Source organism: Eschscholzia californica, unplaced genomic scaffold (assembly GCF_041429995.1).
Source record: "Eschscholzia californica isolate CP2 unplaced genomic scaffold, dmEscCali1.0.p SCAF_6, whole genome shotgun sequence".
NCBI classification, from domain to species: Eukaryota; Viridiplantae; Streptophyta; class Magnoliopsida; order Ranunculales; family Papaveraceae; genus Eschscholzia; species Eschscholzia californica.
Genome location: NW_028238483.1, coordinates 10,673,309 through 10,745,397, shown reverse-complemented (window position 1 = coordinate 10,745,397; position 72,089 = coordinate 10,673,309). Strand labels below are relative to the sequence as shown.

Genomic DNA, 72,089 nt, shown 5'->3' with positions numbered 1-72,089 from the left:
GCACGAGTTGTACATGCACAACGGTTGTGCATGTTCTCTGGTAATGACTCTCAGTGTGCATGTACATGGTCTCATTATTTATGTGAGACGTTACCATGTTATGCCTTTCATCAATGGGGGAATATTCGTTGCTGGAGTTACGTTGACCAAGTCTGAGATCTTTGTCATTATGGATATATTTGACATGTAGAGGATCTCTTCATTAAATAATCTCTTACACGTGGTGCGTGGAGATATAGACGTGCCGAGCGCCAGAAGTGTGGAGATTCGGGCGTGTGGAGTCTCTTTACACGTGATTGGGCCTTGACACGAGTTTTAGGATCTAGTTAACGAGGGCCCATTAAGAGACTTCTGGGCTGAGCCCAAACAAGGACAAGCAAGCCGAGTTGGGCTTGACGTCTCAATTTGACCGTCGAGGGCCCAGGTGTAGTTTTTGGTCAATACAATATACATTCTTAAAAAAATAAAATCATACAGTGAGTTGAAGATTAATGAATAAATTTCGGGAAAATTGGAAGATTTTTGTTAGAGAATAAGGATAGAGCGGGGCAGAAGACGAAGAGAGAGGGACGTTATAATTATCTGCACTTAACTGGTAATTTTGCTAGAGAAGAATGAGAGAGGGATGAATTGTAAAGAGATACACGTTACAATTGTTTTCAATAACTGTTGGCCATTGATTTAATTAGAGGGTTATGTAAAAATTTAATGAATGGTGGCGTTACAATTGTTTGCAATAACTTTTGGCCATTGATTTAATAAGAGGGTAATGTATAAATTTAATCTGTGTGTGAATAAATTTGTTATTTTTAGGGTAGGTTATAAATCAAAGGGTGAAGATGCTATTGAAAACGCAACGAACGGCTGGATTTATCTTTCAATTTGTCCCAGTCAGCACAAAACATTGTGTTGTATATATTAGATTGACGGCTTTGTTCAACTTAGGGCATTCAATAGTTTAAATTAATTAAAAAAAAGTTATATGAAGTTGGTACGATTTAGGCCTTCGACTTCTTTGGTTTTTGTTGATTGCTATGCTTGCTAATGGAAGGAGTTTCATCATTCAGATGTTTACTAAATTAAGTGTCTCATTGTTATTTTCTTTCAAATTTTTCGGAAAATGTTTTACATCATATATTTTCTATTCTGAGTTAAGAAATAATTGTATCTAACTATTAAGAAGATATCTTCGAAGTAGTGATACTGGAATAGTAACATCTATTCAAGGGACGAGCAGAGTTGCGGAAGGAATCTCTCTTTAGTTCATTTCAAATTCTAATAATCTGCTTTGTCTCTTTGAAGTTTATCGAGGATTTAAATTCTTCTTTAATCAATTCAAACTGTACTAAATTTGGGGGACTCTTGTATATGACAAACATTTTGTTAGTCAACATTTATATCGTTACATAATTGTTTTTCTGCAGTTTGTAAGAAAATTGAATGAAACATTGGGAGCTTATCCCAGTCATTTGTAACTCACAGGTAAAACTTCAAGTCCATTTCTTTTTGTACATTTGTTTATTATTAGCTTCAATTTGTTCATTGTCCTAATTAGTATTATTTTTTGCAGGTCCTACAATAACTAATATCGAAGCCTGCTTTGTGTTTGAAATTTAAAGCAAGTAACAAAACATCATAGTTCAATAAAGAGAAACTCGATGAACTACTACAAATAAATAAGAGAAGACACAACTTTTCATTTGTTTGCTTATCTTAATCTCGTGTACTTATGGTGGTTGCTTGCCTTTATGATCTATAAATATCAATGTATATCTCTGTGATTTTTGAATTTAGGACTTGAAAATAGCATACAGTTTTCAAATCAAATTAGAGGGTATGCTAGATTTATATGCTACAAACAAAGAGTCTTAACGATGAGTCATTGAGGTTTGGATTTTTTAGGAGACAAAAACACCCGAGCCAAGGGCGATTTTCTCATCTTCTTTCTTCCTCTGCAAGTCCCAAAACCTTCACCTCTTCATGTCAAATCTAAATTTTAGTAGCATTTCTCATATCTGGATAAACGATCTAGAACTATTTCCAAGATCTTGTTTTAGTTGGTTTCGGTCTACCGATTTAACGAGCTGGCTCAGCGAGTCTATAACCGAAACTGGTTACTACTTTGATTTTATTTGTAAATCAATCAAAAAACACTTTCTTTCCAAATTAATGGAGAAAAACTAAGGAATAGAACAACTCAATATCTTTCGTATTTCTAACCGATAAGGTCTGCTATCCAGAACAGATGATTCGTTGTCGAATCTCACTATCGATTTAAGATCGGAAAGAAAAATTGTATTCCTTCTGTGTTTACTGATTCATTAATTAAAAATCAACACACTTCTGATTTTAAAAAATCATAATGTCTTTGATTAAGAAATCAGATAGACTAAAAAGAAAAATCGGAGGATAAGAAGAAGAAGATTTTTAATCGAGGCGAGGTATTCCTCTTTCCATAAGACAATTGACGCCCTATATAGTACCGAATAGTTATCGACGTTTGTCTCCCAGGGTATAACGATTAACCTTTCGATTCAATGGTACGTCGAATCAGAAAGCAGTCGAACTTGAAAGTATAATTACCTCTGACTTATTGCAAATGGACCAAACTTCTTGCTTATGAAACTCCTTGACAACTCTGCAAAATCTTTCTGTTAGACACTCAAATATGATCTTCTAACAATACTGGATACTCTGGAAACGGAATGAGATTTAGAGTTCATTTGGGTCCTATAAATAGGTTTCGAAGAGACATATTCATAAGGGACACTTCTGTTGGGTTTTAGGGACGCATCTGTTGGGAGAAAGAAGTGACGGATCACTTAGTTCCAACAGTTACTTGTCGGCTGCAATTAGGACCATCAGATCGCTCTCAAAATCTCGGAAGAAATGCCCTCCACTGGATCATGAGATGAATCCCGAAACTTAGCCCGACAACTCAAGGAAATCAACTGTTAGATTAAGGTTTGGGAGATGTCCCACTCGGTGCCCGACACGAGCTTAACTAGATCCGTTGGATCTTGCGCATTTGGGGGAAGCGAACGCCAGCCGTTTGATCTGGGCTTATTCACTTTGCGTAAATGGTCCCCAAACCAACTTTTCCTTATTGCGACTTAGTCCCTAAATTAACCAAACATCGATCAAACTTCAGACTTGAATATCTCATTCATCCAGAATCGGATTTGAGTGATTCTTGGTTCTAAACTTAAGAATTCGACGAGATGAACGCAATGACGTGTTTCTTTTCTGAGTTTAACGACTTGAACCGATCTGAAATCGGCTCCGATTCCAACAATCTCCCACATGAATGAATATTCGAGATTTCTATCATGTAGACTTACTAGACTGATACACCGACACTGACAGAGCTTAGAGGCAGAATTTCACTGCATCGGGATAGATAGCTTGCAGCTTTGAATCTTCCGTCGTGAGTAGCCATCGGGTTTACAAAGACCTTAGTGAACTATGTCTTGAACTGGGTCCAATGAGTTGTAAACCAACAAGTAACTATCACACAACTAGTTCCTTACTTTCAAAAGTTCTCGGTTGTGTTCATTTCGGCCCTGAACAACCTGGTTTTCATGTATGCTCTAGAGAAGTCGGCCATTAAGACCTTCTCATAAAACCGGCATCAGTTCGCACACACATAGGTTATCCGTAATAAGGTATCCTGCTGTACCTCACGTTAGAATCAAGTTCTAAGTTTTCAGATTCATTAAAAGCTTAACGCTTAACCTCTCATTGCAGACAACACTGATTTCATCCTAGGAATGGGTAAGAGATAAATCTGTTTCAGTGTTCTGTTCGAGTTAGTATATAACTTTAGTTTTCCCGTTGAACCTACATCTGTGGATCTCCAGTCACATAGGTTGGGTTTCCGTTATGACTTTACTCATTTACTTTAGGCAAAAGTCTCATTCCCCTTGATGAAGCAATTACTAACTCCCTAGGTAACCCTTTTGTAAATGGATCCGCTAGGTTATCCTTAGATTTGACACAATCTACTGTTATGACTCCTTCTGAGAGTAATTGCTTTACGGTGTTATGTCGACGATTGATGTGTCGTGACTTACCGTTACACATTTTACTATGTGCTCTTGCAATAGTTGCCTTATTATCGCAGTGTATATTTATCGGAGGCACCGGCTTAGTCCATATAGGAATATCCTCCAGGAAGTGTCGCAGCCACTCTGCCTCTTCTCCTGCTTTATCCAGAGCAATGAATTCTGAATCCATTGCTTGGAATTTCTACAAATCGGCTCGTGTTAAGTTGCTCGAAAGGGCGTAATGACGACAAGGTAAATTTTATGTGAAGGGTTGGTAGAACTACGATAGGCTTGATCCTGTAAAAGGGTACGTAGGCAGCCATGGTCATATGGTGCAGTCGGATGAAGTTACAAGAAGCAGGTGTTCGTCCAAAATTTGAAGTATATCAAATTGCGTACGAGGTGGAGAATTGTGAGAGTCGGTTGGGTGAGATTCCTTATTGTGAGAGTCGGTTGGGTGAAAGTCCTTTTACTAGTTGGACTCAAAGATTGGAGTCGGTTAACTTCCTATTCTTAGTCGGTGGATGTATATATATATATATAGGAGGTTTGAGCAATCATTAACGTCGACACAAACACAACAACTATTCAACATAGAGTGAGAGCAAGTGAGAGAGAAATTTTATTCATTGTTTTTTAGCGGTGTTTAATTTCTTGGTCGTCGAAGATATAGTATAGAAGGTTAATTTCTATACGGTACCATCTTGGGACGAACTTGCGGGTTGTGTGAGTCGTCTTCATCTATCCTTCAATAAAGTTTTCTTGTTCGCCCGAGGACGTAGGCTTTAAGCCGAACCTCGTTAATTCTGTTTTGCATATTTAGTTTCTTGACTTAGCTTTTCGATTAATTTTCATAGTCGGATCAATTTCTAAGATAGGTTCGATAACTTCCGCGAACTTTTAGTACTAACACATATGCATAGCTCACTTAATCTAAGCATCAATATTTTTTACAACCTTGAGGCAAATGTAAATGCAAGTTCTCCATGTGATTTTTTAACATATTTCGACAACCCCATTAGCACATAGGTAAAAAGATTAATTAGTATTAGGAAAAATGGGTCTTAGGTCTAAAATGTGAAAATTTATGAAACGAAGTATGACTCATTTGAAATATAAGCCAAAGGTCCAAAAGTAAACAACAAGAATGATAATTAGATGTGAACACGTGGTTCCCCTAGTGGTTGATTGTGTTGACATAAATTCCAAAACCCTGGAGGTCTCAGGTTCGTTTCCTATAAGAAGAAATCCATGATTATTGAATTTGGGTTATTAAAGGTATAAATAATAAGTTTGTCGGGCTTTAGACCTCTTTAATATGTTGTTGGGATTTTGACCTCTTTCATTCCTAATTTAATTTCGGCGGTTATCATGTTTATCACATCTTGATGATGTATCAATGTCATGTAATGTGTAACGTAAATTGTAGTCCATATTCATGAAAAAAATTGTATCTCTAAAATAAGAATGATAATTAGAACGATGGAGAATTTGTAAAACAAAAAATTTGGCAAGAAATAAGAAATAGATGGTCCATTTTTAACATGTTAAATTTTCGGTTAATAAGGGTTGTTCTTTGTTAGTCCTCACATCTGCCCTCACAATGTCTTGAGGGTTTTTATATGATTTTCAATTTTCTGATCATTTGATTGAAGCTAATGGTTTCAAGTACGCTCTTTCTTCATAATCTGATTCTTTTACCTATATTTGTTGTTAAGTTTCTTAAGATTGGATCGGTACATTCAAGTCAAATACCTTATTCATCAGCACCTAAAATTAATTTCTCTCTTTCTCCCCTTTCTTTCTCTACCCATTTTAGTTTTCACTTACTAACCAAGTACTTTTAACACAAAAAAAACTTACTAACAAGGTAAAGAATTTACCTGAAAATACCTCGTACAGTCGTACTATAATATTCACCAATTGTCCATCAGTCCAGATGTCTATCAAAGTCAAAAAAAATTGAACATTAGTAGAAATATGTTATTTTATATGATAAGATAAAATCAATGATGTTACGATAATAAATTTCTACCAATTTTCAATAAATGTCCACGGATATCTAGATGTCAAAAAAACTCCAAAAATTTATTTTTGTATCATTAGTAAAAATATATTATTTCTAGTAATAATAATTGTTGCCGCAACAATCCCACATTGGTGGTAAGACGGAGTGTGGTGCTCTTCTTAAGAGGTTAATCACCATTCCCTAGTGAGGCCTTTTAAAACCGTGAGGTCTAGGTGTGCCAAAGCGGACAGTATCACTAGCAGTCCAGAAGGCTGGTTCGCACCATCCTATAACACGTCATCAGCACGATTTGCTCTACTGTGATGTGGTTTTGGGAAGGTGTGTTGTAAAGAAATCCCATATTGGTGGCGAGACGTAGTGTGGAGCTCCTCTTAAGAGGTTAAGCTCCCTTCCCTAGTGAGGTCTTTTAAAACTGTGATGCACAGGTGTGCCAAAGTGGACAGTATCACTAGCAGCCCAGAAGGCTGGCCCGCACCATCCTATAACATAATAACATATTCACTACACATTTTTTCTATAAACTCAATATCTTGAAATATCCCCAGGACATTTTGACTATAGACTAAATGTCTTGAAATGTCTATTAGACATTTTGTCTACGAGACATTTTATCTACAAACTCAATGTCTTGAGCTGTCTAGTCTGTAAATATATGTCATGAAATGGTCTGAAACGTCTACAAGACATTTTGTCCATGAATGTCCCTCGAAATCTCTATCCACTGCTACCCCCTCGTCCCCCGCCCTTACACTTTTGAAGGGAAAAAAAATCTACTACAAACCAGCGTATTTTTGTCGTTAAATTCTCTAATGAAACATTAACTGATCACCCAAAGGTAATTGGGAATGCTAAAATTTCTATCATGATAAGTGAAATTTGGTTGAAGTTGATCAGAAATTAAAATAAAATGCCAAATGAATTGATTTATCAGATAAATTTTGATTAGTGCTCTTTATCCTTACAATCACTAAAATATCAATATCACCCCACATTAAAGGCCAAATATTAGCAATTATAATGGCTTAGAGCATCTCTAATGGGACACTCTAACAAAAACTCTAAAGTTTAGTTATCAAGTGTCAAATAAAGATTCTCCTGACTGCCAATATAGAGACATTCTAAATTTTTTGGTCTCTAGTGAACATCTCTAAAATCTTTCTACTTAATACACATGTCACTCTTAAATTGAATATGAAAAAAGTAGTTGAAAAGAAAAAGGTTTTATTGGTTTAAATTTTAAAGTGACATTTAGAGATTCTCAAAAAGACACTCTAGTTTTAGAGTTTTTCTCTTTAGACACTCTATAATAAATGTATCCACCTCATAATAGAGTGTCTAACAAAGTGGTCCCATTGGAGATGGTTTTTTAACAAAAACTTCAAAAAGTCATATATGACACTCTAAGAGCATCTCCAATGCAAAACTCAAAAAAATCTCTATTCATCCTATGTGTCAAGTTTCAATTGAGATTTTCACTCCTTGGTGGCGGTAATAGAGATCCTCAATTTTTTTGTGTCTCCAATGCAAAACTCTAAACTTATCTTATTTACTTATGTGACATAGTTATTTTAGTAAATAAATAGTTAATTAGGGATTCCGTTTACTTCGAAAAATAATAGCTCAATCGAGATTGATTTGAATATTCAGTAATTTGAAAATGAAACTAAAAATTATGTATATACTTCGATATAAAAAATTAAAATTAGGGTGAGATTCATGCTCACAAAGTCTAATTTGCTATCTAAGTATGACTCTACTAGATTAAAAATGAGAATTTTGTAAAAGGGACAAAGTAATGTTCCACGTGATGATAGTTTGGAGCACAAATTTGAATTTTTTTTGAGTTTGGAGCATTGACTAACTTTGACTTAATTTTTCATCTGAAAGTAACAAAAACTAACTTTTAACTTAACTTTCCATCCAAAGTTAATGGAGACTAACGGATGTTAGTGTCAATTTTTCATTACCGTTAGTTTCTAGCATCGTCGACTCACATTAATTTGCATAAATGGTCGGAATTAATTCATAGTTTACGACCAAAACTTTTTCTTCTTTAGAAGAAGTCCACTTTTAAACTGATGCACCCGAAAAGGTTGCACACCCAAGCGGAGGTATCAAGTAGTAATCTGGCAAAGCCGGGATCGATCCAAGGATAGGAATGTAGTTTGGATATCGAATGGTCTTATTCGTCGGTTCAGATATCAAAGGCTTACTTACACAAAAGCGAAAGTAAATGAAGATAATGAAAGGTTTTTAAACGAACAAGCACTAAGAGAATAAAGGAAGTAAAACAAACTAAAATATCAATGTGAGAGGGCGAGAGAGATTCGAGAGAGGAGTTGAAGGAACAAGAGTAGGGAGGCAACAAATAAGTGAGAGAAGTGTCGAGGTCCGGGAATCCGTTGTGGTGAACCTACAACTATTTACGGTCTAATCGAATATATTGACACAAACCTAGTCTCGATTCCTACGGTGGATGTTCATAAGCACTACGTATGTTCGGAGATAATACTTAGTCAAACAAACTTCCCAAACAATTAAAACCGAATCATCGAAAATGTCGTCTAGCCGCCTAACTATGTGAAATGCATGACAAGACACATGAAATTTGGATCTAGACTACGATCGATATCGATCACTTTGCCTAATCGATTAACTATGCGAAGTACTTGATAAGACACATGAAAAAACGATCGAAGCAAGTAATCAAAATAAGAAAACATCAATTTATTATGAAAACATTATATCATCACATAGATAATCACAAATTCATCACATTTCATCTAATTAACGACACACTTGATTTAGCTAACATGGTGATAAGTAATAAATGAAAAGAAGATGATGAGAAATCCCCCCTTTTTCGATGTGGTTCGAGGCTAGGTTTGCGGAAAATTTGAGTAGTTAAGGTTCAGCCGATCTCCCCTTAGCAAATTTCTGGATTTCCCCTTAACAGTGCATAATGGATCTCCCCGAGCAAAAATCAGATCTCCCCTTAACAACCAGACTCATTTTCTTCATTTAAAACCCACCACCATTAAAGCTTCACCAAGCTTTCTCTCTCTAATCACTTTTAATCAAAAACCAAATCAAACAACATGGGTAGCTAGCCAATGGTGTGGGAGGCAAAAGCCCTAAGTTTTACGGCTCAAATGATGGCCGGAAAACTTAGAAAAGTCCGGCCAAAAGCATGAGAATCCCGGCCAACCCTAAGAACCATGAAATCCGACCAAGATGGAGGTTCGGCCAGCTCCAAGCTGCTGCCCTAGTCGAGTCACGGCCGTCCCGAGCAAGGTAGCTGCTATCCCGTGCTCCTTTGCCAAGTCCCGAGTTGTCCAATGGCTGTCCCGTGTGCTAGCAGCTACCGTCCGAGCTCTAGGCTTCAAATCCCGAGCTGTTTTTCAAGCTCCGAGCTGCTGCTCGTGTTTTTGAGCTTCCCCAATGCCGGATCTGCTCCTTGATTCCGAACAGCAGCTGCTGTCCCGTCTCTGTTGTGCCGGCCAAGTTGGCCGGCACTCCTTCTCTTTTCCCCTCTCTAGCTCTCAAACCTTGAAACTCTTGAAGAACTTGGTGAAGAACCCAAACCCTAGCCTCCTTTAGCCTCTCTCTCTCCTCTCTCCCTTGGTGAAGAAGATGATGAATAGTTGATTTTCTCCTTTGACCCATTTTTCTCACTTGTGTATACACAACCCTAGACTTAGTCAAACTTAGTCAAACTAAGTCTTAGACCATTTTGACTTGGACCAAAGAGAGGGTGCTAATAAATTTCTCTTTATCTTGTTCTTCTTATTTTCTTTTGTGGGCTTGATTTGGACTTGGGCTTTGCTTCAGAAACAAGGAGGGTGCCTCCATACTTGATCTCTACAAATCTAATTTCAAGAGACGACTTTTGCTTCCATCTTCTATAATTTCTCCGTCCGAACTCCGATTCGACTTCCGTTTTCACCGTCGGACTCGTCATTGACTCCTCTTTTCATTTGATTTGCTTGAAATATTTTTCTTTCGTTTTGTGCACATGAAATGATAGTGACAATTCGCTCTCTTTATTTCGATTTACATGTTTATCTCCAAATATGATACATAACAAGAAAAGTACATAAAATATTATTTATAATACTCAAAAGGGACTAACTCATCAAAGTTAAGTGACCTAAATGTGGCATTTTCACGCCACATCAAACATCCCCAAACTTAGAATTTGCTAATCCTCGAGCAAACAAACCAGACAAAACAATAAAGTAAACCTAACTCACTTTCGGAGGAGTCCCGGTTGCATTTAGCGTATGCAACAAGCCTTTAAACCCTATCGATGCAAATAAGGTGATTTTCAGTGAATACACCCACAAAGTTCTAGATTTTCAAGAGACATAAGAGTTTAACTATCGATGCAAATAAGGTGATGATCAACTAGTGAGAGACTTAAGTATGTCAAACATATGAATCAAACCAATAAACACAAAAGCATGCTAAGAATCTCCTCACTAATAGTTTTATACTCAAATGCAAGTGTCCCATCATCATGAGTATCATCCAAGGCTAAAGTAACAAAACCTTGTCTCCTATCATAGCACATTTCGCCTCGACTTTAACCTCACGGTCATACGCTCTTAAACATGAAATCACTCAAAATCGAATCGTAATGGTTCACTCTCATGTGTGAGCATGGAATAAAGTAAACTCAACACATACAAAAGTAAATGAGAATAACAAGTTATAAAACGAAATGATCTCTTTGGAATGGAAATAGCCACTAACGGAATGGGGAAGCTCACTCACTCTTCTCACCCATTTTACCCTCTAATAGTGCCTCCTAAAGGTAAACGGATACAAGTGATATAATGGAAGATGATGAAATCCCGAGAATGTCGACGCCTTCAATGATAAAAGAACACTCAAACAACCTTTAAACTTAAGTTTTTTGCTTTGAATACTTTATTTATTCCAAACACTTACATAAACACTCAAAAGTTCACATGAACTTTTACACAAAAATAACTTTCTTTCTTTTTCTTTTTTTTTTCTTTCTTTTTTCTCCTTTTCACTTTTTCACTTTCTTTCCCTTTCTTTTCTACTTTTCATGCCTTCATTCTCGAGAGTAGTATGATGAATGGATGGTGGAGTTTCTGTTTCCCTAATGTTGACACCATTATCGGGTTTCATGGACTACAAGAGTAAGGTTTATTCGCTATCCTGATGTCACTCCTAGTGGCTAAGGAAGTTGAGCTCATGAGATCGTCTAAGCTCTGTTGAAAGTTGCGAAGTTGAGTAGCTTTTCATTCTACTCGGAGTTAGCGCGGAAGAGTACACTCAAAGGCAATAAAAAGGCTCAGATATCTCACATGGGTTATAAGTCTCCACTAATGACTATTTTAGGTTACTTAGAAGTGTTCCTTCTTCCTTAAGATGCTACTCACATGATAAGACACCAACAACAAAGGACTTAACATTCATGAAAAGACTAAGAGCATGCATAAGATTTATCAAGAAAGAACCACATGTATCAACATACTTAAAAATACCACTAGAGTCATACCAAATCTACCCAAAAATTTTCAAATTTGGTCAATTTGTTGAACCCTCTTGCCTTTTGAAATCTAAGGTCATGATGTCATGCGACCAAAAGTCATATCCCCATCCCCAAACTTAAAACTAACATTGTCCTCAATGTTCTAAGCATATATTCACTAAAATATAAGAGGTACAATAAGTTAAAGAGAAGAGCGGAAGGATATTACCATAGCCGAAGGAGAAAAAAGTTTATACTACCAAGACTTGTGTATTCGAGTTCCAAGTTGATGATAAGCCCATCGCCATCCCCAAACTTGGAACGAACTACGCCCCAAAAGTATACAAAGTGAGAAACACTCCTAACACATCAATATAAAACATAAGAATGAATCATAAGCATGACCATATAAAAATGACCACTCACGCAGGATCACTCGATTGCATCGAACCATGCAATTAGTCATTGATTCTCTTGCTTTCACAAGAGCACGAGTTAGGTCTCGTGGAGGGTTTCCAGAGATGATACCCACAAACATCAAACCCATCTCAATAGACCAACCAATCATATAACAAAAGACGAAAGATTTGGGGGTCTACCCAAAGAAAAGATGTAACCGGTAAGAACTGTCTCACAACAATGTAATGGCATTGGTACATAAGTGAGACGGTAAAAAATAAGAGGTAATCCCCAAACTTGGATGATGACAATGCAACAAAGTTTGATATAATAACAGGAAAAACATGCATTTCATTGAAAGGATCTACATATGTATGAGATATTGGTTGAGATGTCGAACTAGAACCTAAGGGTTTGCCCATAATGCTCAAGACTAAGTCAGAAGTTTCCTTAAGTGAGGGTTCAACCAATCCTTTAAACATTATACTTGTCTCGATATCATATGTGTCCTTAGGGAAATCTATAGCCCCGATCAAGAGGGCATCCACATCTAGTCCATCTTTACTAGCTACGAAGGGCTCAGGTAAAAAACTAGTCATGTCGTTATGATTCTCCTGAGAACTAGTAGTATTGTCCCTCTTAACTATCAATGCAAGCATATTCATATCACGAGTAGGGAACAATTGTTTATGAAAAGGGGAATGAGGTTCATCAACTAGTTCAGACTCAGATTTCGACTTTAAAACCTCGTTATGTCCATCTCATCTCTCAGAATTTGTAAGATCCTCGGGTATGTCTACCTTTATAGGAGTATCCAAGCTAATCATTTCATCACTTCCAAGAATGAAGTTGGACTTAATATTAGCACTAGGTGTATTACCCTCACCTGTACCCTTGAGATTTGTTGGAGTTTGGGGTTGTGAAACCCTTTTCTCGATGTCTTTCAATTTTTCCTCCATCTCTTTAAGGGCGTGCAAGGTGTTTTGGCTAATCTGAGTTTCTGCCTCATAAAATGATTTCGAAACATCTTCAAGAGTCCTCTCATGATGAGACGCATAAGAACCCACTAAGGGCTCTTGAAGATTCTCATAATCATTGGTAAAGACATCACTCCTCGAACCTACGGGCTTCATATGAGTGTTCATGACATTTGTGCATCCTAGCGAGACATCTCGACAAAGAGAAATAGTAGGGCATTTACTCGCTAGGTGTTCTCGACTTGCACAAATGCTACAGACACTATCAATTGCTAAATCACCATCATGCATATCTATAAATTCTTTCCGAGCCATGTATGCAATTTTATCTTCTACTTCCCCATTCTCCTTTAAAAAGCATATGCCTCCTTTTGAGTAATGGTTTCCTTCGGCTATATCTCCGTCACTCTTAACGGATGTGTCGCAATCTTGGGCCTTCTCTGCTAAGAGGTCGAGATACTCCGAAGCCTCATTAGGACTTTTACTCATAAACTCTCCGTTGCACATCACTTCCACGAATTGTTTCATTTTGGAGGTCAAACCATCATAAAAGAACCCAATGACCCTCCATGTTTCGTAGTTATGATGTGGACATGAGATAAGGAGGTCTTTAAATCTCTCCCAACACCCGAAGAAGGTCTCCTCTTTGTCTTGCTCAAAGTTCATAATTTCTCTTGTTAAGGTGGTGGTTCGATGAGTGGGAAAGAACTTTTTCAAAAACACCCTAGTCATCTCATCCCAACTTCTTATAGTCCTAGGCCTTAAAGAATGAAACCATATCTTCGACTTTTCTTTTAATGAAAACGGAAATGATTTGAGCTTAGCGATTCCCTCAAGTTCTCCATTGATTGGGAGTATCGAGCAAATCTCATCGAACTCTCTCAAATGAAAATATGGATCTTCATTCTCTAGGCCTCGAAATATAGGAAGTAATGGAATAATCTCAGGGTCTATGTCTAAATTACACTCATTACTCGGAAATATGATGCATGAAGGTATGCTAGCCATATTAGGTTCAAGGTAGTCTCTAAGACTTCTAAGTGGTCGATGAACCTTATACCCATCATTCCAACTATCATTCCCATAAACATCCATTGAAGCACAATTAAAACAAAATGCAAGCAATCACAAGTGTTGAATTCGATTACAACTATCAATAATAGACAATATGCAAATACACTTAAGCCGCTCAAATAGGTAAAGGTTAGTGAACATCTCTAAAAACTTTCTACTTAATACACATGTCACTCTTAAATTGAATATGAAAAAAGTAGTTGAAAAGAAAAAGTTTTTATTGGTTTAAATTTTAAAGTGACACTTAGAGAGTCTCAAAAAGACACTCTAGTTTTAGAGTTTTTCTCTTTAGGCACTCTATAATAAATGTATCCACCTCATAATAGAGTGTCTAACAAAGTGTCCCATTGGAGATGGTTTTTTGACAAAAACTTCAAAAAGTCATATAAGAGCATCTCCAATGCAAAACTCAAAAAAAATCTCTATTCATCCTATGTGTCAAGTTTCAATGAGATTTTCACTCCTTGGTGGCGGTAATAGAGATCCTCAATTTTTTTGTGTCTCCAATGCAAAACTCTAAACTTATCTTATTTACTTATGTGACATAGTTATTTTAGTAAATAAATAGTTAATTAGGGATTCCGTTTACTTCGAAAAATAATAGCTCAATCGAGATTGATTTGAATATTCAGTAATTTGAAAATGAAACGTATATACTTCGATATAAAAAATTAAAATTAGGGCGAGATTCATGCTCACAAAGTCTAATTTGCTATCTAAGTATGACTTCTACTAGATTAAAAATGAGAATTTTGTAAAAGGGACAAAGTAATGTTCCACGTGATGATAGTTTGGAGCACAAATTTGAATTTTTTTTTTAGTTTGGAGCATTGACTAACTTTGACTTAATTTTACATCTTAAAGTAACAAAAACTAACTTTTAACTTAACTTTCCATCCAAAGTTAATGGAGACTAACGGGTGTTAGTGTCAATTTTTCATTACCGTTAGTTTCTAGCATCGACGACTCACATTAATTTGCATAAATGGTCGGAATTAATTCATAGTTTACGACAAAAAATTTTCTTCTGTAGAAGAAGTCCACTTTTAAACTGATGCACCCGAAAAGGTTGCACATCCAAGCGGAGGTATCAAGTAGTAATCCGGCAAAGCCGGGATCGGTCCAAGGATAGGAATGTAGTTTGGATATCGAATGGTCTTATTCGTCGGTTCAGATATCAAAGGCTTACTTAGACAAAAGCGAAAGTAAATGAAGATAATGAAAGGTTTTTAAACGAATATGCACTAAGAGAATAAAGGAAGTAAAACAAACTAAAATATCAATGTGAGAGGGCGAGAGAGATTCGAGAGAGGAGTTGAAGGAACAAGAGTAGGGAGGCAACAAATAAGTGAGAGAAGTGTCGAGGTCCGGGAATCCGTTGTGGCGAACCTACAACTATTTACGGTCCAATCAAATATATTGACACAAACCTAGTTTCAATTCCTACGGTGGATGTTCATAAGCATTACGTATGTCCGGAGATAATACTTACTCAAACAAACTTCCCAAACAATTAAAACCGAATCATCGAAAATGTCGTCTAGCCGCCTAACTATGTGAAATGCATGACAAGACACATGAAATTTGGATCTAGACTACGATCGATATCGATCACTTTGCCTAATCGATTAACTATGCAAAGTACTTGATAAGACACATGAAAAAACGATCGAAGCAAGTAATCAAAATAAGAAAACATCAATTTATTATCAAAACATTAAATCATCACATAGATAATCACAATATCATCACATTTCATCTCATTAACGACACACTTGATTTAGCTAACATGGTGATAAGTAATAAATGAAAAGAAGATGATGAGAAATCCCCCCTTTTTTGATGTGGTTCGAGGCTATGTTCGTCGGAGAATTTGAGTAGTTAAGGTTCAGCCGATCTCCCCTTAGCAAATTTCTGGATTTCCCCTTAACAGTGCATAATGGATCTCCCCGAGCAAAAATTAGATCTCCCCTTAGCAACCAGACTCATTTTCTTCATTTAAAACCCACCACCATTAAAGCTTCACCAAGCTTTCTCTCTCTAATCACTTTTAATCAAAAACCAAATCAAACAACATGGGTAGCTAGCCAATGGTGTGGGAGGCAAAAGCCGTAAGTTTTACGGCTCAAATGATGGCCGGAAAACTTAGAAAAGTCCAGCCAAAAGCATGAGAATCCAGGCCAACCCTAAGAACCATGAAATCCGACCAAGATGGAGGTTCGGCCAGCTCCAAGCTGCTGCCCTAGTCGAGTCACGGCCGTCCCGAGCAAGGTGCTGCTATCCCGTGCTCCTTTGCCAAGTCCCGAGCTGTCCAATGGCTGTCCCGTGTGCTAGCAGCTACCGTCCGAGCTCTAGGCTTCAAATCCCGAGCTGTTTTTCAAGCTCCGAGCTGCTGCTCGTGTTTTTGAGCTTCCCCAATGCCGGATCTGCTCCTTGATTCCGAACAGCAGCTGCTGTCCCGTCTCTGTTGTGCCAGCCAAGTTGGCCGGTACTCCTTCTCTTTTCCCCTCTCTAGCTCTCAAACCTTGAAACTCTTGAAGAACTTGGTGAAGAACCCAAACCCTAGCCTCCTTTAGCCTCTCTCTCCTCTCTCCCTTGGTGAAGAAGATGATGAATAGTTGATTTTCTCCTTTGACCCATTTTTCTCACTTGTGTATACACACCCCTAGACTTAGTCAAACTTGACTAAGTCTTAGACCATTTTGACTTGGACCAAAGAGAGGGTGCTCATAAATTTCTCTTTATCTTGTTCTTCTTATTTTCTTGTGTGGGCTTGATTTGGACTTGGGCTTTGCTTCAGAAACAAGGAGGGTGCCTCCATACTTGATCTCTACAAATTTAATTTCAAGAGACGACTTTTGCTTCCATCTCCTATAATTTCTCCGTCCGAACTCCGATTCGACTTCCGTTTTCACCGTCGGACTCGTCATTGACTCCTCTTGTCATTTGATTTGCTTGAAATCTTTTTCTTTCGTTTTGTGCACATGAAATTATAGTGATAATTCGCTATCTTTATTTTGATTTACATGTTTATCTCCAAATATGATATCTAACAAGAAAAGTACATAAAATATTATTTATAATACTCAAAAGGGACTAACTCATCAAAGTTAAGTGACCTAAATGTGGCATTTTCACGCCACATCATAAACCAATGCAAATTCCATCAATTCATTAAGAAGTGACACCAAAATTAGTAATCAAGGTGGATGCAACCCTAACTTGCTGAGAAAAAAATGTTATTATCGATGATTAAACTAGATTAGTAGATTAGTAACTCTTACATTTCTTGATATTTTGGATCACATAAAGATACTTAACTAATTTAAAGATTGTTATTTTTTTGGACGAGCTAAGTTACTTTGATTTAGGTGTTTGCGGTTGTAATTTTTTGACAAAACTAAATTCCTAGATGGATGAATGAATGTGAAATAGTTTTGAGAACATTTATATAAAATAGAAAAGTTTTGGTCCTAAACTATGAGTTAATTCCGACCATTTGATGCAAAATAATGTGAGTCGTCGATGCTAGAAACTTAACGGTAATGAAAAATTGATAGTAACATCCATTAGTTTCCATTAACTTTAGATGAAAAGTTAAGTTAAAACTTAGTTTTTGTTATCTTTGGATGGAAAATTAAGTCAAAGTTAGTCAATGGTCCAAACTCAAAGTTTCAAATTTGTGCTCCAAACTCATCACTTGGAACATTACTTTGCCCCTTTTGCAAAATATCCCATTAAAAATAAGGTAGACCAAAACCATCAAACCCTTACAATATTGAAATAAGGTGGGATCGAACCAGTAACATGTGATGCCTGGGTTAAGCATGTTTTCGTCGAGCTATTACAACATTATTGTTAACTTTTAATTACAACTAATAATTGAAGGAGATGTCCTTCGACCAAAGATGCAATGCGTGCAATTTCTCGGATATGACAATTGATGAAGAAGATCATCAAGTTCGAATGATTTAGAGGTCGTAGTGTTTAGCTAGAAACCAACTATGATCGTCGAATTACGAAGTCATTCGCGGCTAACTTTGGCAGGATCCTACATCGGGTTACACAAAAGAATGTTTATTTGATCGGACGATATGACTAGTGGGATCAGACATATAATCATGGGAGAGCCCCATAAACATGTCTCATAGGCCTAAAAGAAGTTTAGGCAAAGATAGCAAAAAAACCCAAAAGAAGGGATTGTGTGTAGGGGCTTAAATGTGAAGTTTTAGGGCCAGGAAAGGGCCGGCCTTGGCTAGGCGGTTCTCTAATGGGACTGGCCTTGGCTAGGCGGTTCCTCTAATGGGGCTGGCCTTGGCTAGGCGGTCAGATCTGCCCAGTTGGGCTTGATTTGGACGACCACAACTTAGGGAAGTAGGAAACTGAAAAGTAGTTTCTATTTTCGACTATTTCCTTAATCTTATTCAAAAGGGATCTTTTGGGGAACCTAATTAGGGTGGGACTCTAACTTAAGGTTCTATATAATATCTCTAAGGGACTTGAATAAGGTGTGGAATTTCTCAAGAAGCTTTCTTACTCTACAACATTAAGTAGAGAAAGAAAGAGAACTAATTCCCAATCTATCTAACTAGGCAGAAGAAGGTGTTCTTCTAATCAAACCACCATTGGAGTTCTAGCTAGCTACAAGGTGGGAGATCAAATTGATAATTCGGGTATCTTGAGTAAGGGAACAACACTTGGAGCTCTTGGTCTTCGCATTCGATCGGAAAGGTTCGAGGGAAAATTTAGCGATTAAGGTAATCCTAAAACTCTTAGTTAATTATTAGCTTATGCACGATGATCTTGAGACCTACTAGTGTTAAACATGAGATGTCTGAGATTCCGCTTAGAACACTAGGAGACACCACAACCCAACAATAATAACATCTATTTGTGGTTTATATGAGTGGGCCCCTACCTGGTGTGAGGCCAGTGCGGGCGCCCTCCCGCACTGGGCAAGACACGACCCTGAAATGGAGTATACCATAACCTTGTTTTTTTACGCTTTAAATTGTGATCTCCTTCGTTTTGGGATATTAGTAACATTAACATTTTAATTGAAACTTATCTCCTCAGTAAAACCATCTAACGAAGTTAATCTTGTTTTAATTTGTGTAAAGATATAATAAACCTTTAATATAGAGTATCAAACATCCCATAATATTAGTGAAAAATAGTTTTGTTAAAGTGCTAACAAAAAAAACTCTTAAAATAAACCAAATGTAAATTCGAAGAAGACCTTACTTAACCAAATTAAATTTAATTTACAACTAACTATCTTACAAAATAGTTTTTCACAATCTTAGGAGGGTAGTGGTTGTGGACTTTGGGTGGCATGGGAATGTCCCCCAATGTCTATGTTACTGGTTGGGGACATATGAAATGTTTCCGGATGTCTGTGTTATTGGGACATTTTAAATATTTCTGAATGCCTGCGTTATTCGTTCGAGACATTTTAAATGTTCTGAAATGTCTGTGTTGTTCGCTCGGGACATTTTAAAGTCTTGAAATGTCGTGTTACACCACTTTCGTAGAAATTTAAGAACATTTTGTCCCAGGGACATTCAGGAGATTTCTATGAAGGATTTTGGTGAGTTTTGGCCCACATATGTCCATCAAAAAAGGACAAACACTTGGTTGGGGGCATTTCGAGCGAGGATCCTTTTCGAGTTGAGGCAAGAGTGGGCGATTTCCTACTAAAAATTGAGTTATAGTGAAATCATTTTAGGATAAGTTTTGATGTATACTTTTTCCAGTCTTATTCTTCTCACAAAAGCAATCTTCTTTTTCTTCTTCTTTTTTTTTCTTCTTAATTATAGTTCTCATGCTTCTTTGTTTTTAAGGCAAAGAAGGGGCTGAGTTCTTCACCATCATCATCAAACTTTTTCCCGTTCAAAAATCTATTATTTATGGCTGCCTTTTATATTTGAAAGACTGTTGTCTTTTTTTCTTTTCTTTTCCAGCAAGTGAGAAATTGTATGTTTGTAAGTAAGATTTGCTTACTAAAAATTTAGAATATGAACAAAAAGGAGTTATTATTTCCTCTCCCTCTCACAGTGATGCCATTTATTTGAAGATTCCTACGAGTTAATCCTACTACGACTACTTGGTGGTAAACAATGAAGAAACACAAAAGTTCTTGGGTGTGGTAAACAATGAATGGCTATCTATCTAGTGGTGTATCCACTTAACATTAATTTCTTAGTTCCCTTCCCCTTGCAAGAGGAACTATAATCATCATTACGACCCTTAGAAGATGAAACACTTTTATCCTCAATCTTCTTCCTGTTCTTACTAAATTTTCATTCATTCTCACTCAATTTCCTTGATAAGTTCATGCATTTGAGCAATAAGGACAATTTCTTCTTCATTTTGACAATCTCTAAGTCATATATGGACCTTACTAGAAGTTTGAATTGGCTCAGGTCAATGCCTGGTTTTGTGTGACTTGTCTAAATTTCTTTTTTGACTTGATTGTAGGTCACTTTGATTAAGGAGATTTAAATTCATACAATGGAAAAAACAATGACTACCTCAACAAATTTAACACACCTTAGGTGATGATGCATAAAAACGTCCAGACGTTAACTAACGTCTAAAGAGTCAAGGTCAGACCTGAAGTCCAACGGGTTAGCCCGACTTAAGGCAACAGGTCCGCTGAATCCTTGACGATCCGCTAAACTCCCCTAACTGGGGGGGTCGGTTAGAGGAAACCAGCCCTGTTACGCCCTCGGCATGGCCAGATAAGCCATGGGGCCTCTAGAAGAATGAGGGGGGTCCGGTAGGTTCGGTCGATGCCTTACGCCAGAACAGGCAGGAAGAAGCGCACTGACCTACCGACTCAATCCCGAAATATCCTTAGAGATCTTAGTCGGTTACAGATTTGGAAGTGTTTAAGCAAGTTTGGACTCCACGCGTCTAAGGGAGGAAACTTCTCCCAGAAGATCTATCACATTGGCAGGATAACCATGAAAGATCCTTAAACTTAGGAACTTTCACATATCCCGAATCCGAGATAAACAAAAAGGGAAACTTTCCCTCAAGAGCGTTGCCTCTTAAGCCTATAAAAGGCACTCCACATCGTCTTCAATAGGACATCCGTGAATCACACGACATCTCCCATCACCCGAAATCATGGATCTGAAGGAAACTTCCCTAATCTAAGAAAACATCTTAGAACATCCTCTTCTACCCCATAAACCCTAGAAGAATTATTCAGAGTTCCCATAACTCGCCCCCAAAAGGATTAAAATATATTCATTCTTTTACTACAAAGAGCACCCTGACTGTCTTGAGCGTCGGAGCGATTATCGAACCCTTTGCAGGTTTTCCCCCTTTTGGGAATCGACGAATAGGAGCTTGGTGATAGCTAGAATCAGAGCTAAAAGACAGGACACCTAGGCTTGAGCAAGGAACCAGAATCGAGGAACAAGAAGCAAGGATCAGGAGCAAGGCATAGGAGCGAGGAGTAGGAGCAACGTAGCAGAGAACCAGAGCTGAAAGCATGACTACTCAGGGAAATCTCACCTCTCATAACAGAATATACCATCATAACGGAGGTTGTCATGCATCAACTCTCTTTTTTATGCTGATATAACAGAAGACCATTTTTTGACATCAACATTTGACGCTAGACTGAGGCCTTATCTTCAGCAAAACCATCGATTCGGTAAAACTCAAATCCTCTTTTCCACTTTTAAAACTAACCTTTTTCTTTTGGCGAACATGCCCTCAGAAGAAAGCACCCAAGATATGTATCCCAATCAGGTCATATTCGAAGCCACCTTCGAACGACTCAGGGTTGAACGGCTGCAGCAAGAAAAGAAGATCGCACAGTTACAAGAGAGCCTCTGCGTTGTTGAAGCAATCAGGAAGGAGCCAGCACACGGGACCCCCCAACCTCCGCTTAGTCACAAAGTACTGCAATCAGGGGACCTCGAGGAAGTCAGGGCTCCCGTCCTAGAACAATTTGACGGCTCATAGATCCGCAAAGATTTCTCAACAGCTACGTCTCTGTGATGAACCTTTATATGACTGACCGTGACATCTGGTATGTAATTTTCGTAACTACCTTAGTAGGGCCAACTCAGGATTGGTATCAATCGTTGTGACCAGGGTCGATAAGATCCTTCGAGGAGCTTGCCCAGGCCTTCCGCGAGGCCTTTCTGAACGAACATACCCCCGATCACGCGAATCCTCTGGGTCGAAAGCACCCGAACATCAGTAAGGCACCTAACCAGGGTCGGCGCAAGACCCCGGTGAGACCAGGTAGCATGGAGCGGATAAAGACGAACGTTGATCGAGCACACAACCAAAACCTCACCCAGATATTAGCCCGACACCCGTCCGGTCTAGTGCAGAAGTTTGAGGACGTGGCAGAAACACTGATAGAAGGGTTCAGACAAAAGGAAGATCATGGCCAAAAAGGGAAGCATCAGAAAGAGAAAGCAGAATGGGACCCAGAGGTGTGGGGAAACATCAACGCCATAGCCAGAGGCCCGATTTACAGAGGAAGTCAAGGTAAAAAAGGAAGCAAAGATGATGGTGGAGCCGCGATAGTGCCAACCTCACCTCCCATAATCTTCACAGACGAAGACTTGAAAGGAATAATCACGCCCCATACCGACCCCCTGGTGATAACAGCACTGGTGGCCAACTGGAGTATAAGTCGCATCCTAATTGATACCGGCAGCTCCGCAGAGGTCATGGGCGGTACTTGCCTCCGGAAGCTCCAGGTAAGGGCACCACCTCCCAAAACGTATGAACCCCGTCCAGCGGGATTTAGAAACAATCAAGTCGAAACAGAGGGAGTGGTATCTGATCGGAGAAGGAGCAACCAACAAAGCCATGCTCAACTTCGTAATAGTTGACAAGTTGCACGCCTACGACATCATCTCAGGAAGAAATTTCTTAAGGGAATCAAGGGTCGTCGTCTCTATGAGCCACTTCATGATCAAGTTTCCAATCGAGGGGATGAATCTCGTAAGAACAGTAAGAGGGAACCACGCAACGACTAGAGAATGCTACGCCATCTCGGCTCGGAACTACAAGAGAAAGGATACCCTCCAACCACTGCAGAAAGAGAAGGAGCTCCTCACCATGGTCACACAACGGACATGCAGGAGTAAAAATTCCTATCTCCCAGGCACGATAGGTAGCCACCACTTTACTCTTCGCTTTATTTCAATTCACAATAAAGAGCCGTTAGGCAAAAGGCCAGTGCTACAAGCTATGGTTTTTATCAATAAAATTGTATTTTTCTAAAAACGGTACCGCGAAATGGAAGATTCTGTTGGCTTCGATAAAAGGTAGCCCTGGCAGCGAAAGCAACGACCAGGGGACCTAAAGGTAGCCTTGGTAGCGAAAGCAAAGACCAAGGGTCCTAATCTAAAAACAACCCTGATAGCGAGAGCCACGACTAGGGACAAGATAGCCTCGGTAGCTGCGGCGACGACCGAGGGCCTTAAGGAGCAGTCTTAGTTAAAATGAACCTTTGCTCGAGTAAAACACGACCCCTCAATAGGGGCCCAAAGAGGAGTCCTAGTAAAACTCACTTTGCTTAGGCGAAACAAGCAGCCCGGTTAGCTGAGGAAAGGGAGCCACGACAACGATCCGGGACCTCAAGGAGAAGTCCTAGTTAAACTCACTTTACTCGAGTAAAACGCGATCCCCACCAAGGATCCCAAGGAGAAGTCCTAGTGACCCTAACGCCCCGTTAGCAAAAGCGACGACCGGGGGCAGGATAGCTCTGGTAGCCGAGGCTACGACCGGAGGTCCTTAAGGAGAAGTCCTAGTTAAACTAGTCGTACTCGAGCCGACGAAAACAACCTTGGTAGTGACGACCAGGGGCCAAGGAGAAGTCCTAGCTAAACTAGTCGTGCTCATGCCGACGAAAATTGCCCTGGTATGACTGAGGCAAAACCTGTCGGTACTCCATTGGTAGCACACTTCAACCTTTCGGGTGAACCGTCACCAACAACTGATGACGAGACGGAGTACATGTCTCGGGTGCCTTATGCAAATGCAGTAGGTAGCATTATGTATGTTATGGTGTGCACAAGGCCTGATATTTCACATGCTGTTAGTGTAGTTAGCAAATACATGGGAAGACCTGGGAGCGGTCATTGGCAGGCTGTGAAATGGATACTGCGGTATTTGGGAGGATTTGCGGAGCTTGGTTTGGTTTACGACAAAAGAGCTGACACTTTTGGATCGTTAGTTGGATTTGTAGATTCGGATTTTTCGGGGGGATCTTGATAGGGAGAGGTCGCTGACGGGCTATACGTTCGCACTCTGCGGGAGTGCCATTAGTTGGAGAGAAGTGCTGCAGTCAGTGGTAGCGCTGTCTACAACGCAAGCTGAGTACATGGCAGCAACAGAGGCGGTGAAGGAGGTAATATGGCTGAGTGGTTTAGTTCGAGATTCGGGCCTAATGCAGGAGGTGACAGAGGTCTACTGCAACAACCAGAGCGCTATTCATTTTACCAAAAAACAAATGTACCACGAGAGAACTAAACACATTGACGGCAGGTATCATATGCTGACCAAGGCAGTTACAACTTTCAAGTTTAAGCATTGCTTAGACTTGATTGGGTTTTCCAGATGTTAGCCCTAGCAGGGCTGGAGCGACGATGGCTTAGAGGCGCTGAGCTATGGTGGTGGCAGATCTAAGTCAAGAGAAGGATATTCAAGTCAATAGGAGGATATTCAAGTCAAGGTGGAGAATTGTTAGAAGTGACTCGAATATGGATTGGTATCGAACCCGGTTTACGGTCGCCAACCCGCTTAGTCCCAACGCCGAATTTTGGACCCATTAGCAGAGCTGATTACTGAGACAAAGCTGGTATGCGAAGCAGCGCTGTGAGGCAGAGCTGGACTCCGAGACAGAGTTGGGATGCTGAAGCTAGGCTTATGTCGGTGATTAGTGTTATCTGTGTATAATGTCGGTTGTAGAGAGAGTCAGTTGTAAAGAGTCGGCGAGGCAGTGGGATTAGGGTTTAGTGGCTATATAAGCTAAACCCTAAGGAGATATTAGTAGGCACAATCTCACGAATCTCTTGTGTAAACTTGTTTGCTTATCATAGTGGAAATCATCGCGCCATTGTCGCCGTGGAGTAGGTCTCACCAACTGAACCACGTAAATCTCTGTGTTCTGTTCTTGATTATTCTTTACTATTCCTATTGCTTGTCTTGGATTACTCGTATTGTTCACATTAACCCCGATTGGGCATAAAAGTTCGAGGGAAAACTAGCGATTAAGGTAATCATCGAACTAGTTAACTTAGTTATAATTATTAGCATATGCATGAGATCCTGAGAAATATTAGTGTTAGATATTAGAGCAGAACGTATGTCTAGGATTCCGTTATTAACACTAGTGACACCATAACCCTACAAAGGCGTTAGAGCCTCTTGCAAATAGCTATTTTTTGCTAAGTTTCGGACTAATCCATGATTGATTAGATAGATAGTTATGTCTAAAAGAGTTTCAAAAGATTCGATTTTGATTGATTTCGGTATTGAAAAGTGTTTTCAAAAGAATTGAGTTTCTTTGATTCTAGAAATCAAACTTTGGGTTTTCGAGAAGTTACTAGTTAGTTGGAACAACAACTTAGAGAAACAAAAGGAAAAAAAAAGTGGAAGTCCGTTGCAACTTTAGAAGTTGCTACAAATTGGTCGGGACGCGTCCAACCAGTCGCGTGCGAGTCTCGGCCTTCCTGACCGAGACCATTCCAGAGTTGGAGTCTGGAATGCGAGAAACCTGGTTCCTGGTCGCGTCTGGGATGCGACCAGGACAAACAGAGACCGTCTCGGACTTGGTCCGAGACGGTAGCACGCGTCCAGAAGCTTCCTACAGACGCGTCTAGGACACGTCTCGGTTGCTTCTGGTAATCCGAGTGCGTCTCAGACTCGGTCCGAGATGGCTGGAAGCTTCCACCAGACGCATTAGGATGCGTCTGGGTGCTATAGGCATCTCGGTCTAGGACCAACATGACCTAGGAGCTTCGGCCAAGGTCCAGACGCATCGAGGATGCGTCTAGGACGGCCTAGGGTGTCTCAGACTTGATCCGAGACATCCCATAATGCTCGGCCATAGGCCAGACGCGTCTAGGATGCCTCTTCGCCTAGGCTAGCGTTCTGGCCTAAGGCCAGGACGCGTCCTATGCCCAGGCCGAGACCAAGATGCGTCTGGCCTATACCGAGACGCATCTGGTCTCGGCCAAACCGAGTATAGGCTCGGCCCAAGCTGTTAGCCTAGGGTCGAACCAAGCTTGGACCGGACCTATGCAAGTCATAAGCCTTGATTGGCCCGGACCACCTTGTTGGGCCTTGACCTCAGGGTCTTGGGCATTGACCAAGGATTGTGTCGGGCCATTCCGAGGTTGACCTAGGTCCACGTGCAGAAATTTTACCGGTCTTGACCTGAGTGGGAGTTTTTCGACGAAAGTTTAAGTTTTCTCCCGATTCCACCTAAATTTTACCGAAATTGTTTCGGCACACCGCACACCCGAAGGCCCGAAACAGTTTTTTCTTAAACTTGATTTTGGAAATCATTAAGAATTAAACAATTTTTTTTCCCGAAATTGACCCGGGCTTCCCGAAGGTCGAAACGGAGTTTTTCTTAAACTTGATTTTGGAAATCATGAAAGATAAAATCGGAACACACCATTAGTCGAATTCTTCGAATATAGACTTAAGGTCCGTAACGTGACATAGAGACGTTGACAAAAGTATCTCCCAGGTAATCATGCATATATAATTGTTAGCCTTGCATATTATATGAATGCATCTGATGTGAATGCGGGAACTAGTATGGCCATGGAAAGTTATTTTCTTTCATTCTTCTTTTAAGCACGGACGGGTGCAAGTTATAATAATTTTAATTTCAAGTTTATACGATCTGCATATGGTTAGAGTCTTATAATTAGAGTTTAGGGCATATAAGTCCATTGAAGAAGGTCAAGGATGAGATCCTGATTCGAGTGGGAGAAATCAATGGAGGTTCAAAGATGGCGATCTAGACGAAACAAGAAGAAACCAAAGGAGATTAGATCTTCTAGGTTAGGGGCCATACTAGGATCAATGTCTTCTTGATTTATTTTCTCGCACACATTTACTTATTTATTTATGCTTTATTTCGTGGATGTTAGTTAGGCTAAATAGTTCACTATAACGCATTCCAGACAAAACATAATAGTCTCTAAAAGTAATTTTGAGAAAAAATACCTACCCAGACTAAGACACCTTTTGAGCCCTTAATCAAGGAAGGTGGGTCGGCCTTCGCAGAGTGCCTCCCTTATCTTGGGACAATAAGGGTAGACTCATGGCAGGGGTCTACGCGTCTAAATGTTTTTCTCAACGAGATCAGCAAAAGAGTTTTGGATACTTGAGGCAAAAGGATAGATTTGACATTCATTAATGCAATCTATCAACCAAGAGTCATAAGAGTATGATCAGTGAAGTAGTTCGCTCACTTAGGACAACGAGGTTAAGGGCAGAGCCCTAGTCCGCTTAACCTCGAAGAACTGGGATCTTGGAATCACGTTATTTAATCGGGGACGATTTTACATTGAATAATGTGGGAAAACTGAATTTTTCTGAAAACGATAACGAGTTTAAAACTTTGCAATTCTTTCAGGTAGTTTTAAGATGACGCAAGAAAACGAGTTCAACTTACAATCACACCTAAGGGAGGTGTTGAGCAACTCTATCCTTCATGGGTCCTAACAAAATTGAAAAAATTAATTTTTTCAATATAAATGAAAAAAAATAGGATTTTTTATGGATCAAAATTTCATCATTAGAGGGAATGGGCTTCTGGAAATATTTTGATTATTTGGTGTCAAAACTTTATTAATTATTAATTGTTGAGATTTTCATTATGTACTTAATCTGTCTTAGGGTTTAACAAACCAAATAGGTGGACATATAAATATAAGATATCAAAAGAGTTTTAATCTCTATCGGAATTTTCTCGTACTTCAAAAAGAAAATCTATTTCTAAAGAAAAAATAGAGTTATCAAGATATATATCTATATATAGAATAACTTTTGGCTATTGATTTAATGAGAGGGTAATGTATAAATTTAATATGTGTGCGAATAAATTTGTTATTTTTAGGGTCGGTTATAAATAAAAGGGTGAAGATGCTATTGAAAACGCAACGAACGACTGGATTTATCTTTCAATTTGTCCCAGTCAACACAAAACCTTGTGTTTTATTATAGATTGACTGCTTTGTTCAACTTAGGGTATTCAATAGTTTCAATTTACTTAAAAAAAAGTTGTTTGAAGTTGGTACAATTTAGGCCCTCGCCTTCTTTGGTTTTTGTTGATTGCTATGCTTGCTAATAGAAGGAGTTACATCATTCAGATGTTTACTAAATTAAGTGTCTCATTGTTATTTTCTTTCAAATTTTTCGGAAAATGTTTTACATCATATATTTTCTATTCTGAGTTAGAAATAATTGTATCTAACTATTAAGAAGATATCTTCGAAGTAATGATACTGGAATAGTAACATCTATTCAAGGGACGAGCTGAGTTGCGGAAGGGAATCTATCTTTAGTTCATTTTGAACTCTAATAATCTGCTTTGTCTATTTGAAGTTTATCGAGGATTTAAATTCTTCTTTAATCAATTCAAACTGTACTAAATTTGGGGGACTCTTGTATATGACAAACATTTTGTTAGTCAACCCTTATATCGTTACATAATTGTTTTTCTACATCTTGTAGGAAAATTGAATGAAATTGGGAGTTTATCTCAGTCATTTGTAACTCAAAGGTAAAACTTCAAGTCCATTTCTTTTTGTACATTTGTATTTATTATTATTAGCTTCAATTTGTTCATTGTCCTAATTACTAAAATGTTTATATTTAATTCAGTAATTTCTATCTTTTAAAGTTCATTTATTGAAAAATAATACTCCCTTCGTCTCGTATTAAGAGTCCCACTTTGGAACTCCAATTTTTTTCATATATTTTTTTCTTCCATTTGTACCCTTATTTATATTTATTGCAGAAAAAAGTCTTCAATTTAAGAGTCTCATTTTCCCACCTCACTAAATATCAAAGTGCCTTTATTGCAAATACTAATTCCAACAATTATAGTTGACTCAAGGTAAGGGCATTGTAGAAAAGTAGATGGACTTTAAATGATAAAAAAGAAGGCCAGCGTTTTGGGGAAAGCAAAATAGTTTCCGGAGTGTGAAGACTTGGTAAAAAATTGTTCAATTTTGTTTGACAATTTTATTTTGTAAGTTGTTATAGAGAAATAAATTTAGGGACTTAAAAAACAATTTCAAATTTATGGAAACAAAAATAAAAAACATCCACCTCATCTCCCTCCACCTCACCTCACTCTCTCTCCACCTCACCTCTCTCTCCCCACCTCACCTCTCTCTCTCTCCCCACCACTCTCTTTGTCTTCTCTGACCAGGTCGTCGGCCGGAAAATTTTCCTGCCGGCGACCTGGAAAGATAAAAAAAAAAATTCACTCTCTCTCTAGGAGTATTTATTTATTTATTACTTGTTTATAAAGCTCTTATATACTTGTGATTAAATTATTATTTTTTGCAGGTCCTACGATAACTAAAGTCCAAGCCTGCTTTGTGTTTGAAATTTGAAGCAAGTAACAAAACATCATAGTTCAATAAAGAGCTTTGGATTTGCTAAACAATACCTATAACATGTTTTAATGTTGCATTTTATAAGGAGAAACTTGATGAACTACTACAAATAAATAAGAGAATACACAACTTTTCATTTGTTTGCTTATCTTAATCTCGTGTACTAGTGGTGGTTGCTTGCCTTTATGATCTATAAATATTAATTTATATCTCTGTGATTTTTGAATTTAGGACTTGAAAATAGCATACAGTTTTCAAATCAAATTAGAGGGTATGGTAGATTTATTTGCTACGAACAAAGAGTCTTAACGATGAGTCATTGAGGTTTGAATTTTTTAAGGAGACAGAAACACCCGAGCCAAGGGCGATTTTCTCATCTTCTTTCTTCCTCTGCAAGTCCCAACACCTTCACCCTCTTCATCTCAAATCTCAATTTTAGTAGTATTTCTCATATTTGAATAAATGATCTTGAATTATTTCCAAAATCTTGTTTCAAGCTGTGGAGATTTGGAGTTTTTTTAGGAGAGAACCATCAAGAGCTCTCTTGACTTGTTTCTCCCCTTTTCTGGTCTTTAATCTCCAACACTAACGCATATTCTCAACCTGCTAGCAACCGTGAATCCAACGTTAACCTCAGATCTCTTGATTCCCCCAACAAAGATAACAATCAAATCTCTAAATAGGTTATAATTTTCACATATTCAATTAACCTTCAGTTAATCTTCAAACAACTTGCTCTTTCTCATAGATCTAGCATACCAAAATCGTGATTCATCATAACCCCATCTATCATTCATCAATCGAGACTAACAATAGAAGGATAAGTTTTGGTTCGAAAGGGGATTGATTTCAGGAAAGAGAAGCCTCTTCGAACTTCAACGATATGGAGGTACAAATGATATTGAGTTCGTTCTACTGTGATTCGAAGCTTGGATCTGTTTGGTTGTAGTATACATAGGACAATCGCAACTTTCAAACCAACAACGAAGATAACAGGAAACTCTACACTCCCCCATCGATCTCATCTAACAAGGAAGTCAATCTTTTAAATCTTTACTTCTTGTTTTGACTATTTAAAATATATTTCATATTTTCAAGATTTCAATCCCATTGTTGACTATTTTATGCATGCTTACTTAATCTTTATTAGTTAACAACTTTTTCTTTCACCTGATTGACTGCCTTCCCGTAATCTCATCCTTATTATGTGATTTCACTTCATCAAATCTGAGACAAACCATAGATAAAGTAAAGAATGGCGAATATTGTGGTAGGAGGTCAAGTGTCTGCATTTTTACATCCCAGTCTCAATTTTCTCTGTCGACTAGTCATGTTTACCCTTTACACCTATTTTGATTAACGTTTTTTTTCATCGTTATAAATCGCTATCATACCATAGACCTACTTCCATTTAATTTGATCGACTATCCGTTTCAGTCTCACCTCTCTTTAACCAAAATCAGTTTAGGAACATTAATCGACTAGTTGCTAGCTACTTTTGCCTCTCGATCAGAACAGTCATTCAAAGCATTCATCTATACTTACCCTTCGAACCTTGAGGGCATTATATTTCAGATATCAGTTTCCACCTTTGTCTCGCACTTTTTGTTTCTTATCTCACATCTCACTTTTTGTCGATTACTTTTGCCTTTGGTTATCGTATAGATCTAATTTTTTATCCAAATTCTTAACATTTTCACTACCACCCTTATTCGCAATTCATTTGCGATCATTTGTTGGCTTAGTTCGGTATTTATACTCATGTTATGACAACGACCTCAATTACCAGGTGTCTGATTTGTTTCTTTTCATTGAGACTCGAATGGGTATGGTCTCTTTGTTTAGAGAATACTGGCGGAATAACTCAGAATCATTTTTTGGTTCCTTCTTGCAGACATCTTCGTTTATTTTTGGAACTTTGGGTGTCTGTTTAATCCAGCTTCAATGTTACAGGATGCTAGGTACAAGTTTCATCTCTCATTCAACCAGACGAACTCCTAAGATTAAATTGCATACCATTTTCAAGATGTGTTGTCGGACTTGCAAGCTATAAAATGATGAATGTTTTACGGATCGAAGATGTATCATGCAATTCCTCATTTTTGTAATTTTGATTTCTATATTTTGTATTGTAAATTGTTTTGAAGTTTAATGCATAAAAATTTCAACAAAAAAAACAAAACTTTACATGTGAAAATCTGTGTTACATGATTTATATTGACATTTTTGATCCCCTCTTTCAGAACGAAAAATTACATTCTGAATATTTAGGATTTTAATGTATCATATTGGTATTGTTGTGGGTAAAACATAAATTAGAAAACAACACGAAATGCACATAACATAAAAAAAGCGAAACTTCCATTGAGAAATTTTAATGTAATTAAATTGAAGATAATGATAATACCAGTTGATTGATCCGTTTCAAATTTTGGAATGAATAAACCAAGTAAAAATAATCAAGCGCTGTATAAGTGAAAATAATTTTGTTATTTAAAAAAAAATTGCAAGAACGAAGAACAAGGGCAGAGCCGGGTATGGGCAGCCCAATCATGAACAAGTGTTATATACCAATACCAACATCATGTACTAGAATTTCGTACTTACTACCTACATAATGCAACTAACAAGTTCCGCTGTGCCGGAGACACGAGATATACCTGGTCAAGTTAAATAATCAGATCCGTTAGTGTCTGTTTTGTACTTTTAAAGACACCTCTACAAGTATTAAAGGCACCTGTTTCCATTACAAATTTCTTTTAAACTTTATAAGGGGCGCCTTTAAACCTTTTGTTTCAATAAGGTCCTTTATTAAAAGATCTCGGTTTCTCTCTCTTTAAATCAGGTAAAGAAAATAGAAGAACAACTCCCCCCACTAAAAGATCTTTCGATCAAGAAGTCTGAAAATAGAAGAACAACTCAATGGGATTTTCCCCTCTTTCCTTTTTCTACAGTAACCCTAGGTTTCCATCTCAATCCAGCCAACAATCCATTACAGTGAACACCAATCTCCCAACTCCAATTATTGTTTCATAGTAATAAACTCCCAAACCCTAGATCTAGGTTTCATCACATTTAGTTAAATAATCCTATTCAGATTGGGGAAATATCTAATCTAAAGGTGTAATCAGTCTCCAACAGGCTAAGGAATTCAACTTGGAACAACTTGTAGCAAGCATCAACCGTGAGAAGGAGAGTATTGCGACAAGCATAGGATTTGTGCAAGCCAGGGAAGTACTCTAATCCAAATTATTGTCTTCCTTTATTGTGCTTATCATATCCTCTCTTGGATTTAGGTCGTAGTATATTTAGGGTTTTTATCGACCTACTGTTTTCTTCTTTAGGTAAATCTTATTTCCTGTAACATATTTCGTGTTCTTCCATTATCTGCTGTGGCAGTACCATGTCCATCTCTAATTTAGGTTGGAAAGTATAATTCTTGCATGTTGAAGTAAGAATTCTTTTGTATCTGTGCTCTGAGTCTTGGATTAATAGTATAATCTTTATTTTCCTATACGCTCAAATCTTTGCTGATCTGCATCTTGTTATAGTCTAAATTACTGATTTTGGTTGTCTATCTTGATCTTTTGATATTATCTGTTTGTTTATTTTTATTAATCAATGAAACTTCCTATCATGATAGCGGTTATCAATTTCTGCTTTTATCTTTCTTCCGAATCAATCGCTTTGTTTCTCTTCCGTTTATTTCATGGATCATAACCGGATCATTTCTGGAATTACCAGTTCAATTCTCAAATCTCAGGTCTTTTACATAAAAACCTAAATCGCATAAAACCTAACCATTGTGGTCTTTTTATGCTATTCGTTTTATCTAAATCGCATAAAAACCTAAACATTGCCCATCACAGTTTCTTTTACTTGGAGGAACAAGATTTTCTTGATAGTACCCGATGAATTCAAAGTCTTGACTATCATTTTTTTATACAAAGTTGTTGTTGTCTTCCTTTCTTGCAACTAATTAAGCGCATCTATCGTTACCTAAAGACATGTTGCTTTATTGTTCTATCACTTACTTGTTATATCATTATATTATAAAGTTCTTTTTCTTATTTACACTACTGCACCTACTTCATAATAGTGGGAAGGATTATACATTTATCGACAATGGTGCTTATGAAAGTAGTGATGCTTAAGAAACTTTAATATTCGAGGGAGAATTGTACATTTGTTCGTTGTGATTAACAAGAGTTCTTTTCGTACGACTTGAAGAAACTTCTAGGTGAGACCCGAAAAATTCATATTTATTAATTGAAAGTCAGCAGTAGACATTCACTAGACAGTCTTAAAGAGGAAGTCCCTTCTTTTTAATTTTGGTTGAGAAAGATGGTTCTTATTATTTAGAAATTGTACTTATTTTGTTAGGTTTCACAACCAACATAGTGTTCGAGGCCGAGGGTATGGTTTTGCAAGTTAGCTAGTTGAACTTAATGTTGTGGGCTATATGGTGTATGCCCTTCTCTTTGAGAAATATGAAGAGAATCTATTTGTTCAATAGGTTTACACGAGCATATGTGAGGGGTTTGCATCTTAAGTTCGGAATTAGAACTGGAGATTAGGTCGTCGCTAAGACAATCTGATTCGTAAATACAATTATCGCTTCGATTGTTTACAATGATCATTCCAGACAGGAACAAGCTTAGCGCCTAATAACTCTTCTATAATGGAGAGTCAGCGAGCTTATCCATATTTTTTTTTGTATTAGTCTTCAAGAAGGATTCACTGAATCAAGTTCTTTTAGGCCTGGGAAATTAGATTTCGGTTTTCACAGAGCAATTAATATCTCTTATATTAGAAAATAAATTGGACTGTAGTATAAAAGGCTTCATGAATAAACTTCCATATTATTGATTTCAATTTTAGTGTTATCTCATGTTTCAACATTGAGATAATGACATCGAGTTATCGAAATCAGATTTGGACCTTGAGATGTAAATTGATTTCTCTTTAGGTAATGAAGCAAAAATCTGTTTTATTCTTAATGGCAAAAAAAAAAATCATGCCAGGCTAGCCTCTTACTTGTTATATCATTATATTATAGAAGTTTTCGATGTTACGTTATGCAGGTACATATACATTCTATTTGTCCACCAATAATTAAGGGAAGGATTCCACAATCCCGGGTATTAATGCTTAAGACATGCTGTATATATCTTGTTTTACCCAATAATTGGTGGTTTTTTATCTTATTTACACTATTGCAGCTTCTTCATAATAGTGGGAAGGATTATACATTTATCGGTAGTGATGCTTAAGAAACGTTAATGTGCTATGTCGTATATTGTTCCACCAATACTAAGGGAGTATTATACATTTGTCCGTTGTGATGCTTAAGCATTGAAACTTTAATGTGGTATACCCCCATTGTTCCTTCAAAAATCGAGAGAAAGATTATACATTTGTTGGTTGTGATGCTCGAGAAATGGAACCTTAAAGTGGTATACCACATTGTTCCATCGATATTTTCGGGGACGATTTAAATTTGTCGATTGTGATGCCTAGGAAATGGAACTTTAATGTGGTATACCACATTGGCTCATCCATTTTTTCAAGAAGGATTACAAGTTTGTCGGTTGTGGTGCATGAGAAATGGAGTTTCAATGAGGTGTACCTCATTGTTCCATCGATATTTTCGGGAAGGATTATACATTTGTCGGTTGTGATGGCAAGATGTGGAACTTTAATGTGGTATACCACTTTGTTCCATTCATATTTTCGAGAAGGATTATATCTTTGCGGTTATGATGCCTTAGAAATGGAACTTTAATGTGGTATACCACATTATTCCATCGATATTTTCGGGAAGGATTATACCATTGTCGGTTGTGATGCCTTAGAAATGGAACTTTAATGCGGTAAACCACATTGTTCCATCAATATTTTCGGGAAAGAATATACATTTGTCCGTAATGAAGCCTAAGAAATGGAACTTTAATGTGGTATACCACATTGTTCAATCAATATTTTCGAGAATGATTATACGTTTGTCGGTTGTGATGCCTAAGAAATGGATCTTAAATGTGGTATATCACATTGTCCTATAAGTACGTTCGAGAAGGATTACGCATTTGTTAGTTGTGATGCCTAAGAAATGAAAATTTAATGTATACCACATTGTGCCATGAATAATTTCGAGAAAGATTATGCATTTGTCGGTTGTGATGCCTAAGAAATGGAACTTACCACATTGTTGCATCTGTATTTTTGGGAAGGAAACATTTGTGGGTTTTGATACCTAAGAAATGAAACTTTAATGTGGTATACCACATTGTTCCATAATATTTTCGGGAAGGATTATACATTTGTCGGTTTTGGTGCCTGAGAAAAGGAACTTCAATAGACTTGTAGGCAAGGAATGAAACTTCCCGAAATTTCACCGAAATTTCGCGAAACGTTTCCTAAAATGAGATTAGGTGCACGAAGTAACACTTACAACTATTTCCTGCATAGTTTCCATCGACATGGTCGAAATTTCCACCGAAGTTGTTGGAAATAACGAAATTTCCACCGACATGATGGAAATTTCAACCGACATAGTAGAAATCTAGCAAAAAATCGGAGAAACTAATACTTATATCATATCTCTTCCTTCGTCTTTTTCATCTTCATTTCTCTTAGATCTCTTTTGATTTTTATGTTAGTTTTCTGTGGGTTTTAAATCTATTTGAATGATTTACGCCTTGACTTACTAAAGTTGATTTTATCTTAGTAACACCCCAGATATAAATGCGTAATTGACGATACATTCTGAAACTAAAATAGTTTGTTAACTGTTATTAGTAAGAATGTTATCTTTTGGGCGTTATAGTAAAAGATTTACTCAATTCACACCTGGAAGTAACTGTGTAATTGTTATTACTCCCTCAAACTAAATAGATAATGTTAAACATTATTTTTATGCTTCACTATGGTTTGATAATCTTGTTATACATAATTGAATCATATTTCTATCATTTCTGTAGATTTGTAAGATTTCCATACTGACCGAAACATTTCTACGAAACGTTTCCACTTTTGGACCGACCGAAATTTCCACCGAAACCGAAATTTCATTCCTTGCTTGTAGGTGAGTCTCGAAAAATTCATATTGATTAATTGAAAGTCCGCAGAAGACATTCACTAAGACAGTCTTAAAGAGGTATTAAGTTCCTTTATTTTACTTTTGGTTAAGAAAGATGGTTTCTTATTATTTAGAAATGGTTTCACACCCAACGTTGTGTTTGAGGTCGAAGGTATGGTGTATGCCCTTGTTTTTTTTAATATATGTACTATACTATTACATATTAGTAATTTGAGTTTTAAGTCAAGCTATATAAAGTGCATATTGTTCCATTCTGGTTGGGCTATCTCATAAGTGAGATACCATACTGGTTGTATCACGGTGTAAGTCGTATTTGTCTTATTGTCTACATGGTGCTATGTAAAGTGTATCCATGTGCTTGTCAGTTTGAGTAGTAATAAGTATTTCTTGTTTTCCAAATAGTCCACAAGTGTCATTCTATATTTTGAACTGTAATTCAAATAGTTCTACCAGTGGGTATTGATTGTTATGCTGCGTGTTTCTATGCTTGTTTAATTTATTTCAAAACACACAATGCAGCTACAATTTTTTGTAGTTGGTACTGACAATGCAGTAATTGCTCAAATGATGTAACTAGTGGCTAGTCAAATTGTGGTAAATATTTTTCTGTTCTTATGCTGCTTACTAGTACGATCAAGGACAATACCCTACCATCAGTAATTAGGCTTCAAGAAGGATTCATTGAATGCCTAACAAGTTTCTTTCGGATAAGTAAGAGATATATTACTAAATAGCCGTAAAGATTGCACATATGTCTTCTTCAGTTAAAAAACATTTGAGAAATCTGAAGAGAATCAGTTTGTACAATAGTTTTACAAGAACATCTGTGAGGGGTTTGCATCTTAATTTCGGAATTAGAACTAGAGATTAGTTCGTTTGCTAAGCCAATCTGATTGGTAAATACAGTTATCGCTTCGATCATTTACAATGATCATTCCAGACAAGAACAAGCATAGCGCCTAATATCTCTTCTATAATGGAGAGTCGGCGAGCTTATCCATGTTTTTCTTGTATTAGTCTTCAAGAAGGATTCATTGAATCAAGTTATCTCAGCCCCGGGAAATTAGATTTTGGTATTCACAGAACAATTAATCTCTCTTATATTAAAGAATAAATAAGACTGTAGTATAGAAGGCTTCATGAATAAACTGCCATATTATTGATTTCAATTTTACCGTTGTCTCATGTTTCAACATTGAGATTATGACATCGATTTTTAAAAAATCAGAATTTGGACCTTGATATGTAAATTGATTTCTCTTTAGGTAATGAAGCAAAAATCGGTTCTATTCTTAATGGCGAGAAAAAATCATGCCGGCCTAGCCTTTCTTCTCTCATTTTCACTCACTTCTAGTCTTCTTCCTCTTACTTGTTATATCATTATATTATAGAAGTTTTCGATGTTACGTTATGCAGGTACATATACATTCTATTTGTCCACCAATAATTAAGGGAAGGATTCCACAATCCCGGGTATTAATGCTTAAGACATGCTGTATATATCTTGTTTTACCCAATAATTGGTGTTTTTTTTTATCTTATTTACACTATTGCAGCTTCTTCATAATAGTGGGAAGGATTATACATTTATCGGTAGTGATGCTTAAGAAACGTTAATGTGCTATGTCGTATATTGTTCCACCAATACTCAAGGGAGTATTATACATTTGTCCGTTGTGATGCTTAAGCATTGAAACTTTAATGTGGTATACCCCATTGTTCCTTCAAAAATCGAGAGAAAGATTATACATTTGTTGGTTGTGATGCTCGAGAAATGGTACCTTAAAGTGGTATACCACATTGTTCCATCGATATTTTCGGGGACGATTTAAATTTGTCGATTGTGATGCCTAGGAAATGGAACTTTAGTGGTATACCACGTTGGCTCATCCATTTTTTCAAGAAGGATTACAAGTTTGTTGGTTGTGGTGCATGAGAAATGGAGTTTCATTATGGTGTACCTCATTGTTCCATCGATATTTTTTCGGGAAGGATTATACATTTGTCGGTTGTGATGGCAAGATGTGGAACTTTAATGTGGTATACCACTTTGTTCCATTCATATTTTCGAGAAGGATTATATCTTTGTCGGTTGTGATGCCTTAGAAATGGAACTTTAATGTGGTATACCACATTATTCCATCGATATTTTCGGGAAGGATTATACCATTGTCGGTTGTGATGCCTTAGAAATGGAACTTTAATGCGGTAAACCACATTGTTCCATCAATATTTTCGGGAAGGAATATACATTTGTCCGTAATGAAGCCTAAGAAATGGAACTTTAATGTGGTATACCACATTGTTCAATCAATATTTTCGAGAATGATTATACGTTTGTCGGTTGTGATGCCTAAGAAATGGATCTTAAATGTGGTATATCACATTGTCCTATAAGTACGTTCGAGAAGGATTACGCATTTGTCAGTTGTGATACCTAAGAAATGAAAATTTAATGTATACCACATTGTGCCATGAATAATTTCGAGAAAGATTATGCATTTGTAGGTTGTGATGCCTAAGAAATTGAACTTTAATGTGGTATACCACATTGTGCCATCTGTATTTTTGGGAAGGAAACATTTGTGGGTTTTGATACCTAAGAAATGAAACTTTAATGTGGTATACCACATTGTTCCATAATATTTTCGGGAAGGATTATACATTTGTCGGTTTTGGTGCCTGAGAAAAGGAACTTCAAGAGACTTGTAGGTGAGTCACGAAAAATTCATATTGATTAATTGAAAGTCCGCATAAGACCTTCACTAAGACAGTCTTAAAGAGGTATTAAGTTCCTTTATTTTACTTTTGGTTAAGAAAGATGGTTTCTTATTATTTAGAAATGGTTTCACACCCAACGTTGTGTTTGAGGTCGAAGGTATGGTGTATGCCCTTGTTTTTTTAATATATGTACTATACTATTACATATTAGTAATTTGAGTTTTAAGTCAAGCTATATAAAGTGCATATTGTTCCATTCTGGCTGGGCTATCTCATAAGTGAGATACCATACTGGTTGTATCACGGTGTAAGTCGTATTTGTCTTATTGTCTACATGGTGCTATGTAAAGTGTATCCATGTGCTTGTCAGTTTGAGTAGTAATAAGTATTTCTTGTTTTCCAAATAGTCCACAAGTGTCATTCTATATTTTGAACTGTAATTCAAATAGTTCTACCAGTGGGTATTGATTGTTATGCTGCGTGTTTCTATGCTTGTTTAATTTATTTCAAAACACACAATGCAGCTACAATTTTTTGTAGTTGGTACTGACAATGCAGTACTTGCTCAAATGATGTAACTAGTGGCTAGTCAAATTGTGGTAAATATTTTTCTGTTCTTATGCTGCTTACTAGTACGATCAAGGACAATACCCTACCATCAGTAATTAGGCTTCAAGAAGGATTCATTGAATGCCTAACAAGTTTCTTTCGGATAAGTAAGAGATATATTACTAAATAGCCGTAAAGATTGCACATATGTCTTCTTCAGTTAAAAAACATTTGAGAAATCTGAAGAGAATCAGTTTGTACAATAGTTTTACAAGAACATCTGTGAGGGGTTTGCATCTTAATTTCGGAATTAGAACTAGAGATTAGTTCGTTTGCTAAGCCAATCTGATTGGTAAATACAGTTATCGCTTCGATCATTTACAATGATCATTCCAGACAAGAACAAGCATAGCGCCTAATATCTCTTCTATAATGGAGAGTCGGCGAGCTTATCCATGCTTTTCTTGTATTAGTCTTCAAGAAGGATTCATTGAATCAAGTTATCTCAGCCCTGGGAAATTAGATTTTGGTATTCACAGAACAATTAATCTCTCTTATATTAAAGAATAAATAAGACTGTAGTATAGAAGGCTTCATGAATAAACTGCCATATTATTGATTTCAATTTTACCGTTGTCTCATGTTTCAACATTGAGATTATGACATCGATTTTTAAAAAATCAGAATTTGGACCTTGATATGTAAATTGATTTCTCTTTAGGTAATGAAGCAAAAATCGGTTCTATTCTTAATGGCGAGAAAAAATCATGCCGGCCCAGCCTTTCTTCTCTCATTTTCACTCACTTCTAGTCTTCTTCCTCTTACTTGTTATATCATTATATTATAGAAGTTTTCGATGTTACGTTATGCAGGTACATATACATTCTATTTGTCCACCAATAATTAAGGGAAGGATTCCACAATCCCGGGTATTAATGCTTAAGACATGCTGTATATATCTTGTTTTACCCAATAATTGGTGTTTTTTTTTATCTTATTTACACTATTGCAGCTTCTTCATAATAGTGGGAAGGATTATACATTTATCGGTAGTGATGCTTAAGAAACGTTAATGTGCTATGTCGTATATTGTTCCACCAATACTCAAGGGAGTATTATACATTTGTCCGTTGTGATGCTTAAGCATTGAAACTTTAATGTGGTATACCCCATTGTTCCTTCCAAAATCGAGAGAAAGATTATACATTTGTTGGTTGTGATGCTCGAGAAATGGAACCTTAAAGTGGTATACCACATTGTTCCATCGATATTTTCGGGGACGATTTAAATTTGTCGATTGTGATGCCTAGGAAATGGAACTTTAGTGGTATACCACGTTGGCTCATCCATTTTTTCAAGAAGGATTACAAGTTTGTCGGTTGTGGTGCATGAGAAATGGAGTTTCATTATGGTGTACCTCATTGTTCCATCGATATTTTTTCGGGAAGGATTATACATTTGTCGGTTGTGATGGCAAGATGTGGAACTTTAATGTGGTATACCACTTTGTTCCATTCATATTTTCGAGAAGGATTATATCTTTGTCGGTTGTGATGCCTTAGAAATGGAACTTTAATGTGGTATACCACATTATTCCATCGATATTTTCGGGAAGGATTATACCATTGTCGGTTGTGATGCCTTAGAAATGGAACTTTAATGCGGTAAACCACATTGTTCCATCAATATTTTCGGGAAGGAATATACATTTGTCCGTAATGAAGCCTAAGAAATGGAACTTTAATGTGGTATACCACATTGTTCAATCAATATTTTCGAGAATGATTATACGTTTGTCGGTTGTGATGCCTAAGAAATGGATCTTAAATGTGGTATATCACATTGTCCTATAAGTACGTTCGAGAAGGATTACGCATTTGTCAGTTGTGATGCCTAAGAAATGAAAATTTAATGTATACCACATTGTGCCATGAATAATTTCGAGAAAGATTATGCATTTGTCGGTTGTGATGCCTAAGAAATGGAACTTTAATGTGGTATACCACATTGTGCCATCTGTATTTTTGGGAAGGAAACATTTGTGGGTTTTGATACCTAAGAAATGAAACTTTAATGTGGTATACCACATTGTTCCATAATATTTTCGGGAAGGATTATACATTTGTCGGTTTTGGTGCCTGAGAAAAGGAACTTCAAGAGACTTGTGGGTGAGTCACGAAAAATTCATATTGATTAATTGAAAGTCCGCATAAGACCTTCACTAAGACAGTCTTAAAGAGGTATTAAGTTCCTTTATTTTACTTTTGGTTAAGAAAGATGGTTTCTTATTATTTAGAAATGGTTTCACACCCAACGTTGTGTTTGAGGTCGAAGGTATGGTGTATGCCCTTGTTTTCTTAATATATGTACTATACTATTACATATTAGTATTTTGAGTTTCAAGTCAAGCTATATAAAGTGCATATTGTTCCATTCTGGTTGGGCTATCACATAAGTGAGATACCATACTGGTTGTATCACGGTGTAAGTCGTATTTGTCTTATTGTCTACATGGTGCTATATAAAGTGTATCCATGTGCTTGTCAGTTTGAGTAGTAATAAGTATTTCTTGTTTTCCAAATAGTCCACAAGTGTCATTCTATATTTTGAACTGTAATTCAAATAGTTCTACCAGTGGGTATTGATTGTTATGCTGCGTGTTTCTATGCTTGTTTAATTTATTTCAAAACACACAATGCAGCTACAATTTTTTGTAGTTGGTACTTACAATGCAGTAATTGTTCAAATGATGTAATTAGTGGCTAGTCAAATTGTGGTAAATATTTTTCTGTTCTTATGCTGCTTACTAGTACGATCAAGGACAATACCCTACCATCAGTAATTAGGCTTCAAGAAGGATTCATTGAATGCCTAACAAGTTTCTTTCGGATAAGTAAGAGATATATTACTAAATAGCCGTAAAGATTACACATATGTCTTCTTCAGTTAAAAAACATTTGAGAAATCTGAAGAGAATCAGTTTGTACGATAGTTTTACAAGAACATCTGTGAGGGGTTGGCATCTTAAGTTCGGAATTAGAACTAGAGATTAGTTCGTTGGCTAAGCCAATCTGATTGGTAAATACAATTATCACTTCGATCATTTACAATGATCATTCCAGACAAGAACAAGCATAGCGCCTAATATCTCTTCTATAATGGAGAGTCAGCGAGCTTATCCATGTTTTTCTTGTATTAGTCTTCAAGAAGGATTCATTGAATCAAGTTATCTCAGCCCTGGGAAATTAGATTTTGGTATTCACAGAACAATTAATCTCTCTTATATTAAAGAATAAATAAGACTGTAGTATAGAAGGCTTCATGAATAAACTGCCATATTATTGATTTCAATTTTATCGTTGTCTCATGTTTCAACATTGAGATTATGACATCGATTTTTAAAAATCAGAATTTGGACCTTGATATGTAAATTGATTTCTCTATAGGTAATGAAGCAAAAATCTGTTCTATTCTTAATGGCGAGAAAAAATCATGCCGGCCTAGCCTTTCTTCTCTCATTTTCACTCACTTCTAGTCTTCTTCCTCTTACTTGTTATATCATTATATTATAGAAGTTTTCGATGTTACGTTATGCAGGTACATATACATTCTATTTGTCCACCAATAATTAAGGGAAGGATTCCACAATCCCGGGTATTAATGCTTAAGACATGCTGTATATATCTTGTTTTACCCAATAATTGGTGTTTTTTTTTATCTTATTTACACTATTGCAGCTTCTTCATAATAGTGGGAAGGATTATACATTTATCGGTAGTGATGCTTAAGAAACGTTAATGTGCTATGTCGTATATTGTTCCACCAATACTCAAGGGAGTATTATACATTTGTCCGTTGTGATGCTTAAGCATTGAAACTTTAATGTGGTATACCCTATTGTTCCTTCAAAAATCGAGATAAAGATTATACATTTGTTGGTAGTGATGCTCGAGAAATGGAACCTTAAAGTGGTATACCACATTGTTCCTTCGATATTTTCTGGGACGATTTAAATTTGTCGATTGTGATGCCTAGGAAATGGAACTTTAATGTGGTATACCACATTGGCTCATCCATTTTTTCAAGAAGGATTACAAGTTGTCGGTTGTGGTGCATGAGAAATGGAGTTTCAATGTGGTGTACCTCATTGTTCCATCGATATTTTCGGGAAGGATTATACATTTGTCGGTTGTGATGGCAAGATGTTGAACTTTAATGTGGTATACCACTTTGTTCCATTCATATTTTCGAGAAGGATTATATCTTTGTCGGTTGTGATGCCTTAGAAATGGAACTTTAATGTGGTAAACCACATTATTCCATCGATATTTTCGGGAAGGATTATACCATTGTCGGTTGTGATGCCTTAGAAATGGAACTTTAATGCGGTAAACCACATTGTTCCATCAATATTTTCGGGAAGGAATATACATTTGTCCGTAATGAAGCCTAAGAAATGGAACTTTAATGTGGTATACCACATTGTTCAATCAATATTTTCGAGAATGATTATACGTTTGTCGGTTGTGATGCCTAAGAAATGGATCTTAAATGTGGTATATCACATTGTCCTATAAGTACGTTCGAGAAGGATTACGCATTTGTCAGTTGTGATGCCTAAGAAATGAAAATTTAATGTATACCACATTGTGCCATGAATAATTTCGAGAAAGATTATGCATTTGTCGGTTGTGATGCCGAAGAAATGGAACTTTAATGTGGTATACCACATTGTGCCATCTGTATTTTTGGGAAGGAAACATTTGTGGGTTTTGATACCTAAGAAATGAAACTTTAATGTGGTATACCACATTGTTCCATAATATTTTCGGGAAGGATTATACATTTGTCGGTTTTGGTGCCTGAGAAAAGGAACTTCAAGAGACTTGTAGGTGAGTCACGAAAAATTCATATTGATTAATTGAAAGTCCGCATAAGACCTTCACTAAGTCTTAAAGAGGTATTAAGTTCCTTTATTTTACTTTTGGTTAAGAAAGATGGTTTCTTATTATTTAAAAATGGTTTCACACCCAACGTTGTGTTTGAGGTCGAAGGTATGGTGTATGCCCTTGTTTTCTTAATATATGTACTATACTATTACATATTAGTATTTTGAGTTTCAAGTCAAGCTATATAAAGTGCATATTGTTCCATTCTGGTTGGGCTATCACATAAGTGAGATACCATACTGGTTGTATCACGGTGTAAGTCGTATTTGTCTTATTGTCTACATGGTGCTATATAAAGTGTATCCATGTGCTTGTCAGTTTGAGTAGTAATAAGTATTTCTTGTTTTCCAAATAGTCCACAAGTGTCATTCTATATTTTGAACTGTAATTTCAAATAGTTCTACCAGTGGGTATTGATTGTTATGCTGCGTGTTTCTATGCTTGTTTAATTTATTTCAAAACACACAATGCAGCTACAATTTTTTGTAGTTGGTACTTACAATGCAGTAATTGTTCAAATGATGTAATTAGTGGCTAGTCAAATTGTGGTAAATATTTTTCTGTTCATATGCTGCTTACTAGTACGATCAAGGACAATACCCTACCATCAGTAATTAGGCTTCAAGAAGGATTCATTGAATGCCTAACAAGTTTCTTTCGGATAAGTAAGAGATATATTACTAAATAGCCGTAAAGATTACACATATGTCTTCTTCAGTTAAAAAACATTTGAGAAATCTGAAGAGAATCAGTTTGTACAATAGTTTTACAAGAACATCTGTGAGGGGTTGGCATCTTAAGTTCGGAATTAGAACTAGAGATTAGTTCGTTGGCTAAGCCAATCTGATTGGTAAATACAATTATCACTTCGATCATTTACAATGATCATTCCAGACAAGAACAAGCATAGCGCCTAATATCTCTTCTATAATTGAGAGTCAGCGAGCTTATCCATGTTTTTCTTGTATTAGTCTTCAAGAAGGATTCATTGAATCAAGTTATCTCAGCCCTGGGAAATTAGATTTTGGTATTCACAGAACAATTAATCTCTCTTATATTAAAGAATAAATAAGACTGTACTATAGAAGGCTTCATGAATAAACTGCCATATTATTGATTTCAATTTTAACGTTGTCTCATGTTTCAACATTGAGATTATGACATCGATTTTTAAAAATCAGAATTTGGACCTTGATATGTAAATTGATTTCTCTATAGGTAATGAAGCAAAAATCTGTTCTATTCTTAATGGCGAGAAAAAATCATGCCGGCCTAGCCTTTCTTCTCTCATTTTCACTCACTTCTAGTCTTCTTCCTCTTACTTGTTATATCATTATATTATAGAAGTTTTCGATGTTACGTTATGCAGGTACATATACATTCTATTTGTCCACCAATAATTAAGGGAAGGATTCCACAATCCCGGGTATTAATGCTTAAGACATGCTGTATATATCTTGTTTTACCCAATAATTGGTGTTTTTTTATCTTATTTACACTTTTGCAGCTTCTTCATAATAGTGGGAAGGATTATACATTTATCGGTAGTGATGCTTAAATATTCTCGGGAAGGATAATACATTTGTCGGTTCTGATGCCTAAGATATGGAACTTTAAGTGGTATACCACTTTGTTCCATCGATATTCAAGGGAAGGATTATACATTTGTCGGTTGTGATGCCAAAGAAATGGAACTTGACCACATGGGTTTTTGAGACAGTCTTGTATCGTAATTGATTTGTAACCTTTTATGAGAACCCATATGGTTTTTTGATATCTGCATAGCTTGGTAAGATTTGCAGCTGAGCTTGCATCATTATCAGTTCAAATGAGCTCGCATGTTAATCAGTTATCTCTACTAGTAAAATAATCTCAATAGTCACCCATCATTCATATAATACTCGGGCTGAGTATTTTTTAACCATGAAATCTTCTTTAGTCTTTGGTTTTTTAATTCATGCCATTGGCTGAGACCGTCAGGAGATTTGTGAAAAGTGGTTGCAAGTTTCCTTTTCTACTGACAAGTTTCCATACACCTGACTCATTCTAGTTTTATTCATAGTAGGAAGAATAAACTGACTCATTATACTGATATTGTGTATAGTTATATTATAGTTGCTCTTATTGTTGAAGAATGCTCACATTTTGCATTAATATACCTGGATCTGAACAGTGTTTGTAGAATATTTTATTCACCCACATACTTCAATCGTTTTTAACAGTCCCTTCAGACCAACACAAGTTTATCACCAAATACCTCTTCCAATACGGACACCTAGGATTCGTAGCTTATCCACATATTTGCTTTCACGTCTTCCAAACATTTGGAAGGACCGCAACAACAAGATTTTCAAAGATGCTAATGCAAACACTAGTTTAGATGTGGATGATGTAAAAGCTATTCTTTCTTTCTTCATTAATTCAAAATTTCAAAAAAAAAACCGAGGTGGCCTTCAGTTCACTGATTTTCAAGGTGCAATTCTCTTTTATGACATAAAATGTTGTGGTCTGGCTTAATGGATAACTTTTATATGATTGGTTTTAATGCTCTTGAGTGTTTGATAGTGGGACCAAACCAATACCTTGAGGTGTAGGTGGAGTCTGCTTACAGGTACCCAAGCACAATTCATTTTTGGTGGCAAGAGATAATCGAAACAAAGGTTAGTTAATTTTGTCTGGATTGCTTGGTTTATTTCACAATTTTACTTTGTAAAAACCTCTTGGTCACGAATACAACTCTCTCTATCACGGGCTTCACAAGAGTTTTTTTCGTACAACTTGAAGAGCCTGCTAGGAGAAACCCGAAAAATTCATATTGATTAATTGAAAGTCTGTAGTAGACATTCACGAGAGTCTTAAAGCGCCATTAAGTTCCTTTATTCTACTTTTGGTTGAGAAAGATGGGTTCTTATTATTTATAACTTGTACTTCTTATGTTAGGTTTCACACCCAATGTAGTGGTTGAGGCCGAAGGTATGGTTTTTCAAGTTTGCTAGTGGAACTTAATGTTGTGGGCTATATGGTGTATGCCCTTGTTTTTTTTAATATATGCACTATATATTAGTATTTTGAGTTTCTAGTCAAGCTTTTCATGGTAAACCACATTGTTCGGCTGTTAAATAAGTGAGATACCATACCGGTAGCATCACGGTGTAGGGTTTATTTGTCTACATGGTAAACCACATTGTTCCATCAATATTTTCGGGAAGGAATAAACATATGTTGGTTATGATGACTAAGAAATGGAACTTTAATGTGGTATACCAGATTGTTCAATCAATATTTTTTAGAAGGATTATACATTTCTCGGTTCTGGTGCCTAAGAATTGGATCTTAAATATGGTATATCACATTGTTCTATTAATATTTTTGAGAAGGATAACATATTTGTCGGTTGTGATGCCTAAGAAATGGAACTTTAGTGTGGTACACCACATTGTTAAATTGGTATTTTTGGGAAGGAATACACATTTATAGGTTTTGATACCTAAAAAATAGAACTTTAATGTGGTACACCACATTGTTCCATAATATTTTCGAGAAGGATTATTTATTTGTCGGTTGTGGTGTCTGAGAAATGGAACTACAATGTGGTATACCACATGATTCCATCAATATTTTCGTGAAGCCTTATACATTTGTCGGTTGTGATGCCTAAGTAATGGAACTTTAATACGGAATACCACATTGTTGCATCAATATTTTCGAGAAGGATTATACATTTGTCAACTGTGATGCGTGAGAAATGGAACTTTAATGTGGCATACTCATTGTTCCATCAATATTCTCGGGAAGGATAATACATTTGTCGGTTCTGATGCCTAAGATATGGAACTTTAAGTGGTATACCACTTTGTTCCATCGATATTCGAGGGAAGGACTATACATTTCTCTGTTGTGATGCCCCAAGATATGGAACGTCAATTTGGTACACCACTTTCCTCCATCGATATTCGAGGGGAAGACTATACATTTGTCGGTTGTGATGCTTAAAAACTGGAACTTTATTGTGGTATACCATATATTTTCTTTAAAAATTGACAGAAGGATTATACATTTGTCGGTAGTGATGCTTAAGAAATTGAACTCTTATCTAATATACCATAATGTTTCATCAATAATCGAGGGGAGTATTATACACTTGTCGTAAGCAATGGTTAAGAAATGGAACTATAATATGGTATATCATATTTATCCATCAACAATCGAAGAAGGATTATACTTTTATCGATAGTTATGCTTAAGAAATGAAATTTTAATGTGCTATATATCACATTGTTCCATCAATGTTTGAGGGAGAAATTATACATTTTTCGGTTGTGATGCTTAAGAATTGAATCTTGAATGTGGCATACCACATTGTTCGAGGGAAGGATTATACTGTTGCCGGTTTCGGTGCTTAAGAAATGGAATTTTAATGTGGTATACCAATATAATATATTTCCGTCAATAATCAAGAAAAAGATTATACATTTGTCGGTTGTGATGCTTAAGAAATTGAACTTTAATGTGGGTTACCATATATTCCCATCAATAATCGAGGGAAAGATTTTACACGTGTGAATAGTGACGCCGAAGAAACATAACTTTTACATGGTATACCATATTATTCCATCAAAGTCGAGGAAAGAATTATATCATTGTGATGCTTATGAGATGAATTTTTCATGTGGTATACCATATATTTTCATCAATAACTGATGGAAGGGGACCATGCCAGAGAGGTTGGTTAATGGTTCATAGCCCATCTGATATTCTAGGTATGTTGGTCACTCATCATCCTAATGGACTTTCTTTTTTGTCCACAAGTCAATATGATTGAGAAAAAGAATAAACTGAATTTGTAATTGTTTAAAAAATATCAACTCTTCTTTTTGAAGAAAGTATGTTGCATAGTATTACCTGATTCTTTATACTCGTTGGCTGATATTTTATTTACGATGAACAAACTTCTTATGTCTTCTAGGAGGCGCTGAATCAACATTCTTAAAGGCTGGGAATTCATATTATTGGTGTAAAAAAACGGTGTGCTCCTCCAGTATGTAGAATGTACCAGACTATAAAAGGTTTAACGGATGACCAAATAATTATCTGTTTTTAGACTAAGATCATGACTTCGGTAGTAGTTTTAGAACTAGGAATGTATATTGTTTCCTCTAATAGGTAACCAAATAAAATTTTGTTTTGGTGACGAGAGAAAATGATGCATTTTAGCCTTATGTTTATCTTCTCTCTTGATGTTGACAAAAGACAGCTCAGGAGAAAAAAAGGTTCGTTAATTTTGCCAGATTGTTTGATTTATGTTACAACTTGAACATAATTTTATAATTTTTGATTGGCTTGTCCTTAATACTAATCACATTGAATGTGGCTAGAAACCTGACATTTATTTTTAGTTTTTAATCGGTTGATGGCTTAAACAGGCGTAAGCAATTTAGTTTGCACTCGATAAGTTCAAAAGAATTGACAAGGCTAAAAAGATGCCACTACTAGAATCAGTTTGTTTTCAGGGTTCGTAGATGAAAATTTTAATAGAATGGAAGAGTTCATCTCACATCTGAGTATCTGACAAGGAGAGTTGCAAATGCTCTGGCCAGAAAGGTGAGGCTTCTTGTGCTGGTAAATTTTGATTTTTGGGGTATGTTTGTCATATCTTGAGTTCATTTCCTAGTTAAAAATAAAGGGCATGTTATATCTTCAGATATCTATTCTCGAGTCTCGACCCTCCATTACGAAATTTGCATCAAAAGTTCGAAAATTAGAATTATTTTGTCACCCTGTTTCGTAAGAGAAAAACAAACCGGTCGAGATGGGTAATAATCTACTAAAATCGTGAATTGGTCAATTTTGTAGCTCTAACTATTAAACAATGTCCAGTATGTTGCATTACAATACCTAGATCCCTATACAAGGATGACTCTAACTAATATATTGTTAGTGTGGATGATCTCCTCAAACAAGTACAAGCTTCTCGTGTAATGTCTATTTTATTACAGAACCCCTTAAGTCACGAAGCATATCAGATATCTGCATTCATATTAAGGTTGTTAAATTATGCTAACCCAAAGTTGAGAGGTCACTTATTGGTTTTTAAAGAGCAAATCTCTCCTATAGTAGAGAATGTAATGGACTACAAAACGTTCCATGGGTAACCAGTTTACGATTCATTTTATTCTTTCACATAAAATTAATATTGAATTCTCGTATTTAAATGGGTCTGTCGTACGAGTAATTAGATAAAAAATTATTTTGATGGCAAGAAATAACCATGCATTTTGGCCTTGTAATTGTCTTGTTTGTTGATGTGGAAGAAAAAAGCAGCGATAAAGAAATAAGGTCCGTTAATTCTGAAAGAATTACTTGATTTTCGTTACAATTTTACTTCGTATAACCGAGCACCTTTTTATACGGATTTAAACTAGATTCCTTTTATTAGGAGTTGAAATTTAAGGGTCCACATCCCGGTCCATTTGTGGGTCTCGGACACCGAAAGCTTTATCAGGACTCAGGTGTAAAAGTTCACCTAAGTTGTAGTCTTGTCGCAGTTATTCATTGGTTAACTGCTTCGACCGGAATTTAAAATTTAGTTTGCACTCGAAAGATTTAGGAGAATTTGCATGACATCTTTGTAGATTTTCTTCTCGACTTTTGCTGCAAATTTTCAAATATTCGGATCTGTTTTTTCAAGTTTCATAGTTGAAATGTCTTGTATCGTAATTGATTCGTTGCTTTTTATGAAAAATCATCTGACTTATGACAATGAGAACCCAGATGCTTTCACGTCTTACAGAAGTAACCTGGAAATCAAGTATAAACAGAAGTGGAACTTCAATTTATTGATATTCAAGTTGCAATTCCTTCTATGACAGAAAAAAAACTCTTATTTTTTCTTCCTTCGTTCTTCCGCTTCTGTGTAAATACTCTTTTGTCCCATATATTCAATCAAGTTTTCCAAAAAAAAAATTTCTCTCCAATGACAGAAAATGTTGTGGATATAAAAGGCTTAGTGAATAACTCATATATGATTGGTTTTAATGTTCTTGACTGTTTTGAGAGTGGAACCAAACCAATACCTTGAAAATCAATAAATTGAAGGTCCACTTCTGTTTGTACTGAATAACTCATATATGATTGGTTTAATACTCTTTTGTCCCATACATTCAATCAAGTTCGGAATTAGAACTGGAGATTAGTTCGTTGCTAAGACAATCTGATTCGTAAATACAATTACCGCTTCGATCATTTACAATGATCATTCCAGACAAGAACAAGCTTAGCACCTAATATCTCTTCTATAATGGAGAGTGAGCGAGCTTATCCATATTTTTTTTGTATTAGTCTTCAAGAAGGATTCACTGAATCAAGTTCTTTTAGGCCTGGGATATTAGATTTCTGTATTCATAGAGCAATTAATTTCTCTTATATTAGAAAATAAACTGGACTGTAGTATAAAAGGCTTCATGAATAAACTGCCATATTATTGATTTCAATTTTATTGTTATCTCATGTTTCAACATTGAGATAATGACATCAAGTTACCGAAATCAGATTTGGATCTTGACATGTAAATTGATTTCTCTTGAGGTAATGAAGGGAAAATCTGTTTTATTCTTAATGGCGAGAAAAAATCATGCCGGGCTAGCCTCTTACTTGTTATATCATTATATTATAGAAGTTTTATACATTACCTTATGCAGGTACATATATTTTATTTGTCCACCAATAATTAGGGGAAGGATTCCACAATCCTAGGTATTTTTTTTTTGTTGAAGAACAATCCTAGGTATTGATGCTTAATGCGTATATATATCTTGTTTTACCCAATAATTGGTATTTTTTTATCTGATTTACACTATTGCAGCTTCGTCATAATAGTGGGAAGGATTATACATTTATCGGTAGTGATGCTTAAGAAACGTTAATGTGCTATGTCGTATATTGTTCCATCAATACTCAAGGGAGAATTATACATTTGTCCGTTGTGATGCTTAAGAATTGAATCTTTAATGTGGTATATACCACATTGGTCCTTCAAAAATCGAGAGAAAGATTATACATTTGTTGGTTGTGATGCTTGAGAAATTGAACCTTAAAGTGGTATACCACATTGTTCCATCGATATTTTCAGGAAGGATTTAAATTTGTTGATTGTGATGCCTAGGAAATGGAACTTTAATGCCACATTGTCCCATCCATTTTTCAAGAAGGATTACAAGTTTGTCGGTTGTGATGCCTAAGAAATGGAACTTTAATGTGATGCCTAAGAAATGGATCTTAAATGTGGTATATCACATTGTTCTATCAATATTTTAAGAATGATTACACAATTGTTGGCTGTGATGCCCAAGTAATGGAACTTTAATGTGTTATACCACCTTTTGCCATGAATATTTGCGGGAAGGATTATAAATTTGTCGGTTGTGGTGCCTGAGAAATGGAGTTTCAATGTTGTGTACCTCATTGCTCCATCAATATTTTCGGGAAGGCTTATGTATTTGTCGGTTGTGATGCCTAAGTAATGGAACTTTGATATGGTATACCACATTGTTCCATCAATATTTTCGGGAAGGATATACATTTGTCGGTTGTGATGCCTGAGAAAATGGAACATTATTGTGGTATATACCACATTGTTCCATCAATATGTTCAGGCACAATTAAACTTTTGTCAACTGTGATGCGTCAGAAATGGAACTTTAATGTGGCATACCCATTGTTCCATAAATATTCTCGGGAAGGATAATACATTTGTCAGTTCTGATGCCTAAGATATGGAACTTTAAGTGGTATACCACTTTGTTCCATCGCGAGGGAAGGACTACATTTGTCGGTTGCTATGCTTTCAAAATGGAACCTTAATATGGTATACCACATGGGTTATTGAGAATGTCTTGTTACATTTGTCGGTTGTGATGCCTAAGAAATGGAACTTAACCACATGGGTTTTTGAGAATGTCTTGTTACGTAATTGATTAGTTACCTTTTATGAGAACCCAGATGGTTTTTTGATACCTACCTAGCTTGATAAGATTTGCAGCTGAGCTCGCATCATTATTAGTTCAAATGTTTAATGTGCAGGTCATTTTTGAAAATGTTTTAATACCTCACGAGTTCTCTTCCTACATAAATTATATCAACAGAATAGGATTGACAAATGAGCTCGCATCTTAATCAGCTATCTCTACTAGTAAACTAATCTCAATAGTCATCCATCATTCATAAAATATTCTGTCTGAGTATTTTGTACCCATGAAATCTTCTTTAATCTCTGGTTTTTTAATTCATGCCATCTCCTGAGACCGTCAGGATATTTATGGAAAGTGGTTGCAAGTTTCCTTTTCTACTGATAAGTTTGCATACACCTGACTCACTCTAGTTTTATTCACCGTAGGAAGAATAAACTGACTCATTCTACTGATACCGTGTATAGTTCAATTTTACTTGCTCTTATTGTTAAAGAATGCTCATATTTTGCATCAATATACCTGGATCTTAACAGTGTTAGTAGAATATTTTATTCACCCACATACTTCAATCATTTATGACAATCCCTTCAGACCAACACAAGTTTATCACCAAATATCTCTTCTAATACTGAGACACCTAGGATTCGTAGCTTATCCACGTATTTGCTTTCACGTCTTCCAAATATTGGAGCATCTGGAAGGACCGCAACACAAGATTTTCAAATATGCTAATGCAAACACTAGTTTAGATGTGGATGATGTAAAAGCTATTATTTTTGGTTGGGCGAAGTGTTTGGCTAAGTTTTAGTCACATATTATTCTTAGTTATGCGAAATTGGAGGTAGATATCGTGAGAGATCCACCAGTCCCCCCCCCCCCCCCCCCCCCCACCCCCCTGTATTGTTATATCTTTCTTTATTAAAAAAAAAAAAAATAGAACTGGGACTCCACTTCACTGATTATGGTGTAATTCTCTTCCATGACATAAAATGTAGTGGACTGGCTTAATGGATGAATTTTATATGATTGGTTTTAATGCTCTTGAGTGTTTGAGAGTGGGACCAAACCAATACCTTGAGGTGTAGGTGGATGCTGCTTACAGGTACTCAAGCACAATTCATTTTTGGTGGCAAGAGATAATCGAAACAAAGGTTAGTTAATTTTGTTCCGATTGCTTGGTTTATTTCACAATTTTACTTTGTAAAAACCTCATGGTCACGAATAAAACTCTCTCTATCACGGGCTATACAAGAGTTCTTTTCGTACAACTTGAATAGCTGCTAGGTGAAACCCGAAAAATTTATATTGATTAATTGAAGTCTGTAGTAGCCATTCACTAGAGTCTTAAAGCGCCATTAAGTTCCTTTATTCTACTTTTGGTTGAGAAAGATGGTTTCACACCCAATGTAGTGGTGAGGCCAATGGTATGGTTTTTCAAGTTTGCTAGTGGAACTTAATGTTGTGGGCTATATGGTGTATGCCCTTGTTTTTTTAATATATGCACTATATATTAGTATTTTGAGTTTCATGTCAAGTTTTTCATGTATCATATTCTCCGGCTGTTAAATAAGTGAGACACCACACCGGTAGCATCAAGGTGTAAGTTGTATTTGTCTACATGGTAAACCACGTTGTTTCATCAATATTTCCGGGAAGGAATAAACATATGGGGTTATTACGCCTAAGAAATGGAACGTTAATGATGTATACCAGATTGTTCAATCAATATTTTTGAGAAGGATTATACATTTGCCGGTTCTGATGCCTAAGAATTGGATCTTAAATGTGGTCTATCACATTGTTCTATTAATATTTTCGAGAAGGATAACATATTTGTCAATTGTGATGCCTTAGAAATGGTACTTTAATGTGGTATACCACATTGTTAAATTGGTATTTTTGGGATGGAATAAACATTTGTCGGTTTTGATACCTAAAAAATAGAACTTCAATGTGGTATACCACATTGTTCCATAATATTTTCGGGAAGGATTATTCATTTGTCGGTTGTGGTGTCGGAGAAATGGAACTACAATGTGGTATACCACATGGTTCCATCAATATTTTCGTGAAGGCTTATACATTTGTCGGTTGTGATGCCTAAGTAATGGAACTTTAATATGGTATGCCACATTGTTTCATCAATATTTTCAAGAAGGATTATACATTTTCAACTGTGATGCGTGAGAAATGGAACTTTAATGTGGCATACTCATTGTTCCATCAATATTCTCGGGAAGGATAATACATTTGTCGGTTCTGATGCCTAAGATTTGGAACTTTAAGTTGTATACCACTTTGTTCCATCGATATTCGAGGGAAGGACTATACATTTGTCAGTTTTGATGCCCAAGATATGGAACTTTAATGTGGTGTACCACTTTCTTCCATCGATATTCGAGGGAAAGACTATGCATTTGTCGGTTGTGATGCTTAAAAACTGGAACTTTAATGTGGTATACCATATATTTTCATCAAAAATTGATAGAATGATTATACATCGGCAGTGATGCTTAAGAAATTGAACTCTTATCAGGACTCAGGTGTAAAAGTTCACCTAAGTTGTAGTCTCTGTCGCAGTTACTCATTGTTAACTGCTTCAACCGGGAATTTGCAATTTAGTTTGCACCCGAAAGATTTAGGAGAATTTTCATGACATCTTTGTAGATTTTCTTCTCGACTTTTGCTGCAAATTTTCAAATATTCGGATCTATTTTTTTTCAAGTTTCTTAGTAGAAATGTCTTGTATCATAATTGATTCGTTGCTTTTTATGAAAAATCATCTGACTTATGACAATGAGAACCCAGATGCTTTCACGTATTTGCTTTCACGTCTTACATAAGTAACCTGGAAATCAAGTTGCAATTCTTTCTATGACAGAAAAAAATTCTTATTTTTTCTTCATTCGTTCTTCAGCTTCTGTGTAAATACTCTTTTGTCCCGTATATTCAATCAAGTTTTCAAAAAAAAAAATTCTCTCCTATGACAGAAAATGGTGTGGATATAAAAGGCTTACTGAATAACTCTTATATGATTGGTTTTAATACTCTCGACAGTTTTGAGAGTGGGAACAAACCAAGGAATGAAACTTCGGTTTCGGTGGAAATTTCGGTCTGCCCAAAAGTGGAAATGTTTCGTGGAAACGTTTCGGTCAGTGTGGAAGTTTTACAAATCTATGAAAACGAAACTCTTTAATCATCAATAAGCATAAAATAGATGCAATCTTGTGACATTGCCAGCCAATGTCACTGGTTCTGCAATTACGTGATAGAAATTAAAATAAATATTAGAATAACACTATTGAAGACGGATTTGTAACGACATTTGTTAATTTGAGGGTGAGATTGTTATGAAGACATAATCTAAGGGGCTAAAATAGATATGTGACAAAATATGTTAATTGGAGGGTTAATCTGCACTAAAATAGTTGGGTTTGGGGGTTAAATTGAAATACTTATGAAAAATAATACCCACAAAATAACATTGGTTATTTTGAGGGTTTACCTGAAAATATGGTCATCCCTTGAAATAAAGAGAATTTATAAAGGCAAGTTGTATTGGCGCCCCATTTATTCTTGGTCTCCTTCTAAAAACGATCTTGAGGGGCGCCAATAATACTTTACAAAGTCGCCTTTATAATTACCCACAAATAAACCCTAAAACAAACCCTAATATCAAATCTCCAAACCAGTGCCGTCGAAGATCAAACGACTCCTCATCTCTCTCGAGCTTTTCTTTGAAACTAAAACCCTAAAACTTTGATAATCTTCTCTATTACAAGAAATATGTGAAGAAGTGAAGAGATTTTATAAAGAAGTATGAAGAGATGGTGAAGAAATACTGAGTAATTAACCAAAAAATGAAGAAGAGAGAGATAAGGTATGATCTTTTGATCTGATTTTCAGTTCTAACAAGTTTGGATTCTAATAGGTATGATATATTGACCTGATCTTTCGAAAATTAGCATTCTTTTCGAGATTTCCTGACACGAAACTTCTGTAAGTGAAGTTTCGTTGCGGTAACTTGAAAAACCGAAATATTTCGGTCATTTCGACCGAAATATTTCGATTTTTCATTCCTTGGAACAAACCCATACCTTTAGGTGTAGGTGGATTCTGCTTACAGGTCAAAAATCATTTTTGATGGCAAGAGATGATCGAACCAAAGGTTAGTTAATTTTGTCTGGATTACTTGACTTGTTTCACGATCTTACTTTGTAAAAACCTCTTGGTCACGAATACATCTTTCTCTATCACGTGGTTAACAAGAGTTCTTTTCGTACAACTTGAAGAGATTTCCAGGTGAGACTCGAAAAATTAATATTGATTAATTGAAAGTCAGCAGTAGACATTCACTAGACAGTCTTAAAGAGGAAGTCCATTTTTTTTTATATTTGGTTGAGAAAGATGGTTCTATTATTTAGAAATTGTACTTATTATGTTAGGTTTCACACCCAACATGGTGTTCGAGGCCGAGGGTATTGTTTTGCAAGTTAGCTAGTGGAACTTAATGTTGTGGACTATATGGTGTACCCTTCTCTTTGAGAAATATGAAGAGAATCTGTTTATATAATAGTTTTACAAGAGCTATGTGAGGGGTTTGCATCTTAAGTTCGGAATTAGAACTGGAGATTAGTTCGTCGCTAAGACAATCTGATTTGTAAATACAATTATCGCTTTGATCATTTACAATGATCATTCCAGACAAGAACAACAAGCTTAGCGCCTAATATCTCTTCCATAATGGAGAGTCGGCGAGCTTATCCATATTTTTTTTTGTATTAGTCTTCAAGAAGGATTCATTGAATCAAGTTCTTTTAGGCCTGGGAAATTAGATTGCAGTACTCATAGACCAATTAATATCTCTTATATTAGAAAATAAATTGGTCGACCATATTGTTCCATCAATATTTTGCGAGCTATGTGGTGTACCTCATTGTTCCATCAATATTTTCGGGAAGGCTTGTGTATTTGTCGGTTGTGATGCCTAAGTAATGGAACTTTAATGTGGTATACCATATTGTTCGATCAATATTTTCGGGAAGGACTATACATTTGTCGGTTGTGATGCCTGAGAAAATGGAACATTATTATGGTATATACCACATTGTTCCATCAATATGTTCAGGCACAATTAAACTTGTGTCAAGTGTGATGCATCAGAAATGGAACTTTAATGTGGCATACCCATTGTTCCATAAATATTCTCGAGAAGGATAATACATTTGTCGGTTCTGATGTCTAAGATATGGAACTTTAAGTGGTATACAACTTTGTTCCATCGATATTCGAGGGAAGGACTATACATTTGTCGGTTGTGATGCTTAAAAAATGGAACCTTAATATGGTATACCACATTGTTTCATGAATAATTTCGAGAAGAATTATACATTTGTCGGTTGTGATGCGTAAGAAATGGAACTTGACCACATGGGTTTTTGAGAATGTCTTGTGTCGTAATTGATTAGTTACCTTTTATGAGAACCCAGATGGTTTTTTGATATCTACATAGCTTGATAAGATTTGCAGCAGAGCTCGCGTCATTATCAGTTCAAATGTTTAAATGTGCAGGTCATTTTTGAAAATGTTTTAATACCTCACGAGTTCTCTTCCTACATAAATTATATCAACAGAATAGGATTGACAAATGAGCTCGCATCTTCACGAGTTCTCTGGCTGAGTATTTTCTAACCATGAAATCTTCTTCAATCTTTGGTTTGTTAATTCATGCCATTGCCTGGGACCGTCGGGAGATTTATGGAAAGAGGTTGCAAGTTTGCATACACCTGACTCATTCTAGTTTTATTTACCGTAGGAAGAATAAACTGACTCATTCTACTGATACCGTGTATAGTTCAATTTTACTTGCTCTTATTGTTAAAGAATGCTCATATTTTGCATCAATATACCTGGATCTTAATAGTGTTAGTAGAATATTTTATTCACCCACATACTTCAATCGTTTATAACAGTCCCTTCAGACCAACACAAGTATATCACCAAATATCTCTTCTAATACTGAGACACCTAGGATTCGTAGCTTATCCACGTATTTGCTTTCACGTCTTCCAAATATTGGAGCATCTGGAAGGACCGCAACACAAGAGTTTCAAATATGCTAATGCAAACACTAGTTTATATGTGGATGATGTAAAAGCTATTATTTTTGGTTGGGCGAAGTGTTTGCCTAAGTTTTAGTCACATATCATTCTTAGTTGTGCGAAATTGGGAGGTAGATATCGTGAGAGATCCACCAGTCCCCCCCCACCACCCTGTATTGTTATATCTTTCTTTATTAATTAAAAAAAAAACAGAAGTGGGACTCCATGTCACTGATTTTCAAGGTGCAATTCTCTTCCATGACATAAAATGTAGTGGTCTGGGTTAATGGATGAATTTTATATGATTGGTTTTAATGCTCTCGAGTGTTTGAGAGTCGGACCAAACCAATACCTTAAGGTGTAGGTGGATTCTGCTTACAGGTACTCAAGCACAATTCATTTTTGGTGGCAAGAGAGTAATCGAAACAAAGGTTAGTTAATTTTGTCTTGATTGCTTGGTTTATTTCACAATTTTACTTTGTAAATACCTCTTGGTCACGAATACAACTCTCTCTATCACGGGCTTAACAAGAGTTCTTTTCATACAACTTGAAGAGCCTGCTCGTTGAAACCCGAAAAATTCATATTGATTAATTGAAAGTCTGCAGTAGCCATTCACTAGAGTCTTAAAGCGCCATTAAGTTCCTTTATTGTACTTTTGGTTGAGCAAAATGGGTTCTTATTATTTGGAACTTGTACTTCTTATGTTAGGTTTCACACCCAATGTAGTGTTTGAGGCCGAAGGTATGGTTTTTCAAGTTTGGTAGTGGAACATAATGTTGTGGGCTGTATGGTGTATGCCCTTGTTTTTTTAATATATGCACTATATATTAGTATTTTGAGTTTCATGTCAAGTTTTTCATGCGTCATATTCTTCGGCTGTTAAATAAGTGAGATCCCACACCGGTAGCGTCACGGTGTAAGTTGTATTTGTCTACATGGTAAACCACATTTTTCCATCAATATTTTCGGGAAGGAATAAACATATGTTGGTTATGATGCCTAAGAAATCGAACTTTAATGTGGTATACCGGATTGTTCAATCAATATTTTTGAGAAGGACTATACATTTGTCGGTTTTAATGCCTAAAAATTGGATCTTAAATGTGGTATATCACATTGTTCTATTAATATTTTCGAGAAGGATAACATATTTGGCGGTTGTGATGCCTAAGAAATGGAGCTTTAATGTGGTATACCACATTGTTAAATTGGTATTTTTGGGAAGGAATAAACATTTGTCGGTTTTGATACCTAAAAAATAGAACTTTAATGTGGTATACCACATTGTTCTATAATATTTTCGGGAAGGATTATTCATTTGTCGGTTGTGGTGTCCGAGAAATGGAACTACAATGTGTTATACCACCTGGTTCCATCAATATTTTTTGAAGGCTTATACATTTGTCGGTTGTGATGCGTGAGAAATGGAACTTTAATGTGGCATACTCATTGTTCCATCAATATTCTTGGGAAGGATAATACATTTGTCGGTTCTGATGCCTAAGATATGGAACTTTAAGTGGTATACCACTTTGTTCTATCGATATTCGAGGGAAGGACTATACATTTGTCGGTTATGATGCCCAAGATATGAAACTTTAATGTGGTGCACCACTTTCTATCATCGATATTCGAGGGAAAGACTATACATTTGTCGGTTGTGATGCTTAAAAACTAGAACTTTAATGTGGTATACAATATATTTTCATCAAAAATTGACAGAAGGATTATACATTTGTCGGCAGTGATGCTTAAGAAATTGCACTCTTATCAGGACTCAGGTGTAAAAGTTCACCTAAGTTGTAGTCTCTGTCACAGTTATACATTGGTTAACTGTTTCAACCGGAATTTGCAATTTAGTTTGCACTCGAAAGATTTAGGAGAATTTTCATGACATCTTTGTAGATTTTCTTCTCGGCTTTTGCTGCAAATTTTCAAATATTCGGGTCTTTTTTTTCAAGTTTCATAGTTGAAATGTCTTGTATTGTAATTGATTTGTTTCTTTTTATGAAAAATCATCTGACTTATGACAATGAGAACGCAGATGCTTTCACGTATTTGCTTTCACGTCTTACAGAAGTAACCTGGAAATCAAGTTGCAATTCTTTCTATGACAGAAAAAAATTCTTACTTTATCTTCCTTCGTTCTTCCGCTTCTGTGTAAATACTCTTTTGTCCCATATATTCAATCTAGTTTTCCAAAAAAAAAAAAAAATTCTCTCCAATGACAGAATGTTGTGGATATAAAAGGCTTACTGAATAACTCATATATGATTGGTTTTTAAATGCTCTTGACTGTTTTGAGAGTGGGACCAAACCAATACCTTGAGGTGTAGGTGGATTCTGCTTACAGGTCAAAAATCATTTTTGATGGCAAGAGATGATCGAACCAAAGGTTAGTTAATTTGTCTGGATTACTTGACTTGTTTCACAATCTTACTTTGTAAAAACCTCTTGGTCATGAATACGTCTTTCTCGATCACGTGCTTAACAAGAGTTCTTTTCGTACGACTTGAAGAGACTTGTAGGTGAGACCCGAAACATTCATATTGATTAATTGAAAAGTCAGCAGTAGACATTCAAGAGACAGTCTTAAAGAGGAAGTTTCTTTTTTTTTTTAATTTTGGTTGAGAAAGATGGTTCTTATTATTCAGAAATTGTACTTATTATGTTAGGTTTCACACCCAACATAGTGTTCGAGGCCGAGGTATTGTTTTGCTAGTTAGCTAGTGGAACTTAATGTTGTGGGCTGTATGGTGTATGCCCTTCTCTTTTAGAAATATGAAGAGAATCTGTTTATATAATAGTTTTACAAGAGCATATGTGAGGGATTTGCATCTTAAGTTCGGAATTAGAACTGGAGATTGGTTCGTTGCTAAGACAATCTGATTCGTAAATACAATTACCGCTTCGATCATTTACAATGATCATTCCAGACAAGAATAAACTTAACGCCTAATATCTCTTCTATAATGGAGAGTCATCGAGCTTATCCGTATATTTTTTTGTATTAGTCTTCAAGAAAGAATCACTGAATAGAGTTCTTCTAGAGTTATTTCCTTTTTGGCCCCCTACTTTGTTACCAGTTTCCTTCTTGCCCCTTTATTTTTCATAAATTCAAATTTAGCCCCCTATTTTCAAGTAAATGCCATAACTACCCATCCTAATTTCAAAATAAAACTATAAAAAAAAATATTAAAAATATTAAGAAAAAGCAGAAAATTTTCCGTGTAGTTATGGCATTTACTTGAAAATAGGTGAGGTAGAAATATCTATTTTTTTAATATTTTATTTTGAAATCAGAAAGGGTAGTTATGGTATTTACTTGAAAATGGGGGGCCAAATTTGAATTTATGAAAATAGGGGGCCAAAAAAGAATTTGGTCACAAAGTAGGGGGCCAAACAGGAAATACCTCGTTCTTTTAGGCATGGGAAATTAGATTTCGGTATTCACGGAGCAATTAATATCTCTTATATTAGAAATTAAACTGGACTGTAGTATAAAAGGCTTCATGAATAAACTGCCATATTATTGATTTCAATTTTATTATTATCTCATGTTTCAACATTGAGATAATGACATCGAGTTATCGAAATCAGATTTTGACCTTGAGATGTAAATTGATTTCTCTTCAGGTAATGAAGCAAAAATCTGTTTTATTCTTAATGGCGAGAAAAAATCGTGCCGGGCTAGCCTCTTACTTGTTATATCATTATATTATAGAAGTTTTAGATATTACCTTATGCAGGTACATATATTCTCTTTGTCCACCAATAATTAATGGAAGGATTCCACACTCCTGGGTAATGATGCTTAAGACATGACGTATGTATCTTGGTTTACCCAATAATTGGTATTTTATCTGATTTACACTATTGCAGCTTCTTCATACTGTAGTGGGAAGGATTATACATTTATCGGTAGTGGTGCTTAAGAAATGTTAATGTGCTATGTCGTATATTGCTCCATCAATACTAAAAGGAGAATTATACATTTGTCCATTGTGATGCTTAAGAATTGAAACTTTAATGTGATATACCACATTGTTCCTTCAAAAATCGAGAGAAAGATTATTCATTTGTTGGTTGTGATGCTTGAGAAATGGAACCTTAAAGTGGTATACCACATTGTTCCATCGATATTTTCAGGAAGGATTTAAATTTGTCGATTGTGATGCCTAGGAAATGGAACTTTAATGCCACATTGTCCCATCCATTTTTTCAAGAAGGATTACAAGTTTGTCTTTTGTGATGCCTAAGAAATGGAATTTTAATGTGATGCCTCAGAAATGGAACTTTAATGTGGTATACCACATTGTTCCCTCTGTGTCTTTGGGATTTGTCGCTTTTGCTACCTAAGAAATGGAACTTTAATGTGGTATACCACATTGTTCCATAATATTTTCGTGAAGGATTATAAATTTGTCGGTTGTGGTGCCTGAGAACTGGAGTTTCAATGTGGTGTACCTCATTGTTCCATCAATATTTTCGGGAAGGCTTATATATTTGTCGGCTGTGATGCCTAAATACTGGAACTTTAATATGGTATACCACATTGTTCCATAATATTTTCGGAAGGATTATAAATTTGTTGGTTGTGGTGCCTGGGAAATGGAGTTTCAATGTGGTGTACCTCATTGTTCCATCAATATTTTCGGGAAGGCTTATGTATTTGTCAGTTGTGATGCCTAAGTAATGGAACTTTAATATGGTATACCACATTGTTCCATAAATTTTCTCGGGAAGGATAATACATTTGTCGGTTCTGAAGCCTAAGATATGGAACTTTAAGTGGTATACCACTTTGTTCCATCGATATTCAAGGGAAGGACTATACATTTGTCGGTTGTGATGCTTAAAAAATGGAACCTTAATATGGTATACCACATTGTTTCATGAATAATTTCGAGAAGGATTATACATTTGTCGGTTGCGATGCGTAAGAAATGGAACTTGACCACATGGGTTTTTGAGAATGTCTTGTTTCGGAATTGATTAGTTACCTTTTATGAGAATCCAGATGGTTTTTTGATATCTACATAGCTTGATAAGATTTGCAGCTGAGCTCGCATCATTATCAGTTTAAATGTGCAGGTCATTTTTGAAAATGTTTTAATACCTCACGAGTTCGCTTCGTACATAAATTATATCAACAGAATAGGATTGACAAATGAGTTCGCATCTTAATCAGTTATCTCTACTAGTTAAATAATCTCAATAGTCATCCATCATTCATAAAATACTCTGGCTGAGTATTTTGTAACCATGAAATCTTCTTTAATCTCTGGTTTTTTAATTCATGCCATTTCCTGAGACCGTCAGGAGATTTATGGAATAAGGTTGCAAGTTTCCTTTTCTACTGATATGTTTGCATACACCTGACTCATTCTAGTTTTATTCACAATGTGAAGAATAAACTGACTCATTCTACTGATACTGTGTATATTTTAATTATAGTTGCTCTTATTGTTGAAGAATGCTCCTATTTTGCATCAATATACCTGGATCTGAACAATGTTAGACTGTTAGTAGAATATCTTATTCACCCACATACTTCAATCGTTTATAATAGTCCCTTCAGACCAACACAAGTTTGTCACCAAATATCTCTTCTGATACGGAGACACCTAGGATTTCAGTTTATTAATTTTCAAGTTTATTAATTTTCAAGGTGCAATTCTCTCCTATGACATAAAACGTAGTGGACTATAACAGGCTTAATGGATAACTTTTATATTATTGGTTTTAATGCTCTTGAGTGTTTGGAGAGTGGGACGAAACCAAAACCTTGAGGTGTAGGTGGATTCTGGTTACAGGTACTCAAGCAAAAATCACTTTTGATGGCAAGAGATAATCGAAACAAATGTTATTTAATTTTGTCTAGATTGCTTGATTTATTTCACAATTTTACTTTGTAAAAACCTCTTGGTCACAAATCCATCTCTCTCGACCATGGGGTTAACAAGAGTCTGCAGAAGACATTCCCTAAACAGTCTTAAAGAAGTGTTAAGTTCCTCTATTTTACTTTTGGCTGAGAAAAATGTTTTCTTATTATTTAAAAATTGTACTTCTTATGTTAGGTTTCACACCCAACATAGTGTTTGAGGCCGAGGGTATGGTTTTGCAAGTTAGGTAGTGGGACTTAATGTTTTGCGCTATATGGTGTATGCCTTTGTCTTTTTTAATATAGTTACTATATATTAGTATTTTGAGTTCCAAGTCAAGCTTTTCACGTGCAATATTCTTCTAGTAATAATTGCATAATTACGTAAGTGAGATACCATACCGGTAGCATCACGGTGTAAGTTGTATGTGTGTACATGGTAAACCCCATTGTTCCATCATTATTTTTGAGAAGGAATACTCATTTGTTGGTTATGATGCCTAAGAAATGGAACTTTAATGTGGTATACCACATTCTTCAATCAATATTTTCGAAAAGGATTATACATTTGTCTGTTGTGATGCCTAAGAATGAGATCTTAAATGTGGTATATCACATTGTTCTCTTAATATTTTGGAGAAGGATTACACATTTGTCGGTTGTGATGCCTAACAAATGGAACTTTAATGTGGAATACTACATTGTGCCATGAATAATTTCGAGAAGGATTATACATTTGTTGGTTGTGATGTCTAAGAAATGGAACTTTAATGTGGTATACCACATTGTTACATCTGTATTTTTGAGAAGGAATAAACATTTGTCGGCTTTCATACCTAAAAAATAAAACTTTAATGTGGTATACCACATTGTTCCATCATATTTTTCGGGAAGGATTATACATTTGTCGGTCGTGGTTCCTAAGAAATGAAACTTTAATGTGGTATACCACATCGTTTCATTGGTATTTTTGGGAAAGAATAAACATTTGTCGGTACTCGGTTTTGATACCTAAGAAATGAAACCTTATTGTGGTATACCGCATTGTTCCATATATATTTCGGGAAAGCTTATATATTTGTCGGTTCTGATGCCTACGAAATGGAACTTTAATGTGGCATACCAAATTGTTCCATTAATATTTTCGGGAAAAGTTACACTCTTTTCGACGACAATGCGTAAGAAATGGAAATTTAATGTGGCATACCCCATTGTTCCATCAATATTCTCGGGAAGGATTATACATTTGTAGGTAGTGATGCCTAAGACATGGAGTTTTAATGTGGTATACCACTTTGTTCCATCAATATTCTTGGGAAGGACTATACATTTGTCGGTTGTGATGCTTAAAAATGGAACTTTAATGTGGTATACCATATATTTTCATCAATAATTGAGGGAAGGATTATACACTTTTGGGTTGTGATGCATAGGAAATGGAACTTTAATATGGTATACCTCATTGTTCTAATATTATTTTCAGGAAGGATTGTACATTTGTCGGTTATGATGCTTTAAAAATGGAAAGTTAATGTGGTATAAGATTAATTTGCATCATTATTTTCAGAAAGGATTATATGTTTGTCGGTTGTCATGCTTGAGAACGGAACTTTGATGCGGTATACTATATATTTAGGTCAATAATCAAGGGAAGGGTCATATATTTGTCGGTTGTGATGCCTAACAAATGGAACTTTAATGTGGTATACGACATTGTTCCATCAATTTTGTGGTTAGTATTATATATTTTTCGAATATAATGCTTAAGAATGGAACTTAGTGTGTTATACCGTATATTTCAATCAATAATCGAGGGAAAGATTATACACTTGTGGATGTGATGCTTAAGAAATAGGAATGTGGGATACCATATTGTTCAATCAACAATCGAGGGAAAGATCATATATATATACTAGGTTTCCTCCCCGTCCTACGGACGGGGAAGATCCCTCTTGGCTTACGCCTTTGAGGAAGAGAAAAATAAATTCAAATTACAACATAAATTACATTAACTTTCCTTAATTTATAAATCATATTCCAAAATCAATAGAGGAGAGATAACCGTGTGTTTAAAGAGGAGATAAGGAAAACTGAATTTATGGAAGAAATAAAACTAACAGAAAAGATTTGATAAAAAAATTGAGAGATTTAATTTCAATTTTAAGTGAAATAGTTAGGCGGTTGAGAGAGAAATTAGGAAGATATGGGAGAGTGGGTTAGTTATTTAGATCTCTCCCACGAATTTCAACTGTAAAGTTGGATGTAACCCGTGGGAGAAAGAAAAATAGGGAGAGAAATATGAGGGTACTTATTCTAACCAATTTTGACTGATTTACATAGATACCCTTCTTTTTTTTAGTGTATTTACGTAAAAGGATTTTATATTATCCGTCGGATGTGTTTCTAATCAAATCTGTAAAATAAAATGGGCGGCCGACTTATCCCCTGGATAACCGACTGAGCTATTTTAATATAATAGATATATATACATATAATATATATGTATATATTTAGGGTTAATTCCGTTTTGGCCCCCAATTTGTGACCAACTCACAGTTTTGGCCTCCATAAGTGTCCGGCAGGTCGTTTTGGCCTAAAACATTTCTTATTTGGCCCTAAATTTTGTCCAACCTTCCAATTCAACCCGCGTGTCATTTCTGTAATTTTTTTTCTTTTTCTTTGTCCACCTCATCTAACAGATGCCACTTCACCTCCGTCCACATAGGATATCGCCAGAAAAAATTGCCGGAGAAAGGTTGCTGGCCGGCAACTTTTTTCCACGACGTCCTTTTTTATCTTCTTCTTCTCCAATCTTTCATCTTCATTCTCTCTCTTCTCTTGCATGTCACTCTATCTCCCTCATCTTCTCTCTTTCTCCCTCATCTTCTCTCTTTCGCCCTCCTCTACTCTCTTTTCCCCTCATCTTCTCTCTCTATTTTTTCTGTTACGACGAAGGATAAGGGTATCCTTCGCCGGAAACCGTCTGGAATCCCAGACGAAGAGGGCTCTTCTTTGTCTGGGAAATCTCAGACGAAGAGAGCTCCTCTACGTCTGGGATTCCAGACGAAGAGGAGTCTTCCGGCGTCCTTTGTCGGAATAGAGAAAATAGAGAGAGAAGAGGAGGGAGAGAGAAAAAGATGAGGGGGAAAGAGAGTAGATGAGGGAGAGAGAAGATGAGAGAGAAAGGAGGAAGAAGAGTCAGAAAGGAGAAATTTTTTTTGTTAAAGGTAGACGGCCAGAATTTTTTATTCCAGCCGGCAACCTTTCGCCGAAGAAGAAGGGTGAGGTGGAGAGGAATTGGTGTGATGGATGAGAGATAAGGTGAAGTGGATGATAAAGAAATGTGTGATGTGGCATCTTTTGTTTTTAACATTTTTTTCAAAAATAATTCTATTTTGGTCCTCGAGGATAATTTCATCAAAAATTTGGCCTTTGGGGCCAAAACGAACTGCCGGACACTTATGGGGGCCAAAACGGTGAGTTGGTCACAAATTGGGGACCAAAACGGGATTAACCCATTTTTTTACAAAGATTAAATATTTGTCAGTTGTGATGCTTAAGAAATTGAACTTTAATGTCATATACCATATTGTTTCATCAATAATCGAGGGAAGTATTATACACTTGTCGTAAATAATGCTTAAGAAATGGAACTATAATATGGTATATCATATTTATCCATCAATAATGGAAGAAAGATTATACATCTGGCGATAATGATGCTTAAGAAATGAAATTGTGAAAATGTTTTAATACTTCACAAGTTATCTTCCTACATAAACTATATCAACATTATAGGATTTACTGTTGAGGTCGCATCTTAATCAACTATCTCTACTAGCAAAATAATACTAATAGTCATCCGTCATGCATCAAATACTCCGGCTTTTTTTTTGGGAAATTGACTACGATCTACGTTAGTCGTTACAGGACATTGATACATCAGGAAGATGTGACAAGCACTATAATTGCTTAATTTAAACATTAATGAAAGAGGCCTAAAGTCCCGCTGAGTATTTTATAACAATGGGATCTTGTTTAATCTCTGGTTTTTTAGTTCATGCGATTGCCTGAGATCGTCAAGAGAGTTACGGAAAGGGGTTGCAAGTTTCCTTTTCTACTGACAAGTTTCTATCTTAGATTAATAAAGTATGGGAGTTAGGAGCAGAGCTAGTATTATTCACAATAGGAAGAATAAACTGACTCATTCTACTAATACTATGTATAGTTCAATTATAGTTGCTCTTATTGTAGAAGAATGCTCATATTTTGCTTTAAAATACCTGGACCTAAACAGTATTAACTGAATATTTTATTCACCCACAAACTTCAATCTTTTATATCGTCACTTCAGACCTATACAAGTTTATCGCAAATTTCTCTTCTAATACGGAGACACCTAAGATTCGTAGCTTATCCAGGTATCTGTCTTTTAGAAATAACCAGGAAATCGATAATAAACTGAAGGGGGAGTTCAGTTTATTTATTTTCAAGGTGCAATTCTCTCCCATGGCAGAAAACGTAGTGCTATAAAAGGCTTAATGGATGACTTTTATATGATTGGTTTCAATGCTCTTGAGTGTTTTGGGAGTAAGCCAAACCAATACCTTGAGTTTTAGGTGGGTTATTCTTACAGGTACTCCAGCAAAAATTATTTTTGATGGAAAGAGATAATCAAAACAAAGGTTAGTTAATTTTTTCTGGGTTGCTTGATGTTTCAGAAGCTAATTTTGGTTAGAAGGACTAAATGCAGACTTGTTTAGATGGATGAGTCTGAGGAGGATTTCAGGCATAAATTTGATTGTTTTAAATGAGATTCAGGTTTGATAAATTTGGTTTCAAATTGCAATTTGAAAAGAGTTTCAATAGATCTGACTTTAAAGTTTCGGTTTTTGAAAATAGTTTACAAAAGAGAAGATTAAAGTTTTAATAAATTTTTGAAAAAAACTTCAAATGTGGATCTAGGGTTATGAATATTTAAAATCTAGTAGGCAGAATAATTTTTTTTTTTTAAGATTGTGTCCTGGCAGGTGTGTGGGTAAGATCGCGGGTCAAGAAGTCAAGTGTACTGGGCCGTTGACCAAATGTCGAACCTCCACCTGTTAAAATTTTTGCGCGCACCGCCGATGTCTTTTGGCTCAACCTGAGACAAAAGAGACGACAACGCACGTGACCATAAGTCCTTTGGGACACCAGGATGGTGCCGACCTAAGGGGGCTCTGACGGTCAAGTCAGTAAGCTTGCAAGAGAAATAGTATATACATGCGTATCCACCTTGGAATGTTACCGTTGGTAGGATAATGATCAGAGTTTAGGCATGGCTCGTAGAGTGGCCGGAGCTTGCTCTCTACAGATTGACTGACTTGGTTGGAGAGAAACAACTTATGAGTTTCGTCCTTGAGTAAGGCAGCCCTGATGAGGTATGCCTTGGTCGAGGGTAAGAACCTAAATAAAATGGTAAGCTCTAAAGTCTGGCCTTATGAATATTCACGTGGGCGAAATATGGAAGGTCTGACTTCCAGGAGAGATAAAGTAGCTTGCCTACTTTGATCGTCCGGGGAGATAATGGTAGGGCGCCCTTGATAATACGATCGTCCAAGAGAGAGAAAACAACAATCTTCTGGTCGTTTAGGAGAGAGAAAGGAACAGTTGTCTGGTCGTTCAGGAGAGATAAAGTAATGGTCTCCCTTCCTAGGTCGTCTGGTCGACCAGGAGAGAGAAAATAGGTGTTTGCTACCACAAGGCCCTGTACTTGATAACATTACCCTGTACTTGGTAAGATTTTGTATATGGATGCAGTTATAGTACTTATCTGAGAGAAAAGAAGCAGGACTATGCGATGAGGCGAGACTCTCTCAAAGAGCAAGACTCCATTACAAAGAAAGTGAGCTGATGATACTCTGTATGAGATAGAAAGTAATGGGATTCCCTGAATGCCAGATAATTCAGTGTTTTAGCCGTGAATTCGATCATGCTCTAAGAGAGAGAGAGAGAGTAGTGGGGTGTGTTCGGTGATCACCAGATCCCATGTATCATTTTTGGTTATGTCATTTTTAAGTGTCTTTGGTCGAAAGTTGCCTGATGATAGTTGTCATCTTTAATGGTTGTAACGCATGGACTGTCACCATTAATACGGACTTCGTAACCCCTGAAC

The 72,089-nt window shown here is 36.2% G+C and overlaps 2 long non-coding RNA genes across 3 annotated transcripts; both read left to right on the top strand.

Moving 5' to 3' along the window:
* The first annotated feature begins 32,492 nt into the window (after nt 1-32,492).
* On the top strand, nt 32,493-37,231 carry LOC147531680 (uncharacterized). Its single transcript, XR_015227519.1, has 2 exons — nt 32,493-36,029; nt 36,748-37,231. It is a non-coding gene; the product is annotated as an uncharacterized LOC147531680 (long non-coding RNA).
* Nucleotides 37,232-38,702: 1,471 nt separating this feature from the next.
* LOC147531679 (uncharacterized) lies at nt 38,703-52,593 on the top strand. 2 transcript variants are annotated; one of them, XR_015227518.1, is made up of 3 exons: nt 38,713-39,054; nt 41,395-49,741; nt 49,948-52,593. It is a non-coding gene; the product is annotated as an uncharacterized LOC147531679 (long non-coding RNA). The 2 variants fall into 2 exon arrangements; XR_015227517.1 differs by having other exon boundaries at nt 38,703-39,054; nt 41,395-52,593.
* Nucleotides 52,594-72,089: the final 19,496 nt, after the last annotated feature.